Source organism: Tachypleus tridentatus, chromosome 9, assembly GCF_004210375.1.
Source record: "Tachypleus tridentatus isolate NWPU-2018 chromosome 9, ASM421037v1, whole genome shotgun sequence".
In the NCBI taxonomy this organism is placed as follows: Eukaryota; Metazoa; Arthropoda; class Merostomata; order Xiphosura; family Limulidae; genus Tachypleus; species Tachypleus tridentatus.
In genome coordinates this window covers 109,481,559-109,553,647 of record NC_134833.1, presented here as the reverse complement: position 1 = coordinate 109,553,647, position 72,089 = coordinate 109,481,559, and the positions used below count along the sequence as shown (strand labels likewise).

The 72,089-nt window shown below is 32.9% G+C and overlaps 2 protein-coding genes across 10 annotated transcripts in view; both read left to right on the top strand.

The window, feature by feature from the left end:
* LOC143226024 (uncharacterized) overlaps positions 1–21,395 on the top strand; it is a 26,110-nt gene extending 4,715 nt beyond the window's left edge. Inside the window, exons 3-7 of one of the 8 annotated variants that reach the window (XM_076456397.1) lie at positions 886–1,104; positions 2,403–2,491; positions 3,780–4,008; positions 16,503–16,603; positions 17,501–21,395. In XM_076456397.1, coding sequence (XP_076312512.1) covers positions 886–1,104; positions 2,403–2,491; positions 3,780–4,008; positions 16,503–16,603; positions 17,501–17,845 — 983 coding nt within the window. In that variant the 3' untranslated portion in view covers positions 17,846–21,395. The other 7 variants (XM_076456401.1, XM_076456396.1, XM_076456399.1 and 4 more) reach the window with 7 other exon arrangements.
* Positions 21,396–35,489: 14,094 nt separating this feature from the next.
* On the top strand, positions 35,490–69,973 carry LOC143226023 (AP-1 complex subunit sigma-2-like). 2 transcript variants are annotated; one of them, XM_076456394.1, is made up of 6 exons: positions 35,490–35,626; positions 40,736–40,845; positions 51,556–51,734; positions 55,002–55,110; positions 59,331–59,468; positions 60,106–69,461. In XM_076456394.1, the coding sequence occupies exons 2-6, from the start codon at positions 40,843–40,845 to the stop codon at positions 60,148–60,150; spliced, it is 474 nt and encodes a 157-aa protein (XP_076312509.1). In that variant the 5' UTR covers positions 35,490–35,626; positions 40,736–40,842; the 3' UTR covers positions 60,151–69,461. The 2 variants fall into 2 exon arrangements, with proteins under 2 accessions (XP_076312509.1, XP_076312508.1); XM_076456393.1 differs by lacking the exon at positions 60,106–69,461 and adding an exon at positions 69,526–69,973 and having other exon boundaries at positions 35,497–35,626.
* Positions 69,974–72,089: the final 2,116 nt, after the last annotated feature.

Genomic DNA, 72,089 nt, shown 5'->3' with positions numbered 1-72,089 from the left:
TTCTTTAAGGGTTGCACAGCAAACTGGAATATTATATGTATGATAAATTAAAAAAAAAAAGTTAGAATTTCCATAAGCATTTTGCTTATGCTATTATTACACCTTTGAGACCTTGACAAAGCCACCAGCATAAAATATTTGGTACAAAATAAAAAGGTTTCTGGAGCTGTAGTTTTTTGTTTTTTTATTTATCAAAAATATAATATTATTAAAATAAAAATGTACTCAATTTATCAGAATAAGAAACATTATCCTGGATACCTTAAAATTGTTCTAAATATTTTATTTGAATAAAATGCATGTAATTAACAAAACTAATTCTTAGTATAAACATAAAAGCTAAAAAAAATAGCTACAACTTCTTATAGCATGATTTCATTTTATAGTTTCTTTTAAGATGTGTATTATTTCAAAAAGAAATTCTAATTTTTATAAAGAATATTCACTTCCAATACTTTTCAGTAGGAGACTACTGTGTAACATGTAACTAGATTTTTTTAGAATTTTTTCCCCATATCTGATGAGAGAAAAATAACAAATTTATGCAGGCAGCTTAACCTGTTGACTGCCAAGTATTTCAGCTGCTACAATACAGCTCTAATGCTTCATTTTGTAACTTTTAGTGACACCATTTTGGATCGAAAGTGAAACAATTTGTAAGTAGGTTAAATGCATGTATGGTGCTGACATCTAGCGTTGAAGTTAGGTATTATTGAGAACAAATTAACTCATCCGTGGTACTGTGTTACCGAATGGCTTGGAGAGTTGTCTCGTCTATGGCACTGAACAGGTTAATGCTACAAATGAATTTGTTGTACTTCATATCAGTAATATAGATTTGATCATGTTTAATTTTCTAAAGAAACCTGTTGTTCTTCTGTTTAGTTGAAGAACAAGAGAGTAAAGCAGATGATGAGAAACAATCCAGCATTGAACAGATTTCTCTTGAGGTTGTTCCATCATCGTCTCAATCTTCTCTTTCAAAAACACTTGTGGTTTGTAAAGAAGAATCAACAGAAGATGCAAACATGGAAGATATCTCTGAACTTCAAGAAATAAGTATTCCTATTGAGCAGTTTGAAGAAGGACAGATACTTGAAATAGGTCAGTACAGGATTATATTTATGTATCTACAGCTAGTCAAGTCGACCATGGTTAATGAATGCTTTAAGTCTTATTATTACTGTAGTCTCTCCATGTCTTACATGTATATTCTGGCTAGTTCTATATATATATATGTAGAAGCAGAGAGAACTAGCCAGAATGTATGTGTACCAATTAGACATGGAAAGACTACAGAAATATTATACTTCCAGATGCCCACTCTGTAAATTAACCATGTATGTAAAGGGTTGTTAAAGTTGGGCTGATTGTATTTGACACAGCTCACATTATAATTGGTAAATTATTTTCTCTTTTATTAGAGGTTAACAGTGTTATTGTAATTGAGAAGTAATAATATTTAGGACCATAGTGAAGCAGAAATGCAATGTTATAAAGTATGAATTATAAATAACTATCATTGATGCTTTAGAATGCTCTTTTTTTTTTCCAGGCTTGATAGATTTTTGAACATGAACAACCTCATGTGTTTACTTACATTTTACTGTATTGGATAATATTGTTATTAATTTGTCTTAGTTATTTTTAACTTCATAAACGTTAGTGTTGTTTTTTTTTTTTGTCATTGTTACTATGTTACATGTGTAGTCTTGCCACAGAAGTGTAGTTAAATAGTAAAATGCATTTTTGCCTATTGTATCAATGTCAAACTGCTCTGAAGATGCATTATTATTGGTAATTAGACATAAGTTAGGGAGAAATATATAAAGTTTGTGATACATATCTCACATTTGTCAAGGAAAGATACAGCATGAAGTATTCCACTTATTTTTTTTTTTTATTAAGCAAGTTCTGTTTCTCTGTAGTGTTCATTTTATTAGCAGTATTGAGTAAAAGGATTAAGATATATGTTAATTTTTATACTTTTATCATTATACCATTTTTTTTTCAATGAGAATTATTTTTCATTGTTAGTTTAGTATAAAAATTTAAAAATAGCCTGAATCATTCACAGGCCCAATCATGTAAAATAATACTGGGATTATGACCATAAATATCATTAGCAGTGAAGATAACCAACTAATAAATACATTATAATAACTATAATTCTTTGGTTTATAAAATTTTGTATTTTTACTTAGAGTTGTATTTTAAATTAAATATATTAATTACTGGGTTAATTTAAAAAAAAATTCTTGGTAGATAGCTTGCTTTAATCAAAAGTTAATTATTCAAATGCATTTGATTGCTGTAATAGAACAGGCAGGTATAAATGGTTGAGCACTACAGTTGTAATTATAATTGCTTATATTTTGTGTTTATGATGCTTTATTTTGCAGAGGGACCAGAAGCAGAACTTCTGAGTCAAGGACACCTTAGTAAACAACTTCTGGAATTGTTGCAACAAGCTGGGATCCAAATACAAGAGGTATTCAATTGCATAAGGACTATTTGATATTATCTTCTAAAAATAACCATAAATTTTGGAATTCTCTGTAATTTTATTAAGTCTAATAATATGTTGTTATAATTTAAAGTATATTAGACCAAACAGAGCTTTTTTCATATGTACTTTGAAAGTATTCTTCCAGTAGTAGTAGAATTTTCAATTACCTCTCCATGCCATTGACACCTATTTCCTATGTAATACTAAAATCATTTCTAATCATATTTTCTGTTATCTTATAGATTAGCAATAATTTTAAAATCACTTTTGAAATCTATTTTCTTCTCACAAAGTCATCTAGTACATCTGTAAAAGTTAGATTTAACAAAAATAAACTTCTCAATTCACAAGTGATTGTAACTAAGAAAATTAACACTTTTGTGTTAACTGTTTTATCAAGAGAAATACATTTATATATTAAAACACTTGGTAGTTCTCAATTAATCGAAAATAAATAAAACAAAAATAACTTGTATCAGTTTCTAAACTTTACAGAGCAGACTGGAGTGAAATGTTGAAATGTCAGATTTGAATAAAATATTTTTATTTTTCTGGAGTGTTATTATGTACATTTTTGTGCACAAAAATAATTTTTAATGCAAGTTTAGCAATATAATAATCAGTGCTGAGTTACAGCCAACTAATATTTCCATCATCTCTTTTCAATTTGAGATCTAATTACAGTTTTGGACTCAGGGGGTCAAACCCTTTCAATTGACATATTTTCCCATATCCAATGTATTGTAGATTAAAGTTATTATAATTTTGCCAGTAGACATGTTTTCTAAGAGTGTACCCCTGATGTTAGATTGTGTTGTAGGTGATTGGGACACTGTCCAACTTGATCATATTTGTAGCTAGTTATGAGTCGTAGGCCTTTTTAATTCTTTTTTACCTGATATTTGGTGTTCATTTAGTTTTTAACTTCACAGTTTTTAGTCTTTCACTTTGATACCAAAAAATGCCAAACCAACCAACCAACTAATCCTATCTAAAAGAATTTCAAGTGCTATAGCTATTAAGGATTTTCTCTTTTCTAAATGGGTTCTTAGCTTTTGTTAGTTTTTTCTCTACATATTTATGGCATTGACTTTACTAACATGCAAGTGTTGTAAAATATTAATATCAGTTGTTTCAATTTTCTTAATATTATAATACCACTATGTTATGATTTTTCCCATTATTTAGATAATTATTTTATAAAAACAGTGTGTTATTTGAACTGCAACAGATAACTTTGACTGAATTACTTTTTCAATTTGGTACATAGGATGCAGAGATCATCACAGCAGAAGCAGCTCCCGAAAGCTCCTGTATTTCTGTTGAAAGTATATCAGCAGAAAGTGTTGTGCCAAAAATATCAGCTGGAAGCTCCACAATATCAAAAGCTGTTAACTTGGAAGTCAGTGGTATGGAGGAAAATCCACTGTCTTCAAGCATTGTTTATGTAACAACTGTAGCTGATGAAGCAGAAGAAACGGATGGAAAAGGTGTAACAGGTAAATATCTTCTTTCATTAAAATAAATTTATGCTGACCATGGATTATTTTATGGTACTCTTTGTTAATTTCATTATAAGGTATTTACCTACTTTTATTATAATTATATCATACACACATAACTACAATGTTTAAAGTTTGTGTTACACAGTGTTCAATCTTTGGTATTCACATAAACAATAACCTGAGTTACCATACAAACTTTTTAGCCCAACTGATTAGTTATATATTCCATTTCGGCATGCCATGGAAACAATAAGTACAGTGGAACTAAATTTTTTCCATGTGTTTTAGGACACACAAGTTCATGTTACTTTACTTTAAGCACATTTCAGTTTAAAGCTGTATCTTACAGTCATATTGTGCAGCTTTGAGTTTGCTAACTTCAAACTGTACCAAAATTAAAACTTTTTGTTGTATTTTGTTATTTAATTCTCATCAAATTCAGAAGTGCTGCTTGTTAAAACTTTTTATACCAGTAAAGTTTATGGAATAATTTTACTTAATCTCATATTAAAGCTTGAAAACATTTTAATAAAGTTTTACATTTAGGCTTATATGATGTAATGTTTATAGGAGAAGTAATTTTTAAAAGTTTAAAGTGAAATTTGTGGATAAATAAAGTTTTATTATGTGCAACTAGAATGCATCAATAAAATTAAAAAAAAAGTAATGTAAACTAAACAAAATGTTTATTGAAAAATGTCTGCTGTAGTTATAAAGGCAAAAAAAAATGATTCAACTTGAGTTTACCTTCACCTTGTTCCATTTTTCTAAATGTAAACAACATATATAATTTTTAATACATTCAATTTGTTTTTTAAGGTTTTAGCAGTTTCTGTTTTTTAACTTGTAGATAGAACTATACATTTTCACTTCAGGCCTACAATTTCCATAAATGTGCTGTCCAAGTTGATGCTAGTTAAGAGAGTAGTAAATCCAATGCATTCTAGAAAGAAGCATCTTTTATTTTGTGCATGTGTTCTTGAATATTTTCAATGTTAGGACCCAAGAAAATGGTATAAACAAGTTTCTGTTGAAGAAAGTCTATCATTTTTCCCTTCAATAAATATTAAGTTGGTCCAAAACTGGATCCAAGCTGAGCCTTGTTTTCATTAGTCTGTAGAATATAATAATGTTTAGAGAATCATACCTGTTCCAAAAGTCATGCCATGTCCATATCATAGTCTGACCAAGAATAACTAGTGGAAGTTATACTTTCAAATAATTTTCTTGAAAAATTATAAATTTGAATAGTTATTACATTTTCTCAGATATCTGAGTCTAAAGATATTTACAAATTCTCTATAACATTATCCTTACTCACAAGAGTCATATCTCCATGACTACAAACTGATATAAATGAAATTGTGTAATTTATTCATAAATTATTGCTATTGTCAGTTGTTTAAAAATAAAATGTAATATACATAACTGGTACAACTATCAACCTTTTCTTTCTCACACTGCCATTTTTTTATGTGAAAGGGTTACTTATTCTGTGCATCATTTGTTTCATATAGTCTTGTGGCTTCTTAAGAGTTAAATCATATTTTCATTTTTTATTTTGAATTTTAAACATTTGAGTTTTTTAGTAATCAGGGGTTCTTCTATCCTGATGTGTTGTTCATTATTGGACTTCACTGCTCCTTTCCTCAGCTGTTCTGTCACATTCCTGATCTAGATATTAAAAGGATTACCAGAAGTAAGCTTCAGCTATTATTCTATATGCTGCTGTAAACAATGCATGGATGGTTTTGCATAATTTCATCTATATTGAGAACACATATATCTATGAAATATGTAAGTAAAGTACTTACAATAATATCTGGTGAAACTAAATATAGAAAACTGAATCTTCATCCCACCAAAAGAAAAAGAGAAGTCAAATACAAATTTATTTGTTAAAACTAAAGAAATGTAATGTTATTGGAAATAAAGTGCACAAAAATATTAAATGGGTAGGTTCTCATTGCTGTATTTTATGTGGTTTACCAAACATTCATAAAAAATTATTGTTCATTAGGCTAATAGTTTCAAATATATGTACCTTTAAGCCAGGAATTGGCAGGTTTTGGATTTGTTTTCTTGAAACATTGGAAAAGAATGAGTATACAGTTAAGAATGGTTTGAGATCTATAAACCATTATCAGATTTATTATTTTATTAAAGGCAATTGTTAAGAGAGTTTTAAACTTGTTAGATGTCATAGGTATGTTATACATTTGCTACATTTAAGGGAAAAGGAACTAGTAAATTTATTCTTAGAGTGTCTAAATAAATAATAGTCTTATATTGTATTTACAGTTCAAGAAGTAAATAACAAAATTTGTCTTTAGTTTTTAGATTTAGATATTGATAACTCAGATGATAATTTGAATACAAAATTATTATAAACTAAAATACTGTGATGGGTAGGCTAGCCGTTGGAGCTTCAACTATTTCTACCAGTCGAAATATATTTATATTAATCCTCTTGTGATGGGCCATGGGTCAAAGGCCATGTCATCATGTTTATTGACTTACATTCAAAATTTTATTGAACTACAATTTCGTGAATTTAAGTCAATAAATTTGGAATCAAATTGTAGATTATAATTCACACTTTAATGTTATATACAAGTTAATTTCTAAAAGTAAATATTAAAAGAACATACCTAAATATAGATTTTAGTAAGTTGCACGATATGATGAATGCAGCACTATTTAAAATTAGATATTGTTATATCAAAATACTAATTCTATAATTACATACAAATTAGGAACTCAAATTACTAATAATGGCAAGCTAGAATATAAAATAAGAACCTCATATCTTTTTATTTTGCTGAGATATATATGGCTTATGTATTGAATCAAACATGGTGGCTCTGTTCAACTCTTTCCATTTTTTTTAAGTGATCCCTTATATACTCTGAATTCAATACATGACATGCAAATAATCAATCAACAGTTTAGAATGTTCTCTTAGTGGATTTTCACAGCTATTTTCATCTGTGAAAAGGCTACCGTGCTCAGCCAAACTAAGATTCCTTGAAGGTAGGTTATTTATTATTTGGTGGTTATTTAATTGTATATATATAAAACCTAACAAAACATTTTTTTCTAATATCCTCCATGTGTGAAATTTTAAAAGGCTTAGCAATCTATGTCTAGCAGCAACCAAATTTAAAGATTGTGGATAGAAGTTATAATTGTTTGCATTACTTCTAGATTTATTGTTCTCTATTAAAAAAAACAAAAAACTTTTTTTATTAACTTATTTTTAAGTAGTAATAATATATAATGTATAATAATTGAAATGTGAGTATATATTACAAAATACTAGTCCACTAAAACACAATTTAGACAGGGAACACTAAAGGTCAGTTTTATATTATTAGATATGTAACATAAGTGCAATTGCACCACATCAATGCAAGTTATGTAATGTTAGCTAGGCATGAATGGAAGATCCATACAATAAAAAATAATAAATATGTATAGTTATGAGACTTTAGCTAATTAGGCTAAACATTTGTATTTTTGTGTTATAATATGCAGTCATTCTAGCACAAGAAAGCATAATTTATAATTATTTCCTAATTTTTTATGATGGTTACAAGGTTGGTGAAGTTACAGATCCCACACAGTTAGAGAATAGAAAGTAACATAAATATAAAATCTTACTGAAAGCAAACATTTGAAATGTATTTAAGAGGTTTTATAGATTACCTAAATAATATTTGAGATTTTTGGAATGAAGAATAGTTTTCTTAATCGTAACATGAAATCACTTTGCACTCAGACTTGTAATGAGATGGACTTTACATTTACAAACAAATCTTTATTTAAAAAATTTCAATAAAAAATCTGATTTTTTGTGTGCATAAAACTTGTAATCTTTGCTAAAAGTTTACCATATTTTGTCAAAATAGACATACTGTATCAAATGTTTTAATGCAGATATTTAATGTGTGCAAATATGATTTTGTTAACTTGGTTCTAGAGGTTCTGTAGTCTTGAATACAGGTGATCAGTCATGTTATGTGTAACAGCATTGCTATACTCTAAAAGTGGTCTTATGTATGCTCTATAGATTGTTATTTTGCAATATAACTAACAAATATTCTCTAAATATGCTTTCAGTAACATTACTAAATCATTACACTGTATCAACTCAACTATATTTCACCTGTATTATCCAATGATAGGAAAGATGGCAATAAGTTACAGAGAGATTAGGCAAGAAACATTTGGTGGACTCATCATAAAGGTGATCATGATTTTTCTTTCAACTTCAAAGACTACTCTAGCAATGGCTGCAACTGCCCACAGAGAATTTGTTGATAACTTCTTCGATGGGATGATAACTTACTTAGAACTTATATTTAGCTCTAAACATGAGCTTTTATACAAATATTTTTAGGCATTCTTATGATCTTCTAAATAATGTACACAACCAACTACCTGCAAGTAGATCTGACACTTTGGTTGTCTTTCCTTGATTGTTTCACAGTTCTCAAAACCAGAACCAAAAACCACTTGCTCATTGGTTGCAGATAAAGTTGATAAATTGGCAGCCTTCTTGCTTGTATTTATACACACATTTAACATGGATACTACATTAAAGTTGACTTACTTCCTTTCTTGCCAGTTTTGTGCATGATAATGTTAGCATTTGCTGTAGCTTCTCCACTGCTGTGATAGTGCCAGCTTGTAGATAACAGTCTAATTTCCTGTCTATCTATAGAGGCTTTTATGACCTTTCTCATGACCTTGATAGTGTTGTTTGTAATCAGTACAAACAAGAGCATTTTTAAGAATATCTCTGCCATTTGCTTAATATAATAATTTTTTATGCTTTTGTGAATATACACCACACTTCTCCTTACTGCATGTATTTGCTCAACACTTGCATCATTTGAAATGCTCAGAATGCTGTAAGTGCTTCAGTACACAGAATTGCTTAAATCTTGTTTACAGTTTTGTACCTGTTAAATATAAGGATAATTTGATAAAATATATAATAGAGCTTTTCACATTCCCAGTAACTAGCATTATTTCCATACAGAAATGGTTACAATAAAACTAATTCTTAAAAATGTTTTTTATCTTTTATTACTTGAGAGTTTTTGTTTTTTTAAATTTAAATGAACTCTACAACTTGTAAAGTGAGGTAGGATATGTGTTATCTAGTATTTTATGTCAATTTTCTGTTTGTGGATAAAGTCAGCTATGCATTGAGAAATAAAATCAAAAATATTTTGAAGTCAAAGTATCCACATATTTCAGTATGTACAGTCTTAAAATCAGTGTTCAGAATTGAAATTTTGTTAAAAGCAAATAAACAAGATTATTAATAAACTTCAGTACTTCTACATTGTTTAGTAATATGTCTGTTCTCAACATGGATTTAAAAGATCACCTGAATCTAAGTTTTGATAATTCTTCAATTACTTAAAGATGTCTGGATCAGGATCTACATCATAGTGGTTATAGTTTGTTGAAAGTTCTAGGTCTCAGTTGGAAAATGTATGATACAGGTGATCAAATGAACTGAAAGTTCATTTCAGTCAGAGAAAAAAACAAAGTTGGAAAATGTAAAGTTAGCTGGCATGTGAGTGATTGGCCACAGTTTAACAGAGATAAGAAGAATAAATTGTCTTGTCAAAGAGTTTTATAAATTAATTGAACCCATCTGTGTGGACTTTGATGAAAAGAAGACAATTATTTCAAGTTTGCAATACAGCTATGATAACCCATGGAGTATCATAAGTGAATCTATTGCAGATTGTTCAGTAAGAGACAAACTAGAGAAAGTTAGTTGGTCTTGTCAGTTGAATTTTATAGTAATTGAATCAACCTGAGTGAACTTTTGACAAGAAAAGAGAATTATTTAGAGTTTTAGTTACAGTTTTGATTCCCCCCCCCACACACACACACACTACTTGTTTTAAAATTATACATATTCAAAATAAGTCAAATGTATGTACAAATATTCTTTACAGCTGTAATTTCCTACACTGTAAAGAATATTTTACATACATTTCAGTTATTTTAAATATGTATAATTTTATGTCTATTTATTGTTTGAATTTATCACCAACAAGTCACAGACACCTACTGTAGAAGAATTTTAGCCCCACTTGTACATAAAACCCTGAAAAATGTGATTGGACTTCTGAAACTTCTCACTTGTCAGAGAATGAAAGTTTTTAAAATTTATTTGCCATTATTTTTTGTTTCTTGTGAATTGTTTTCATTTTTTAAAACCTCATTCAGATTTTTTTCAACTTTATTTTACCTTTAACATTTTACTTTATTTCATGTTTTTTAATGCTTTGATTTTCCTCTTCAAATACATGTGGAGAAACTGAAACATATGTTTAAATTTTAGTTCTTTAACACAAAATTGTGTGGTTTTATTGATGTTGATGCATCATAGATCATTGGGGAGTACTATGACTCAGCATCATCCTATTGATTTATTAGAATCACTAATATTTTATTTATCAGTGTTTAAAAACTCTTAAAACACAACATATCCTCAGTCCCACCAATCAACAAGTTTTTTTTATCTATCTTTATGTAAAGTATCATTATTCCTCTCTTCCTTATTTGATCCATTTTTGGAACAGTTTAAAGTTTTGGTCAGTTTAGCTTTGGATGAAAAAACTTTAGAAGTGATACCTAAACTTTTGCAGTTTGACATAAATGCATTGATTTGTTGAGGATGGACAATGTTTTGGCTAATGCTTATTTGTGTAACAACAAGAGTGCATCAGTCTGTACTAAAGTTTTTGTAAAAAGAATGTGAAATTAATTGGATATATAAATAATATGTATATATTTGTATACATACAAAAAGTTGGAATAAACATTTCTGGATTAACTTCTTCATTGATGAGTTCAATTATTATGATACATAGATCTAGGTTTTAGTAAAATTGTTTAAGGACTTGCTTTCATGCTTTTAAAAAATCTCTTATGTAATTTAGATGATCTGTTTCATTTCCTATATTAATATAATCTCATCATGAAGGGTTATGAGTTAAAAGCCGTATCATTGTGTCTGTTGACTTGCATTCAAAATTTGGTTGAACTACTATTTTATGAATTTGTGTCAGTAAGTTTGGTGTGAAATTATAGATTATAATTCAAATTTTAGTAAATTTTAAATTTCATAATTTAAAAGTAAATATTAAAAGAACACACCTATACATGACTTTTTGTGTTATGTGGTATGTTGAATAGAGCATTGGTTGAAATTATATGTTAGTGATGTCCAAATACAGAGTTTGTTGTTTCATACAAATTAGGAACTCAAATTATTAACAATAACAAACTAGAAAATAAAATAAGAATCTCATATCTATGCACTTTCCAAGATAATTTCACATGTGCTGAATTAAACTTGGCTCTGCTCATTTCTTTCCATTTTTTGAAACACTCCTTTATATACACATTATTCTGCTTGAAATTATGTATTTGTTTTCAGACAAACTACAGCTTAGTTAATAAGCTTGATAAACTGTAGTGGAATTCTATGCTATCAATATAGTTATTTATGATTTTTTGTTTTTTCAAATGTCTATATAAAGCCTAAAAAATTATTTCATCTCGCATCTTCCACATGCAAAATTTGAAAAGGCTTAGCAACTTAGAGCAAGTAGCAAACAAGTACAAAGATCATTGTAACTAGAAGATATAATTGTTTGCTCTACTTATTTATTTACTATTTTATATTTTAAGAAAAATAGCTTAAGAACTTATTTGTAAATAGTAATAATCTGTATAAGTTGTTTGGTTGATTGGTGGCTTATGGCATAAAGCAACAAGGCTATCTGCACTAAATCAGTAATAAATATACAGAAGTAATATATTATACAAGTGAAAAGTAAGTCAAGTAAAAAAAAAACAGTTTCAAAAGCAAGTAAAAAAAACATAAATAGAATTAAAAAGGCTTATGGCCTATAAATATTTAAAAACACAAGTTGGACAGTGTCAACACTGTCCAAGATCAGGGACAAGCCTGTGGAAAACCCACATCTGAAATGGTGCCATCACTTAGACTCATAACAATGGCACAACAGTAGAATGTGGGCTATTGTTACTTGAGTGTTAAAAAGGCCACACATTGGTGGATCAGTCCCAAATAAAAGAAAACATTTGGTTAAAAAAATGACAAATGTGTAGTTTAGCTCAATCAACTTTCTCCTTCCAATCCCTACAGAAACAAGATGAACAAAGAGCAGTAGAAGGTTTGATCTGGAAAAGCTTGTTATCAAGTTATCCACTCCAAGTGACTACCAACTGACACAATGCTGAGCCTTGAATACAGGAACATGGTCTATATACAGGATAGGCACATTTATGACAGTATCAGGGCAGATGGGCTTAGTTGTGGCATTAGCAAACTCATTCCTGAGAAAAGTGATGTGGCCAAGTATCCATTCAAACTGGATACAAATAGAAGATAGAGAAAAAGGGGCCAACTGTTGTTGAATATCAATGATAACAGGGTGAGAACTAATGCAAAGCAATTCCATGGCCAGTAGAGAGCTAGATGCATGAAAATAGTATAAGATCCAGTATTTAAGAGAGAAAAATTATGATCTGAGAGCATGCACTCTATTGGAATGATCTCTTCCATCAGTATCAATACCATCCTAGAGGGGACTGTCTCCACCAAGATTAAGAAGAAAGGTGGCAACTGTTCAATGAGAGCATCAAGATATGATTAATTATAAGTCTCCTCAGGAGACAGAGTGAACAAACAATGATGGTATAGCCCAATGAAAAGTGGGGATAGTGGTGGTCAACTGCTGGTCAACCCCTCAATGTATTTGTTCATCACACAACCTGCTATTTAGGTATAAAAAAACTGCTTAAAGGTGATTAAATTCATGTGGTTCATTAATCTTTTCTGTTAGGAAAGACACACAGGATGATAAGAATCAATCAAGGCTTTAATGTCATTCAGATTATAATGGAATCCTTCACAGTTCCACTGTAACAAAGTGGCTGTTTTTACTTATGTGGATGAGGAGTTGGTGGAAAACTGTTCGGTTTATGACTGCACCATTTTTGTTCCTAAGCATGAGATCTGTCGACCTCCATGGATCCTGCCCTTGGTTGAGTAGGTAGGTTTCTGTCAGTAGATTCCAGAGACTGAGGGTGTGAATGTGTAATCATTCTACATCTTGGGGCCAAAGAAGGTGGACCCAGGCAGTCACTGGAGGGAATGGTGGAAACAGAGGCAGGAGTAGACATTGACTTATCAACTTGCTTATTCATATAAAGCAAAAAGACTTCACATAGTCGGAGAACGACCCTGATGGAAGCATGGAAAGATCTGTCTGCACTTCCACTGTAGTAGTGTTACATGCTACAAGTGGAATATGCTCAAGATGGATTAGGGAACAATGACTTCCAAGTCTTGGAATAAGAAATGTTGTTAATGGTTTTTAAATGCTGTACTTATTTCTCCTTCACCCACTTTGAGCAAGAACAAAAGAGGAGTGAGAACCACTACAGTTAGTGCATTGAGGTTCCAGTTCATATTTGTAGGCATTGTGATATTTACCACCATGAATACACATCACAGGATAACAACATAATGCCAACAGTGTCTAAACCACTGATACTGGAAACACCAGTGAGGGTTAGGAAAGAATAGCCATACCTGACAGTTCAGATAACCTGTCTTGACAGAGGGTGGTGGACATGGTTATGTAAACATCAAGATTCCATCCCTGCAAGTGGTGATACTATGCACAACAGAAATGCCTTAGCTGAAGAAACCAGAAAGGATCTTCTGACTTGGGGATGATCTTCAAATCCCTCTCAACAGTAACTCCTTGCAAGGAATTCAAAGTAGCATTGGGAGTAACATGAATGGGTATGTCCCCAGTGGTCTTAAAATTAAGGAAGAGTTTGGTGTGTTTTGGTGTAGATGTTTTCACCAAGATGGCCCCATAACATAGCTACTTGGTGGACTGTGGATAACCAGCAAGCCCTTATAATCCTTTTTGAATAGAGAGAAAGGCAATGTTTGCATTAAAGGTTTGTAAGACACAAAATGGGGTATGAGGAAATGAGGAACAACTGTACAATAACTTGGAGACTGATGTTCAGAGTCTTCAAAATGTAGTCATTCACTAATGATCTGTTGTTTTTTTTAATGTTTTATTCTCTTGGGATTTGGGGGATCCATAATAGAAAGAAAAGGATTGTGCTTAGTAGCCTCACCCACCATGGAGTTTTAAAAGGGTATGCATTACAGTACCAAACCAGAACACTTTAGCAACATCAGTGGTTTGTGAGCACTATACTTGAATACCATGATCAGACACAGTGTCTACAGCACCCTTTAAAAATGTTCAACACTGGTGTTCAGTTGATTCTAGCCAAACAGGACCACCTGATTGACCCTTGGAGGTTTTCACCCCAAGGCCACCTGTCTAGAGGAATTCAAGGCCAAAGTGGTGTATTGGGGCTGGACTCCTGAATGACCAGGATTCTCTACTCCACTTTATTGATCATAACTCACAGTATATATGCAGGTAAATGTTTAGATCCCAGAGAAGATAAACTGGAAGTACAGAACCTTTTCTGGGAGGTTCCCTCACCATGTACAGGAATCCACCTTGAAGGGTACGACCTACATGCATATATAATGTATAATAAATGAAATGTGACTGTATTTTACAAAATACAATTACTAGTCCATTATAACACAGTGAAGACAAGTCACTTTGTAAAGGTCACTTTCATATTCTTGGATACCATGAGTGCAAATGCACCTCCTTATTGTAACTTCTGTAATGTTAACAAGGCATGAGTGGAAGTTCAATATAATAAAAATAATATTTATAAGTGAGTAATGTTATGTCATTTAAGGTATTTGGACTAAACATTTGTGTTTCTGTGTTATAATTTATTGTCATTCTGGAAGAAAAACAATTTATATTTATTTCCTAATTTTTATGGCAGTTACAAGGTTGGTCAAATTGACAGACCTCATTTTGTTAGGGTACATAAAATAACACAAAATATGAAGCTTTACCAAATATAAACATTTGAAATATATATTAGAAGTTCTAGAGATTACACAAATAATATTAGATTTTTGGGACAAAGAATAGTTTTTAATCAAATTGAAAATCACTTCACATTAGTAATAAAACAGACTTAATATTTTCACAAACAAATCTTCAGTAAAAATACTTCATTAAAAAAATCTTATTTTCTGTGTAAAAAAGACTTGCAATCTTTACTAAAAATCAACCAAATTTTGTGAGGGTACACATACTGCATCAAAGTTATAGTATAAATACTTAATTTGTGTATGTCATGCTGAGCCCACCACTAAAGCATTAACAAACTGAATAATACAATTGTGACTGATTGGAAAGTTTTATTTGTATTTTTAGCAATATATATTTTGTGTTCATGGTATGCTGAATAATGTGATACAGATATAATTATGTAAAATAGCAATTTGTTATTCCACAACTTATACATTTTATTTACAAAATAAATGGGGTTTTATTTTCCTTATTATTTTACTTAATTCCCTTTTCAGTGGTTGAACTGGCAAACTGAATCACTTGTCTCATCCTAGTAGCAAATGCAAAAAGAAAAGAAAAGGGAGACAAAATTTTAGCACTTTTATTTTTTTAAAGTAAAATCCAGTTCAAAGCTTAGGTCATAAAATTGATTGATCCATGTGAGAATAATTTCCTAATGACTATTGCATGGGTGGGAAAGATATATATTAGGTACATAAATCCATAGTGGTGATTTTGGCCAGAATGTCTCAAGTACAAAAAAGTGTTGGAAAAAAAATCATCACAAGTTTTTTATTTCATTCCATATCTTTTTAATATACTTGCTTTTATAAACCTACTACCAGTAATGATCACATGAATATGGCACAGTCAGAGGGAAATAATAGTTTGTGAATTCCTGGTAATTTTCAGTACTAGTAAAATTTCCTACTTTAGCCACATTTGTATAAATGACTGTGTCCAAATATATTTTAGGTTGTACATTATAGAATGTATTTATTATGTGTATTCATTTGAAGAATAATAGTTGACTATGAAAAGCTTTGCAATATCTTTTTACTCCACTAGATAAAAAAGGAATTTTGTTTTGTGTGTTAAAAATATCAATGCATCTGGAATATAATACTTGTAGTTATAAGCATGTATAAGATGCTAGACCATAGATCAAATGTTTTTATTAAATTTCAAATAATTAACAGAAAATAATAAGTAAACTTTTTTACAGCAGTATTATTTTATTGGAATATTTACTGTTGCTTAATGCTTTAATTTTCCTCTTCATGGGCATATGAAGGATATGAAACTAAAACATGAAGTGTTTAAGTTTCAGTTTTTGTTTCCTTAATACAAAATTACAAGTTGTGTGGTGTTATTAATTTTGATCCATAGCTGGGTCAGAAGGGAATACTGTGACTCAACACCACGTTATTGACTTGTTAGCATCAGCTCAGCTGGATCCTGAAACATTGAGACTAGTGGAAGACCTACTACAGAATCCAGGAAGTCTGACAAACAGACTTGGAATCAGCCAAGCTGATGATGTGGGTAAAGACGGTAGGACCTTCCTCTTAAGCGTTCAGCTTAGTTGTCAGTTGTTTCTCAAAACTGTTTACTATTTTTTCAAAAAAATAATAATAAGGAATGAATAATAATTTGGCATTATAGAGGCAGTAAAATTGCATTGGCTCTGCAATTTTATTATTATTATTATTTGCATTAGTTTGGAAGATATATTACAAAAAGCATAACAACATACTTCAATATCCTTTTCTTAAGTATTTTATGCCAATATTTATTCCTGTATTTTTTCTGTCATAATCTCTCAAATGTGCATTTTTTGTTTGCATAAAACATTATTTAATTTTAGAGTTGTTTTGCAGTTATTAATTAAAGTGACATTATTCATTTCCATTTACTTGAATAACATTTTTTTGCCTTATTTGAGCTTGTAGTATTGAACAGATAGAATTCTGATTGAAATTTACTTTTTAGCATAGTTGAAACTAAAAATGTAATTTATAGTGGAACAAAGGTTACTAAATAAGGCAAGATTTGGTTGTTGTAGTCTTTTGATATTTTATTCTTGTTAGTGTGTGATACAAAACCACATCACAGAAGCTGCAAGCCACAGTGCAAAGACACAAATATACTAAATTTTTAACTTGACTTTCTAAAGCATTCATGGAGTTTAAAAAGAATTTTATGTTAGTGAAAGTATTAAAACTGATTGTTCTATAATGTTTCACCTGCTTTGTTCTTTTGAGATAAGCAAATAAAGCTTTATCAGACACAAAAATTCCAGATAATAAAAGCATAATAAAGAATCTACTTAAAATGTACCTGTTAATTTTCATGCTGAAGTAAGTAAATTAAGAAGTTGATTTAACTTTTAGCTTGTTAATGTGTGTGAAACATAAGCTTTGTTGTTTAATATACAGATAAATAAACTTGCTGAGGGTTTAACTAACCCAGAGAGTAGTCACAGATCCCCAGATGTGTTTACCTTTCACTTACCTGGCCAAAAAAGATGTGAGGGAGATGAAGTGTTGACCACCAATATTGATGTGAAGAATCTGAATAGCCAAGCATTGAATACTAATGTGACTGTTGAACCTTGTGGATTTGATACAAGTTTAATGAAACTGGAAGATTTCACAAGCCAGCAAGAAAGTTTAGAATGTAATGAACAGTTGTCACAGGATTGTTCAAATGAGATTGTAAGAACAAAGCAGAGTTCTCTAACATCTTCCAAAGAAGGCAATAAAGAAGTAACTGAGAAATAGAAAATTTTAAAGAATATTTTGCTTATGATTTTGACATGTTTAAAATACCTTTTATCCTTTTTCAAACTTTTCGTTGCCTAAGAAAAAATTAACTTATAAAAGAATCTGAATATAAAATAAAAGAATATATACAATTTAATTGTATTGAAAAAATTGATGTCCTTAGATATGTAAAAATGCCTGTGTAAAATACAAGCTTATTGAAAAAAACAACACCAACTTGTGCTAGCCAGTAGATATTGGCTTGTAGCTACTGTACTTGTAGGACCAACATTTTTTTTAAATATAGTTTAATTAGGTGTACCAGTGATTAACTTAAAGAGAAAAAAATCATTATCATTGTATTAAAAGATAATCTAGAAAATTGAATTGTAGCAGATTTAACTTTTAAGTAACTGCATAGTTAAAAGGCTTTCTTTTCATATTTAACAACATATGTGCACCTGATGATAATATCAGATGTACAAAATCAATAAAATTCAGCAGGTATAATAAAAATAGAGCTGGAAGATTAAAGTATTTGCTAATGTGCTAATTAATTTGTACATCATGTCCTCTATGACATGTACATGAAAAGTGGTATGTACTATCTTATTTTTTTTTAACCATTGAAAATAAATATCATGTTAGAATAATTTAAATTGCCCATGATTCATTATGACAGACTTCTTCTGAAGGTTACCATTTGCATATTTGTGATTAAAGATATTTTCCCACAATTTTTAAGGGCATTTTCTTCTTGATAGTTGAGTTGCTGACTTTGACTAAATACTGCCAAGAGATTACCATTGTTTGTTTTTCAAATGTGCAGTTATCTGACACTGATCTTCTGAAATTAAATAAATCAGTAATTAAGTTGTGAAAAAAGGGTTTACTCTTATAATAACAAAACTAAGCATTTTTATCTAAAATGTCATAATTACAGTTATAGATAATTACATAGCTAGTTAGACAGCCTGTTTTTAAATGTTGTTTGAGTAGGGTAAACATGAAAATAATATTGAATAAATATTTGAATCATCACAACATTTTTGCCTGCCATATTCACTAAACTGTACACATATCTGATTTGATGACAGCTTTATTTGGTGAGCATAAAAAACTCGTGTTTGCAATAAAACTGTAATAAGAACTAAAATTTTGTGAGTTTAAACAAAGAGTCTAAACATCAAGATACCTTGGTTAATTAACATTAATAAGCAATCACCAGTAGTGACTTCTTTGCATTATATTTATATTTATTATTTAAGTTAAAAACATTTCTAAACAGATTACATTAAAAGCAATGATAGCATTAATTTTACACAGCATATCCAAACCTTAAATTAAATATAATTAGATTTAATTTTGTTGAGAAGAAAAACAAAGTAATTAAAGAGATTAAAAAATATATGTGAAGAAGTGAAAATGCAACACCAAATCCAATATCCAACACCAAGTCAAAAATCACAGAATCATTATGTTATGAGCTCTGGTTTGTTTGGCTGTTTTTCCATTCGGATACACAACCTGTCTGGTTTAACCTCTGTTTTACCAGTCTTGACATCCTTAAGAGAAAAAAAAAATGGAGTAGATGTGAATGCTCAAACCCACAACATCCCATACTGTTACCTATAGCAAATGACTGGGCTTGGTATAGTAGTACTTTAACTTGGTATTTATTGTCCATACATCATACTGGGAGCTTGAATGCCACATTAAAGGACAAGTTTGCTATCTCCCCTATTTATGTATACTACTATAATCCTTATATTTCTTTTTCTTTTTTTAATTGTTATTATTATTATTATCATATTTGTGAGCAACCACTCAGTGTCTATCTGCATATATGGAAAGATGGTAAAAATGTGGGATGTTGTGGATTTAAGTACCCACATTTGCTCATTTTCTTATTTTTCTAAGTATGTGAGCATGGTGAAGTTGAGATTAAGCCAGTAGATGATGTACGCAAAATACAACCTGGATCTGTTTACTGCTGATGCATCAAAAAACCAGGGCACTTAAAATTGTCTTTGTAAAACATTCAACCCATTTCTAACCTGTATAAGCTTACCTACCTTCTTTCAAGTTATCTTACATATTCTTATTGAAAAACTAATTTAACATACAAATATTTTCACAAACTTTATGGAATAAACTGAAAGAGTAGTTTACTGAATTATTAAAAAACAAGTCTAATTATTTACTCTGTTAATATGTGATAGACTACTACTTGTTCTATCCAATCGTATTTAAACTTCCTTTAAAGCTGATTTCAAAGCTATGTTTTATTAGTAAGTTATCAAACCACTATGTGGCACCATATCAAGTTTTAAACCAAGGTCTGTACAAAAACTAAGGGAAATGCTTGAAAAGCAAGAAATAAACAATATATTTTCACAAAGTGGTAGTTATTTTTGGAATAAGCAGATATTTTTTTTCTAGGAAAATGACATTTTTTATTTTACGCCTGTACAGAAATGAAAATATTAACCTTTCTTCATTCGTTACAGTAAATAAATGTCAGGATATGAGAAAATATTAATTTTAAGATATTTTTGAGGTAAAATTGTTTAAGTACTTAGAATTAACATACAGGATGGCCTGTGAGTCCCTACCCATTCATATATTTTATGTATCCAGTGTATCTGTGTGCTGTTCCTCATTCTGACTGCATAATATTATGTGATGCCATATTCTGTGAGACATTTTCCTCAACATGGGCTTACATTGGCCATATTTCTCTGAAAAAGAAACAAATTTATAATACATGTGTAATTGAATATAACATAACAACATGTGGATGGGTAAGGACTTACGGGCCACCCTGTATACACTTGTCTTACAAATTGTGGGAAAAACATATGAAAAACTAGAGGACATCATTTCTTTAGGTCCAGAAGTTTTAAAGTAAGTTATTTTTCATCCTAAATTGTTGTATATGAAAATATAATGGAAAGTAGTATAGAACATATAATTAGTTTGCAAAACATCCAAACATCAGTACATAATATTTGATAAACAATACTGATGTTCATAAAAAATTAAATGTCAAAACCTGCTGAGTTGAGTAATTATATTAAGCATTTGATTCATGTATGTTTGTTATCCATATTTTGAAAAATGTTTAAACAAAAGCATCTTGATGGATGTGTATTACTTTTGTTCTTATTTTTTTTATTTATAACCATGCACTGCTAGTAAGTTTATTAATAAAATCAGTTGTAAAGCCTACAAAATTTTGAGTAGCTCAGATGGGTTATAATTCAATGATTTCAAAGTATATATATTTATTTCTAGTAATGTTATTGATATAAAAGTAAACACATTATACAGTCATGGCACTTGTCTTTCTGCTTATTTTGTACATCAAAAATACAAAAACATCTTTCTTATAAGATTTATAACTTCCAAACAATGAAAAATCAATATTGTAATAAGTATATGTTATAAGAACTAAAGGTGTCATAAGTAGTATGAACTGTAAATAGTTCTTGTACAACTAGTCCTAATGAAGTCACAATGATCAATCATTGACTGAAATAAAATGTTTATTATTATTACCTGTTAAGGTAGGATTTTTTGTTGTTTTTTACTAACTTCATTGACAAAATATCTAAATTCCTCTAGTGTGCACTACACATTTTAAAAAAACAACACTAACTTTGATGAAAATAAATCTCTTAAAATCTAGAGCATGCAAACATTATTAGTGTCTGGAAAAAGCCAAGGTGCAAAAATTTACCATGGCAACATTTAATTTATATTCGTATTGTTATATTCTTTCAGAAATAATCAGTTATTAACTGATGCTGTAACCAGATTGCTTTAGACCACAGCTGTGTTGACTTGAGAAAAAACTATAAGAAAAATGTATTACAGTAATTAATTTTAAAAAATTCTTTTTGATAACAGTAGCTTTTTTCAGTTTATTTGAATTTCTTAAAAGAAAATGGAGAGGGCTCACCCCCACATACCCTAGATCTGTGCCTACTTATATAATATTAAATGATATAGTTATTTATTGTTATATAGTTTTTAAAATTGTGCATTTTATTCTTATTTGGTTGGTTGGGGTTTAATTGAAGGTTATTTTGGTTCAAATGTCTACAAAAAAGCAATACTTCTTTTAAAAGTTACTTTTTCAGTTCAATTTTGTTTATTCTATGACTTATACATGCATAAATGTAAAAAAAAAAGGCATCACATTTTTCCTATCTTCTTTTGAGTTTTATCTATATGTTTATCTTTTTTTTAGTATTTTTATTACATTTTACTGGAGTTTTTGTTGTATTACAATTGATTTGTTTTAACTGTTTATTAACAGTGTAGATTTTTAGTGCAAAAAACAAACAAACTTTTAATTCTTCTTGTTATATGTAGTCATATGGAAATCAGGTTGGATTATGGTTTTGAAAAATAGTGCATAAAAATATTAAATCAGAAAATGTATGAAGATTGAAATATGTTGTTTTGAAAAATGTATATTCAATCCCTGGCTTGAAGGATTTTTTTAAACTTCCATTCACATAGTAAAGCCATTGTTGTGAACTTCTATCGTACATCATATTAATATATAATTAGTTATAAGTTTAGACAGAATATTATGTGAATCAGTCCATTAAACTACTATTTTTAGTCTGCTCTGTATAATGGTGTATTATTTTATTACAAGTGAATTGTACAAAGTGTAAATAAACTGTTCTAAAGGTGTTACTGGGATTACTAATTACAATAATTTTTTTTTTTAATGTTATGTACAGTTAAAAATATTATGTCAATTTAAAGTATTTCAACTCACAGGTGTGTTAAGTATGTTACAACAGTTGGCATTACAATTGCATGTTCTACATTCCTGATATCCTTTTTGTATGTGATTGAAACCAACAGCTTAAGTTAAAGACTTCCAGATGTTTATAATCACTGTATGAATCATGAAGTAGTGATTTTGATATCATTTTTCTTTCACTGTCTGGTATACCCAATGATACAGCAGGTAACCAAACATAGATTCCATTGCTTCAAAAAAAAAAAGGTTAAGGAATAAGAAGCATTATAGTATTAATTCTTATAAAGATTTTCATGACATTTTAATTTACTTGAATGTCTGAAATAATATGATCCATCTTTTTCATGCAACCTTAACCTGCTTGACATTTAATTTAATGTGAGAATAACGTTTGTACTATTAAAATGGTATGCAGTAATAGAATTTGTCAAAGTTAAACACCATTCAGTAATTAACAGAATGTGTGTAGGTTTAAGTTGCATCAATACTTGATATTCAGCCCTGTTGTATTCACTCTTCATGAAAACTTAATATGAAATGATCATGAGAATATTTGCCAAAATTTGTAACAAATTGGTTATTTCCATACGTAAGTTATTTGCAAAGTGTAACTTGTCATCCATTGAATCCTTATTTTAATAGCTATGACCTATAAGAAATAAATTCCAAGTCAATTAAGAGTTGAATGCAGGATTTCTTTCATAAGTGTTCACATTTTTTTAAATGTGTAATGAACAGTCATACTTTTAATGAACTTAACAAGCATATAGAATTCCTGTTAGTATACTTTGCATTTATGGTTTTTCCTGTAGTTGTGAAGTTTGTGCATAATTTGCTGCTTGTGATCAAAATAAATATTGTACAGATGTCATATTTAGTGAATTTGTTTCAACCATTTTGTACAAGCATGTGAAAGCAAAGTGTCATGTTAAACACCAGATAGTTGAAGTGAATACCACTTTTACTCTGTATAGAATCAACCAGTATTCTTTACAAATATAATACAAAGTATTACTGCAGTAAGTTTTATTTCTTGTAATAGAATAATTTGGTGACTACATAAAATTTCAAGCCATAATATTTAATAAAACCATTTCATTTTAATTTGAAATGCATCAAAATAACATATTTACATGTTCTTAAACTGATCATTTCAACAACAGTAAGACAGCTTTGACAAATATGAAGTAATGCAAAATATAGTTCAAGAATATATGAATAATTTTATTTTCTGTGGTAAAACGTACAAGTTTTTGAGTTAGTAGTTTGAGATTTAAAAAATCACAAGTTTCTTTTTCATAGAATTTATTATGCTGTGTTTTTTCAACACATTACTTGATATTGCATTTTAAGGAACTTAATGGCATTACTTTTGCATCATTGTGGAATGAGCTGTTTTTTCACACATGTATTTCACTCAGGTATCTGACTTGCAAACATTGGTGCTCTAAATAATTGATCTGTAGAACATGTAATTAAACATGAAAAATAAGTAGAAACAATCAGAAATTTACTGACTTGGCATGGCCAGGTGGTTAAGGTGCTGGACTCATAATTCAAGGATCATGGGTTCAAATCCTCATCGCACCAAACATGCTTGTCCTTTCAGCCATGGGGGCATTATATTGTGATGGTCAATCCCACTATTCATTGGTAAAAGAGTAGTCCAAGAATTGACAGTGGATGGTGATGACTAGTCGTCTTCCGTCTAGTTTTACACTGCTAAATTTGGGATAGCTAATGCAAATAGCCCTCATGTAGCTTTGCGCAAAATTTAAAACAAACCGAAGTTTGCTATTAGTCACTGTTTTTTAACTGTTATGTGAAAGTGGTAAATACGTATAAGACTAAAATACCTTGATAAAAATCGGCTTTTAACTTGATAACGTGAATTGTAGATTTTAAATTTCTAGCTCTTCCTTTAAAATATATTAAGAACAAAGAGTATGACCCTGTGCTCCTTACAAGACTGAAAATTCTAACATTTCTAAAACGTAGATTCAAATAATTCTGTCATCTTATTTGTAAGAATTGATTCTTACTTTTTGCTGTTGATCAGTAACATTTCAAAATGTTACGAAAAAAGTAGAAATGATTTGAAGTCAGTACACTTTCCAGTAATGCAATTTGGAGATCAAGGTCTGAAGATTCCGTGGTAATGATGGAGAAAATGATACATGAAATATTGTGTTACCCTTGGTATAGACACTTGAACAAATAGCTGAGTGGCTGGGTTTAAGTAATTGGCGGCCGGTCCTATTGAATACTCCTAAATGTTCACAGACATACGTTTATAATTGAACTTTTGTTTTGCCAATTTACCTCATCTTGTAGTGTCTACAGGTTCGCGTGAGCCATGGACATAGAAGTGTTTGTTTTTTATCTTTATATTGAAGGAAGTATTTGATGTGTTGGCTACGTCCGAGCTGAATTTCGAGGTATAAATTTCCTATGGAGTTGGAGAGTTGCATTTTTCTTAATTTGTAAGGCTAGTGAAACCATAAAAGAAATGAAGAAAATGAAACGAAATTTATGGGTATTGTAAAAAGTAGCAAGTGGCTGGAATTTTTTGTTTAGAAATTTACAAGCAATGCTTAGTAAACGGTAAGGAATATAACTGTTGTTTAATTAACATATTTGTGCAGAAGTGTAATTTCTTAGTGTAAAATAGAGTAATATGAGCAGAGATTAAACATTCTGTTTAACAGATACATGACTACTTTCATTTGAAGAGGTTGGGGATAAAACTGTTAAAATTAATATTTAAGGCTTGCAAAAGCCTCTTTACAATAAATAATGGTAGAAAAATATTTACCATCTTTAGTAATATTGATGTTTTGAAAAGGTAACGATATGTTTTCTTTCAGGTCGAATTTGAACTTGGTATTAGGATATTGGGATTTCAGCCTGTAGGCCCGCAGAGCATAATTCCCAGGGTACTCACCCCTCCAAAAGAAGTAACATCATATCTTTGTTTTTGTTAAGAATGAAAAACGTAAATATAAATTTTCAGTACTCTGATTGCTCCGAAAAAGTAACAACATATATTTGCTTCTAAGAGTCAAAAACCGTAAACATATTTTTTTTTACTGGAGCTAGTGATTTTATTTTTTTAATGTACACTACTTGGCCAATACCCTTTCTAATTAGTGAGTTCGGCTGTTTCACCCACACCCATTGCTAACAGGTGCATAAAATTAAGCATACAGCCATTCAATCTCCACAGACAAACATTGACAGTAGAATGGATCATACCGAAGAGCTCAGTGACTTTCAACGTGACATTGTCATTGGGATGCCACCTTTCCAACAAGTCAGTTCGTCAAATTTCTGCCCTTGTGGAGCTGCCCCGGTCAACAGTAAGTGCTGTTATTGTGAAGTGAAAACATCTAGGAGCAACAACAGCTCAGCCACGAAGCGGTAGGCTGCACAAGCTTAAAGAACGGGGCCTCCATGTGCTGAAGCGCATAAAAATCGTCTGTACACAGTTGCAACTCTCACTACCGAGTTTCAAACTCTCTGGAAGCAACGTCAACACAAGAAGTGTTCATCGGGAGCTTCATGATCTGCACACAAGCCTAAGATCACCACCTGCAATGCCAAGCGTTAACTGGAGTGATGTAAAGCACACCGCCATTGGACTCTGGAGCAGTGGAAACTCATTCTCTGAAGTGATGAATCATGCTTCACTATCCGGCAATCTGACAGACGAATCTAGGTTTGACGGATGCCAAGAGAACGCCACCTGTCTGAATGCATAGTGCCAACTGTGAAGTTTTGTGAAACAGGGATAATTGTCTGTGGCTATTTTTCATGATTTGGGCTAGGCTCTTTAGTTCCAGTGAAGGGAAATCTTAGTGCTACAGCATACAATGATATTCTTGAGAGTTGTGTGTTTCCAACTTCATGGCAACAGTTTGGGGAAGGCCCTTTTTTGTTTCAGCATGACAATGCCCCCGTGCATAAAGCAAGGTCCGTAAAGACATGATTTGCCGAGGTTGGTGTAGAAGAACTTTACCTGCCTAAACAGAGCCTTGTCCTGAACCCCATTGAACACCTTTGGGATGAATTGGAATGCTGACAGTGAACCAGGCCTTCTTGCCTAATATTAGTGCTCGACCTCACTGAGGCTCTTGTGGATGAATAGGAGCGAATTCTAGCATTCATGTTCCAAATCTAGTTAAAAGCCTTCCCAGAAGAGTGGAGGCTATAAAAGCAGCAAAGGGGGGACGAACGCCATATTAATGCCCATATTTTTGGAATGAAATGTTTAACAAGCACTTATGAATGTAATGATCGGGGTCCACATACTTTTGGCCATGTAGTGTATATAAAGTAAGAACAAATAAAATTCAAGCAAGCAATAACTTTTCACGATTCTTCTGATGAGCAAAAGCATTAATTTCTCTTCCATTTTGCTTTCCATCACAAAATTTATTTCCCGTTCAATATTCAAAACGGCGAGATGAAAGTCTTTCTTGTTTAATGGTAGAACGTAAGTAAGCTTTGATTCGACGTAAAGCAGATAATGATATTTGAGCAAAACACGATGTAGCTGGAATAGTGCTGAATATTTGCGCCAACTGGGAATAATGTGGAAGGAATTGAAAGATGCAATTTTCATAAATCCATTTCGACAAATTATATCCCGAAGACAAATTGGATATTTTGTTTTTCTTTATCGAGAAGACCAATCACAATCTTTCTTTCTGAAGATAATTAATTCTCATTCAGTCCATGAAAATCACAAACTAATAAGACATCATCTGTAGTATCTTCTTTTTCTGGTTGCATTGTGACAGAAGAGAGATCACAAATAATATTTTGATAATTTATATTGAACAGTTGGAAAGAAGATGGCTGGACTATCAAAATATGCAGTAGCAGATGCAAATCCAGCTTCTAAGGCACGTTGAGTCAGTATTTGAAGGCAAAGAATGGTTAGTTTTTGAAACTGATATAATGTTCCTCCTTAATTATTTCTTTTATATCTTTCATGAAATTTGTGGCTTTGTCCCATAGCTTCAAATTTTTTTCGTTTGCCTCTAGTGATTTAAGGTTGCCGACTGTTGCATCAGCAGATTTTCTCGCTAAAAAGACATTTTTTTCTGATTGAAGGTAAGTTGATTGTGATGAAGTTCCACTTAAAGTTTTTTCAAGACTATGAGATTGAAGATGAATTCTAAGTTACAGATTGAAACTAAAAGTCCTTTGCTCATGACCGAAGTGCTAAATTTGTTTGTTTTTGAACTTTGCGCAAAGCTACACGAAGGTTATCTGCTCTGACCATCCCTAATATAGCAGTGTAAGACTAGAGGGAAGACAGTTAGTCATCACCACTCACTGCCAACTCATGAGCTACTCTTTTTATCAACGAATAATGGGATTTACTGTAACCTTATAACGCCCCCATGGCTAAAAGGACGAGCATATTTGGTATGACAGGGATTCGAACCCGCTACCTTCAGATTATGAGTCGAGTGCCTCAACCACCTGGCCATGCCGGGCCCTGAAGTGCTAGGATCGTTTTAAACAATTGAGAGAATTGTAGCTTCAATGCATTTCTTTGAGGCCGTTGCTGCGGCATGTCTTAACGCCCAGCGAGTTTCACTATGAGACTGAAGTACAGTGACTTTTCTCGACAAAAGAATAAATTAATTGTATTACTACTAGAGTGTTTCTCAGTAATTAAATTTTCTTTGGGGTTTTTGAACGGCAAGATTAAGCAAGTGTCCAAAACAATGGACATAAATTGATTTTGGGGCCACAGTTTTGAGTACACTTTGAAGCCGATATCCTTGGCCAATAACAAAGAAAGATCGAGACTCTGTTGCACTAAAGTTTCTGTAATCAGTTCGAAAATGGGTTGGACTTTTGTTGATTTTGCCAAGAAGAAACCTAAAAACTGTTCTTTAATGGCACCTTCTGAAACGGAGCGAAGGCAGAGAGAAAGTTGCTCGTTGCAACTGACATCCATGGTTTCATCTGCGATGAAGAAATAAGAACCGTTAGATTTTACTTCATCGGTTATTTATTTTCTCACGTTCATCGCAACCAGATTCAAAACTTCATTTTGAATATCCCAACTCAAATCTAATATTTATTTCGGCCAACAAGCTCTGTGAACTTTTTTCTTAAACCATGTAAAATACTTACTCCGTATATGCAAAAGTTCAGAAAATTCCCTCGATTTACATTAGAAGAATTGCATATATTAAGACGATCCTCATGGCCACCCTTAATGGCAGTGTTTTGCTAAGCAGGAAAATCGAGTGTTTTTATCACTTGTATAAGATAAAGTCTGTTCAGCTGTACTTCATTTTATTTTGTTTTTTGGCTTGAACTAGTACAGAGTTCTGAGAAATTTCAGCTGCTTGTGAACGGATCCATGTTATCATTGAATTTTGATGGTTTACGCTTTTAGCGTATTTTCGCAACTTTTCTAGTTTTGACCATTTAATAAATGTAAATGTCTTATAAGATTTTGGAGCAAAGTTCTCAGAAGAGTAACAAATTTCAGAATCATAATTTTAATTATAAGATACCCAAGAGAATTCTTTGTATCACTTAGCTTGAAATGATCGGCGAATCCCATGGATAATCTGAGATGGGAATTCGAAATGTAGTTGTTGTGAACCAGAAATTCAAAACCATTAACTTTTTCTGCCGACTGCTTTTTTCCGAACAGTTTTACTTTTATCATCTTGTGAAACGTCACTGGACGAATCAGAATTTAATATGAGAGGTTCCACCTCTTCCAGAAGAGTTTATTTCTGAAAATCGTGTGCCTGTTTTGAAACAGTGCTTTCGACGTTTGTCAAAAACCGGGTCATTCAAACTGATTTCTCAAAAGTTTAAATCAGTCTCTACTTCTACTGACTATTCATTAATTTTGATTTCCATCGAGAGTGATGATGTAGATGAAGCGAAACAAACAAAAAATTGATATTTTCTTTTGCGATTCTGATACGATTTCAGAGAACTTTGGACGTCTGTCGGTGTTTAACATATCACTGTGGCAGCTTTTAATATGCCTGTTGTCCATTGTCCATCACTTTTTAACATTATAAGCATTTGACTTTGTGACGATTACTTGCATGCCTTTTTCCCAGCATCTTTGTACTTGTTACGAAAAAGACCTAAAACAAAAAAGGCAAAACTTGATTCGTCCAAAAATGAGAAAAAAATCAATGAAACGATATTTACTAGTGTAATCTTAAAAAACAAATTTTATATAATCATTATTCAAATGATCCCCCGACCCACATGCCCTAGTCAGGCGAAGATACACAAAACAAAATGGCCAAAAATTAATATTTAAAATTTTGTTACATTATTCACAAAATATACATACATTTTAGATCAAAATAAACATTTAATAATATAATTAAGAAAAAATATTTTTATTATCTGATTAAAATACAATTTAAAAAAAAAACTTTCTTTATCTTCTAAGAAAACTATTAAATTTTTTTTTTTTAATTTCGGCAAAGCTACACGAGAGCTACCTGTGCAATTTTGGACTACTCTTTTACTAACGAATAGTGAAATTGACGGCTGAAAGGGTGAGCATGTTTAGTGCGACGGGGATTCGAATCCTCGCCCCGCAGCTTAGGAATCGAACGCCTTAACCCATCTGGCCATGTCGGGCCTCTTTATGACACGATAAATATTAAGTATAAAAACAGAAAATTTTATTATGATTATATATTTCTCGTATATTTATTTTATAAATACTAATTAGATATTCGTTATTCAACTGTAACGAGACGTAACAGAAAAAAAATAACTGATACAGGATTACATTGGTCATAGCATCATCTCGCCTGATCCACTGTTCAATTGTTTATTGACATACCTGAGCTACCGCTCCGACGGTAAGGATATGAGTGAACACAAAACAAAAGTCAAACCTTAACCTTGATATTCTTACGGTATTTTTTGTCTCTATCCGATCCTATTCCTTCCATATTTCATTGCCTTTTTTTCTTTTTCTCTCGTTTTTTATTTTCCTTTTTTTTTCTTCAATCTCCATCCGAATGTGTGTGTTCTTTTTCCACCATGTCCTGCGGGCATAAATTCAAGTAGGTAAGAAAATTATAAACATGATTATATTGTTGAAACGGCAAAAACGTGTCAGCAATATAATGTTTGTACAGGAAATATTAGAATTTACTTGAACAAGTTTCCTGAAGATTACATTCATTGTAGCATAGAAAACTATTGGCCGAGAATCATTGGGCCGAGAAGGGATCTCATGACAATTTCTTCTATTCTCGCGAGAGCAGGAAGAAATTAATGGGGATCATTTTATTGACCCACCTTAAGTCTACACAAAACATTGACATACCTCTATTCTTCATAACAATAACTACTGGAGATGCCCAAGCAGTTTGCAACAGATACGTATTGTGCCATTTATACTACGACATCCCTCCAATATCTGCACTATCTATGCCCCTAGTATTTTAAGTGGGCTGACATAGCAGTTTTTCAATCGGAAGTATATCACTGTATCTTCTTGCTTTTAACCAAAATGGCATTAACATATTAGATCAACTGTTCATTGAAATTCTTTGCTGTGTTGAATCCAAATTGTCTACACAATCCTCAGCTAGCAATCTCAAATTATTTATCAGTTGTGTGTTTGATCTTAGAAGTTATGCGAAAGAAGCATTCACTTCTACTTCTCTTCCCATGCCAGTAATTTTAAAACGACATCAGCACTTGAAAATATAATTATTTGAGTAATTGCAACGTAAAATCTGTACAGAAAAGAGTATATTTCACAAATGTACATGGGGATGGATTTGGCCAAAAACTACCACTAAGTTCATGTTCGTATAAATATTTGGCATCTGCTTTCCACCAGTTGAATAATTGCCTGAGATTACATGAACCTTAGAGAGACTTTAATGTTCTAGCTTTACTGCATAATTATTATGAAAATGCTGTTAACACTGAAACTGTATGTTATTTGTAGTAGATCATATGTATGTATGTATTTTCTTACAGCAAAGCCACACTGGGATATCTACTGTGTACTGAGGGGTATCAAACCCCTGATTTTAGCATTGTAAATGCATATAATTCCTGTTGTTCCAGAGGGAACTACAGAAAAATCTGTGATAGTACATATGCTCTTTTTCCTCAATCAAACAAACTGGCATTGACTTTTGGTTAATAATTTGAGCTTTGGCTCATCTGTAAAGACCACACATGTTCAGCTTTGCTCATTCCACTGTTTGTGTTCAGGTATCAATTTCAACATTTAGGTTTTGTTGCCTATTCTCAGCTGCAGTTTTTCAAACAACTACATTAATATGGCACTACTTCATGCTAATATGTGATTCAATTTTCCATGGCTGGATTGACACCACTAGTGTGCATATTACCCTGTACTTTTATATGGTTTATACTGGTATGGCACATTTTGACTGATTCAATGACAACAATCACAGTGTAGGCTGCTAACACATGACTTTACTCTAGTGCAGTTCATGTTAACAAGATAAACGAGTGGCATTTTTGTAGTATTACCTTTTTTATACCTTTTATCTTCACCATTTCCAGAATTTTCCTAATACTGCATACTTGCAGAAATTGTACTTGACGAGAATTATGTTTTTTTACACTCTTTCTAAACTCTTCTCAAAGAATTACAATACTGAATCTTATATCATAAGTTAAACTTCTATTTTATCAGAAACAGAATTTACTAAATAATTGCAATCCTAATTTTATTAATGTGAAACCAAAATCTTCACTCTTGTGGCTATGTTGTTTTTCAGCAGAACTCGCCAGATCATCTTATAAACTAGTGTTGCTTGAAGTTTTCCTGGTGTGAAAGAACAGCTTTAACAACCTAAACAAGTACTCAAATATATCTTAGGTCTGAGTTAAAGAGGAGCTGATGGAGGAGAATTTCCTGCTAGCATAAACCTCCAAAGTACAGGCTCTCTTGGATTCTGCCAGTGGCTTTCCCTTGGTATTTAGGGACTTAGCAGTCTTATAGATAATATAAGCATTTGTTCTAAGAATCAGTCATCTCATTTCTAACATTTCAGAAACAACCCAGCTAACACCTCGAACTGCATACTCTGCAGAATAAATAAATAAATTGTAAAGCATGCCTTACAGCTTTCCATCAAAGGTTGTCTATGACCATCTCTAGAGAGATTACCAAATACTAGTACTGGTAAAGACCCTCCTAGGGGTAAAACAAACATTTTTTTGCAGAACATAGCATAAAGCTGATTATCACTTCCACTTTTATCAATATCAGTGACAAGTCAGTGCACTCACTATAACTTTGGCACATCAACCACCTGCATGATCTCAACAATAATGTTAACATTAGTCGCAATCCATCAAACCTTTTGGCAAATTACTAGTTTGAACAACCATTCCAGGCCTAGGCAGTAAAACAGACAGAGGTCTAAACCATATGCAAACATGAAAAGGACAGGTGAAGGACCTAAAGATTGATTAGTCCAAAGTGGACTGAGAGCTTTTTGATGCCTGAACAGAAGTTACTAGAAGAAAAGGGAATGCGTTAATCTAATGAACAATATATTATAATAAGAAATTCACAGACATCTTAGAATATCAGTTGTTGGAAATGAAGTGACATCATGCTCTGGATAATTTTCATACATTCAATATCGTTATTGTTATAGAAGTAAAAAATTTTATATTTGCGAAATTTATCATTATTTTTCAAATTATCTTTGTAACTGTGAATTGTTGTAAAATATCATATTTAGGAAAAACAATAACATTAAAATTGAGGAAAATTAATTTTATTAAAAGTATCATTGCAGCTTAAATCCCTAACAGGACTTGTGCCTACCATGGTAAAGAAGGTCAGTGTATGACTATCAAAAGAATAAGATCGTAATATATGCAATCAGTGTGCAAATATTCATAGCTTTTGGTAAACTAGAAAAGTTTGTTTTTCCAATCCTAAAGAAAAAAGTCATTCTTCCAAATACCACAAAATTATTGAAGTAGGTTAATTTATTGTGTATAGATACGTCAGTGGGTGCTTGAAAGATAGGGGTTCAGGCACATATAGGTATGGGAATTTTTGGCATGATATTGACAGTGATTTTCTGTATTAATTTTCCAAGTCAACAACTGGGGATTCGGAACATTGTCAAATAGAATCGGTGCACAAACCATTTGTACCAGTGCCCAACGATGTCTCTGTTTATGTGTCATACCAAAGAAAAGTATAAAAATGTTCCCACATAAAGAGTCATGATTATATCAGGTTATCCATAAATAAATGTCAGAATTCTCGCGATGACATTTAGAAGCTGAATATTGAGTAACTTATCGTTAGTTGGCTTAATCCAACGTTTGCCGCTTACAACGTGTCTTAACTGTTTGCTGTTTCAACCCTACTTAGAGTAAGTTTTGCAACCTCCAAGGCAGTGGACAAGAAGGACTCTATGAGTTAAAACTTGGATGAAAAGCTACCGAAACTACACGAAATATCAACCAAGCATTCAGCCATGGATCTGTTACTGAACGTACAGTTCAGCATTGGTTCCAAAGGTTTCGACATGGAGACGAAAGTCTTGAAGACTACGAAGGTCATGGAAGGAAGCCCTCTTTAGATGAAAACACATTAAGGGAAGCAGTTAAGACAGATGCTCACACAACAATATGTGAGCTTAAAGAAAAGCTGGGTATAGGCAAATCAAGTATTACCAACCACCTGAGTGCGATTGGAAAAGCGAAAAAAAAATGGATAAGTGAATTCCGCATGAGCTGACTGAAGGTTAACAAAATCGTCGTTATGAGACCTGTCAAGGATGACGCTCCAAACATTGAAGTGGGAATCGAGGTTCTGCCTCATCCACCTTATTTCCCATACAATTCCTCTACAGATTTTCTTATTTTCAAGCATTTTAAAAATTTTTGAACATTAAACGCTTTCAAAACCAGGCAGCTGCATAAGAAGTTTTCAGGGAGTTTATTAACATCACAACTAAGGAGGAAACGAACATAACATATCGTACCTTCCAGCATTATAACAGCTCAGATGTATAACCTTATATTTGTAATTAAATACCACCTGCCAGATGTCTATCTAATTAATTGGCCAATATAAGTCTATTTGTATAATCATAGCACTATCATTATGTCCATCCAGCTCAAAGGTTTTTATATTATCAGAAAATTAACAAATTTCCCGACTGTATCCCACAAGTATCATTGATATTGTTGATAAACAGCCACGTTTCCAGAACATATCCCCATTTGTAGCATTAATCCAGTCAGACTGGATTTCGTGAAATTCCTTGTTTTCCTTATAGTCATGCAACTCTCAATTCCTTCTACGATCGAAGTAATTGTTTATCAATCTTTGCATTGCATTTTATTCAAAAACTGAAATTTAGGTTTTTGTTTGTTTGTTTGGAAATTTCGCACAAAGCTACTCGAGGGCTATCTGTGCTAGCCGTCCCTAATTTAGCAGTGTAAGACTAGAGGGAAGGCAGCTAGTCATCACCACCCACCGCCAACTCTTGGGCTACTCTTTACCAACGAATAGTGGGATTGACCGTCACATTATACACCCCCACGGCTGGGAGGGCGAGCATGTTTAGCGCGACGCGGGCGCGAACCCGCGACCCTCGGATTACGAGTCGCACGCCTTACGCGATAGGCCATGCCGGGCCCTGAAATTTAGGTAAACCAAGTATTCTCGTTCGTTTACAGTCATACTTAAATGTCATCCTAAAAAGTTAGCATGTGGGTATTTACTTTGAACTTTTACGTAGAGACTGGTATTTGGCATGACAGAGTCTTCCATTTATAAAGTATGATGTGTATTAAGCTATGGCTACAGCTGAAAGAAAAGAAAAACAAAACAGTATATCGAATCGAACAGTGATTCCCACTTGATAAAATTGTATTTATGTGAATATGATCGTGTGGCGTTAAAGGTTGAAATTAGGATGATGTCACTAATTACACTTACGGGCATGGCGTAATGGTGGTAGGTAAGTAGTCTGAGCTTGTGAAATTTTATACAAGTTTCTCTGTTATTATTTTAGGATTGTAAAAGTACGTTCAAAATATTACGACAATTTGGTATACAGCTGCTTGATAATACAGTATTGTGAGACAGAAAGAAAATTATGGTTTGATATGAGTGTATTATTTTATTATGCTATAGTTAGTATGGTATATAGATAATCTTTTTTTTACTAGTACTAGGCCTAGCCACAGTAACCTTGCGCATACGAATAGGAGTCGGTAAATTTAACTAATTGTATTACTCTTTAGTGGTGCATAGATTTAATAATTTAAATATCAGCATTGCATTTCGGTGTATGTTGGGTACGGTGTTACATTTACAATGACATATATTGTAAGTTACTACTTAGTGTGTTTTCTTGCGTCAAAGCCACATCGGGCTATCTGCTGAGCCCACCGAGAAGAATCGAACCCCTGATTTTAGCGTTTTAAATCGGTAGATTTACTGCTGTACCAGTGGGGAAGTTACTGTTCAGTAAATTAACTTATAAATGGTAGTTTCAACCCAATTTTACAGGTTAATTTTTAGTGATAATAATGTGTTGAATTACTTTGTAAAACTTAAAAAAAAAGCCATGCAGTTTTTAAGTTTCACTAAGTTCACACGTACGTTTTGTTAAAAAAGGAAGAAAAACCTATAATTTTACAAATAATTTAAAATTGTAATGTTTCATATCTTACAATTTTGAAACTTGAATATTTCTTCGAATTGTTATTATCACTTTATGAAGCTAGTATGAAAAGCATTACTGGCTACAGGTATAACCAGCATAAGTAAAGAAGTTTAAACTAGCTCATGTCCAAGAGCTGTAGTGTTAATTTTTTGAGAGGATGTAAGTATAATCATTGGAATCTTTACTTGTACGAGTTTAAATTTGATAACTGAATAAAAGAAATATACTTGCCAGTCCTAATAGTGCTTAGTGGTAGTAGTACTAGTAGAGCTATATTTTTGCATGTTCATAGCTTAGAAACTATGATGGTTCATGCAAATTATTTTAAAAAAAATCTGTTAAACTAGTAAAGAAATACAGCAAGAATCTTTACTTTGGAACTCAACAGTATAAGTGGATAAATTAAATTTATTAAAAATAATACATACAACAAATTTATATAATTTGTAGTTATTGTAAACAGAATGTAGGACAATTTTCAGGGTAAGGTTAAATTTCATTTTAGAGATAGGCTTCATTTAAGTAGGTTAGGTGACAGGATATATGGGAAAGCTCTAAATAATTTATTATTAAATAATTAAACTTGTACAGCAGTAGAGTGTTTTGGGATTGGTTAGTTAAAGCAAAGAGGATGTGGTAAAAAGGTTTAAATTTATCATAATTAAAATAATAATTTTACCAAAATGTTTATATTATTTAAAAATAAATAGTATATTCAAGAATAAGCTTGACATAGTTGTTGTTGTTGTTATTCTCGTGTTAGGGATAAGATTGTGTCACTGGTGACACTGCAATCCATTACCTTGATTTGTATAATACTGCTGCTGCATAAACATTTTTATGTTTTTAATTATTCTTCATTTGGTGAAACTCTTGCAACACCCATAGCAACTTGCTGCAGTACACAATTTGGAAAACACTTGAGTTAGAGATTGTCTTAAATGGAAGAATGTAATACAGGGAATTATTGAAACTTGGCTAAATTTGAAAAACACTGACAATGGGAATTGTTTTGAAATTCTGGATTGTGAGTTATATCAGTGATAGGCTAAATAGAATATAAAGTGGCTCTAAATTCAGGAGATGTACTATAGTATTTTGAGTCTGAAGACATAAAGGATAAGGTCATCAAGAGGTTCAGTCTGTAAGGTTACAGTCAGTGTTTTGTTAGCAGTTATTACACATTGTCTCAGGAGTAGATGGATGATATCAGTGAGAAATTGTATTATGATTGTTATAAATAAGGATGGATATTGATATAGTAATTACACTGCACAACAATTTTTTTGAAAAGTTTTGCATCCTGAAAAGTTTTTGGTGATTGTGACAGGTACCGGTGGGTATGCACAAATATAGTTTTGGTTTTGCTTCATCATGTAGGAACTCTGAGAAATACAGTTAACTGTTTACTGACAATAACATATTTAATTGTGTTTATATTTCTAATGTATAGTTAAAAGTGTTTTGCTCCTGATTTTCATTTGTATTCAATGTCCGGTGCATCACGTTGCAGTGTTCAACAGTAGTCAGCAAGCATTGACAGATTCCAGTTGCCCTAATATTGTTTTTCCATTGTAGCAATGTCCTGGTGAAACTGAAGATTTCAATGAAATGGTACATGATGGGCAAATTTGGATGTGATTTTCGTGATAAGCAGCCAAAAATCTATAAGGAACACCTAACAGTGTTCAAGAAGCAAAACTTTTGTTGTGTAGTATTATTGGATATATTAAGTTTAGATATAGTGATTAGGATAATATGAAGTCAGGTGGAGTAGCAGAGAAGTATCTTTAAATGATTCAGAATAGTCTTCAATGCTGAATGGTCAGAGAGTCAACCAAAGGGATGAATTTTTTTTTTGTTAATTACCAATAAATATGTGATTTCAGGAGTTGAATTTCGGTAATATAACTTTGAGATGGATGATGATTGTGTAATTGTTTGATAGGTTGTAGGATGGATAAAATTACAGGAAACTATACATTTGGATAAAAATAAATCAGGAAATAGACTTATAAGAAACAGTTGGCTGATAATATTCAAACATGTTGAAGGTATACAGAATGATTAAAATGGGTACTGAACCTTTAATTAAAGGATGCTAATTGTGATCTTTTTTTTTTTTTTTAGACTGAGTTCTAAATTTTTAGATTCTGTGGAATGTATTGGAATTGATCTAAATTATGTAAATATTAGTGAATTGGTAGTAGATAAAAAGACGGAGGTAAGGATAACTTTCCATCCTGGAAATGGTTTTATTAATTTCCACCAGGTAAGTGTCCTTTTTTAGCTAAGGAGGCTAAAACTGTGAACACTATTCCAAGTGAGGCCTAACTAGTTATTTGTGTATAGTGATAATTACTTCTTTCAACTTGTAATTAATATCTACAAATGCATTTTAAGATGCTGTTAGTTTTATTCATAGCAAAAAGCATGGCTTCAGTACCAGATATTTTGTGTACAAAAAGCCTTGTAATGTTTACCAACAACCTGCACAATTTTGTAAATATATGCATTGCATACATTATCAAAAATCAATGTATAATTATTTCATGGATACTTTTATAGTGACAAGTTGGATAGATTCTACCAAACCTGTAATGGAAGGGTTAATTAGTATTTCTCCCAGTGCTTATCATTGTGATCTTCATTAATCCTCTGTGTGGTACCTTGTCAAAATATATTTGAAAGCTTATGCATGCACAGTCCATATCCTCTCCATTATCTAGTTAACAATCAGCATCCTTGAAAAGTGTATTCATATTAGTGAGGCAAGTTTTCCCTTTGATTAATCTATGTTGCTTTTCATTTACAAAATCATACTTTACTACCAAATTACATTGTAAAGCTTGTTTTTAATTAACTTAGGTTCCATAAATTTTTCCCTCTGTGAAAGTTTGAATAACTGGTGTATAATTTCTAGTTCAGTAGTTGTCACTTTTTTTTTTTTAATAAAGAGTTATAAAATTAGGATAAGCATTAGTGTCTCTCCACCTGTCCACTGTATATTTAAACATGTCCAGCAGTATTACTTTTTGATGAATGCCATCATGCTGTTAATCACAATTAATATTGTTTAGTGAGTACATTTTACAGCTCCCATGGAGAAATGACATGATGCTTATTATTTTTGCATGTCTCATGTGGAGTATTATGACCTGTAAGGGAAATGACCTTGTGTAATGTTGTGTTTCATATTTCAGTTTTGATGATGACTATAACATGCAGTAACCCTAGATGGTGATTTGTTTGCTTGTGGTATTTTATAGTTCATTAAAAACAAGTTATTAAAATAATTTGAGGAAAATGTGTTTAAACTAACATATATTATCTGACTTTATCAAAAACTTTAACCATAACTAAGTTGTTTAACCTTATCAAACTACTTTCTGGTGTGCTGTAGTGACTTTCAAGGCCATATGTAGATACCTGTCTTTGAAGATAGATATCATGGTTATTATTTATTAACCCTTTCACCTTAGGGTTGCTATAATATACACAAGTTTGTCTACATTTTTGCCCATTAAGTATTTGCACTATAACTTTTGATACAGTGTGTATATCTTCACAAAATTTGGTATACTTTTAGTAAAGATTAGAGGATGTTTCATACACAAAAAAAATCAGATTGTTTAATGAGATACGAGGTTCTTGTTTTATATTCTATCTTGTCAGTATTAGTAATTTTTGTTCCTAATTTGTATAAAATTATAGACTTAGTATTTTGCATCATAAACATCTAATTTTAAACAGTGCTGCATTTGTCATACCAAGTGACTCACTAAAATGTGTATTTAGGTGTTCTTTGAATATTTACTTTTAAATTAAGAAATTAATCTGTATATAAATTTTGAATTATAATCTACAGTTTGATACCAAATGTATTGACGTAAATTCATAAAGTAGTAGTTCAATAAAAATTTGAATGCAAGTCAGCAAAGGCTATGATATGCTTTTGACCCATGATCTGTCATGAAGTGGTTAAATAGTCATTTTTCATAGTTGCATTTTACCAGTGACCTTATTTTTAATTATGTAGTCAAAACATGTTTCAAGAAAGTGGACTTAATTCCAGAACTCCAACCATATGATTTCTTTTTAAAATAATAAAAGTAAATGTTTTACTTTGTTACTTGCTGCATAGTTATCTTCTACAATATTTAAACCTCTTAGAAACTACAACTGGGGAAGAAAACAAACTGAAAAATACTAACAATATCAGTGAACTGTGTGACAGGGTCTGATCACATCTCTCTTATTTTTTAAACACAAAGCAGAGATCCATCTTTCTTAAATAATTAGTTACTCATACACATCTTGGTAGATAACTATCTTTTTATACCAGTAATTCAAAGTAGTGCTGATAATTTAAGTATTTGTTCTTTCATCATATTCCAGAACAACTTTTTGCAACTTCAGATTCTTCCAGTATTCTATTAGCCAGGTGTTAAGAAAAAATACTTTTTGAAATACCTATCTCAAGTAAAACTTTCAAGAAGTTGAAAATGGTAAGTATTGGATTTGTTAATAAGTAAATGTTTTTAGATTACAAGTACACCATCTATTACATTTAAGTCATTTTGTTTGCATTTGTACTTCTTCCTCCTTGTTTACAGGTTTGGATATTTGCTAACTTAAGATCTTTCACATGTTTTAATGGATTGGCATGTCCAAGTCCATACGAGTTCAACACTTTCCTGTTCTTTCCCACAGGAACTTGGAGTCCTTCAGGGCTGTGTCTTGAGTGTCACACTTTTCATTATAAAGATTAATGACATCAGTGGATATCTCCTCCCTACAGTTGCAAATGAACTTTATGATGACAACTTTCCCATCTCATGTCAATCATTGAGCATGAGGTTTATTGAGCAGTAGCTACAGACTGTCCTCAATTGTTTACTGAAGTGGACCACAGCAAATGGTTTTACCTTTTCTCTCAGACTGTTTGAATGCACTTTTGCCACCAACAGGATATTCACTAAGATTCCAAATTCTGTCTCGGAGAATTTGTGTTTCCTGTGGTACTTGAGTAAACATTCTTGGTGTTTATACTTATCTGTAAGCTGACTTTCATTCCACACGTCAAGTGTACAAGGGCACTGAACATCCTCTGTGTCCTCTCTTCCACCTCTTGGGGAGTGGATTGATGTTCCATACTAAAGATCTGTCATGCTCTCATTCAATTAAAATTGGACTATGAGTCCATGGCTTTGCCAGTACCCTGGCCTCGAAGATGTTTAGCCCCGTTCAACATCTGGGGCTTCGACTCTGCATGGAGGCTTTTCACACTTCGCCAGTCCATAGTTTGTACACTGAGTCTAATGAATCTTCTCTATGCCTCTGCTGTTTGCAACTGTTTTTACTGTATATTACTAAAATTTGATATTTACCACATAATCCCACCTGGTGTTGTGTTTTACTTCTACAGTGGACCATTCTTCTTTTGTATCTAGGTGCAGTTGGCTGAATTTGGTCTGTCCTTGAATGATGTTGCTGTCTCCAGAGGTCAGCCCATCCCATTATGGCTTATTATAATCTCTAAGTGTGACCTTTCTTAGAGTCATCTGGAGAAAATGGGTACTCCCAATTAGAAGTACTGTCTTCTATTTGCCAAACATTTTTCGAACCATCCTTTCATTCTTTTTTATACAGAAATCAGGTGACTCTGTGGGCTCTGCCATCATTTGTTATAGTTCGGTGGTTGCATACAGGTTCCCCTTTGCAGTTTCTTTATTCATTGTTGAATTGTATGCCATTTCTCTCACCCTGGATCATGTAGAAGTTATGCATTACAAAAACTGTACTGTTTATGCCTATTCACTTAGCTCTCTACTGGCCTTGCAGTTGCTTCTTGTTAGTTCTATCCCTGTCCATTTCAATAATCAAAACTGTCTGGTTCATTTTTCTTTATCTTCCATTTCTCTCCAGTTTTTCTGAAAACTGGGCCATATCAATATTCATGGGAATGAGCTCTCTGACACTGCAACTAAGTCCATCTGCTTTTGTGCTGTTATGGCCATGCCTGTACTATACGTAACTACGGTCCTGTACTTAAGGGTTGGGTTTGCTCCAATTGGCAGTCGACTTGGAGTGAACAGTGTGATAACAAGCTTTTCCAGGTAAAACCTTCAGTTGCTGTTTGGCTGTCTTTTCTCTGTAAGGATTGGTAGGAGGAAGCTGTTCTGGCTTGGCTACATGTTGGTCACAGTTTGTTAAGTCATCATTTTCTTTTTTTTGGGATCAGTGCACCAATGTGTTGTCTGTGTGACACTCAAGTCCCAATAGCCCACATTTTACTGTTGTGCCATTGTTATGACTGTAATCAATGGCACCATTTTAGATGTATTTTTATCATTGATTCACCTTTGATGTTAGACAGTGTCATTGGCAATGGTCACACTGTCCACCTTAGTTGTTTTTAAATTTTTAAGGGCTATTGGTCTTTTCAATTTTGTTTAAGTTTTTAATTAAAAAATTGGACTTTGTTTCAGCATGATTCATTTTTTACTTATTGTAATAATTTTACTTTAATTTTTTTTTTTTTACTGGTTGTTTGGTTCAGGTAGCTTAGTTGCTTTGTGCCAATAAACCCCAACCAACCAATCAATCCTCTCACATGTGGCTTCTTTGCTTTTAGGTTCTTCTGGGGTGGAACACTGTCATATAACAGTTGTTTACCATCCTATTCTTATAGGAACATATAGTCACCTTTTTTTAATTCTTCAATGGTCTGTTTTTTTTTGTAGCTGCTCTTGTGATTTCTGCATCACGTGAAATATCTGTGGTAGTAAGTTCTGTATACTGTTTGCTCTTTTGTTACATTCTGCATCACTCCCACCTTAATTCATGTTCCATGTCTGTTACCTTCCCATCCATTACCTGTCATACCTATGAGTTTCTTCTTTCTTTGTGTACATGCAAAGCTGATTGAAGTTCTGGATCGATTGGTCCCACCTCAATCATTTCTCAGTTCTTCTTAGTTTTATCATATAGTCTTTAATCACAATCAGGTGGGCAATTTCTTCAAGACTGAAAATGACTTCAGTACACACCTTCTTTTACATTTCCCCTCGATTTGGATTCCTGTACGTGGTGAGGGGACCTCCCAGAGAAGGTTCTGTTCTTACAGTTTACCTCTTCTGGGATCTAAACCTCCACCTGCGTGTTTGCTGTGCGTGGTAACCCATGAAGGGGAGGAAAGAATCCTGGTTGTTGAGGCAACTTTGGCCTTGAATTCCTGTAAATGGGCAGTCTTGGGGTAGCTCACCCCCCAGGATCATTTGGGCCAGGGTCAACTGAGTACCAGCATAGGATGTCCACAATGGGTGTTGTGGACATTGTGTCTGACACTGGTGTTTGGGTATAGTGCTCACAAAACCCTGGCATTGCTGCAGTGACCTTAAGGCACTGTAGTGCATCCCCTTGTAGGGCTCCATGGTGGGTGGGGTAAGTGAGCACTGAAAAATTTTCTATTTATTATGGACACTCCTAAAACAAAAAAAATAACACAACTTGAAACCATTGAGAAAAACCCAACTACTGGAAAATAACCAAGTATTGATGAATCTTTACAGCCTAACTCACCACTTGAATCTGTCCCACAATTCCTAATTTTGCATTCCTTAAGTAACAAACCTCTAGGGCAAATGTCCCCATTTTTTATTCAGAAGGGCTTAGAAGTGCTTGCTGGCTCCCCTAAATCTGTAAAAAAGTTATGTTCAGGAGACATCTTAGTGGAAACATCTTCATCACTGCATTCCAAACTCCTCCTGACATCATGGGGGACATACCCATTGAAGTTACTCCTCATTTCACTTTGAATACTTCCAGAGGAGTCATAGTTGAAAGAGATTTAAGAACTGTCCTCGAATCGGAGATCCTCACAGGTCTCATCAGCCAAGGTGTCACAGTAGTATGCCGAATCTTCACTTGAAAAGATGGAATTCTGGAACCAACAAATGTTCTAATACTAATACTTACTGTACCTCGTCCTCCCACCACAATAAAAGCAAGATATCTGAATTGTAAGTGCAACCTTATATTCCAAATCCTGTACGATGTTTCCATTGCCAACGATTTTATCATTCAAAACAATCTTACTATGGTTCCTTGACCTGTGCCCGTTGTGGTGGTAAAGACCATAATGCCACCAAATGCCAACTTGTACCACATTGTATAAACTGTAATGGTATGCATCCTTCTTATTTTACCTCTCAAGACAGTTAACAATCTCACTTACAGAGGCTCGAAAGTTATTATTACCTATTCCAACCAGAACTTATGCTGCTGTAACCCATTCTTCTACTACAGTAGAAGTCCAAATAGACCATACCCTATACCCTACACAATCATAACCAGCAAATTTTAATGAAATGCTTCCCAAAATCAACACAGTTCACGAATCAGTGTCTCCTTCCATCTCTGTCCTGACCACAGCTTCCAGTCATTGCCGAACTTCACCTTCTTCAAGTCAACATGTTTCCATGGGGTCTCCCTCTCTTAATACCTCAAAAATTAAACAAACAACTTGTTCTCACCTTCAGTCATTAGCACATGTACCGTTAAATTCAGACCTGACCATTCGAGCTAGAGCAGGATCCATAGAGGGTGATAGACCCACATTCAATAAAGAAAAAAAAATGCGGTTTTAAGCAGAAGGACTCTCTGTCGTCTTCTCATCTGAAATGATTACTCATGGCCACACTAATCCAATGGAACTGTCAAGGTTTCCAGTCAAATGTGACTGACATCAAAGATCTGATTGACTTTTATCATTCCATGTCTTTCTTTCCAGGAAACATTTCTACATCCTACAAATACAGTTATTATTTTCCACTATTCATTATACTGGAACAACAGGCTATGTGTAGGATGGGGACATGGGGGAGTTGCATTGCTGGTTGATCAGCATGTGCTTACCCGGTCCCTGTCATTAACCATACCGTTGAAGGCTGTAGCCATTCGTGTCTCCTTAAGTTGTACCATCACTATTTGCTCTGTATACCCTACACCTGAAATGCATTATAATCAATCAGACCTCGATACCCTCATTGAGCAACTGCCTACTCCGTTTTTAATCTCGGGAGATTTCAATGGGCATAATTTCCTCTGGGGTGGTTCCCGTATTGATATGAGAGGGTGCGCCATAGAGCATATGCCCCTGAACCACAACTGGGCTCTATTCAATACTGGCTCTTACACATATTTTCATGCACCTAGTCAGTCATTTACAGCTATAGACCTTTCTGTCTGTTTCCCTTTGCTGCTCACTCACTTTTCCTGGGAGGTTGACATTATTCCATGAGGTAGTGATAATTTTCCCATCATCTTACAAGAGATTGGCCATGATCAGTACCACCTGACCTATGTACCTTAGTGGAAGTTGGTCCAGACCAACTGGCCTTCTTTCACTACTCTCTCAGAACTTGATCATGCTATCTTATATAAATCAACCATAGATGATTGTATAGCAGCAGTAACCAACAGTATTATACAAGCTTATACTTACTATAACCTCAACATGTTCCCTACGGCATCCCCACCCATGGTGGAATTCTGTCTGTTCTATAACACAGAAAACTTGGAAGCATGCTTGGAATAAATTTTGAAGATACCCCACGCTCTGAAACCGCATTGCATTTCAGCAAGCCCGTGCACACGCTCGGCAAGTTAGATGTCAAAGCCAGAAGGAATCCTGGATTAAATACACCTCCTGCATTTTTTCAACCATCAGCACAAAAGTTATATGTGATAAGATCATGAGGGTGAGTGGAAGATATACTTCTGTCCCCCTCTCTATCTTAATATCTGATGGCCATGAAGTTGCAAATGCACAGGGCATTTCTAATACTCTTGGGGACCTCTCTTGTGTATCTAGCTCTTCAAACTTATCACCTTCCTTTTTAGCCATTAAAATACAGGTGGAGCATCTGCCTCTTTCCTGTTCAACTGACCATTCCTATGACTACAATCAGCCTCTTAGATTGATGGAACTCAAACTTGCTATTCATCGGTCTGGCAATACTTCAGTCGGACCTGATAATGTACATTATGAGATGTTATACCACTTCTCCCAGAACTCTTTTACTATTCTCCTAGCTGTCTTTAATCAGATATGGCAGGAGAATGTCTATCCATATGCTTGGTGACAAGCTATCATACTCCCTATTCTAAAACCTGGGAAGAATCCAATGATTCCTTCAAATTACCATCCCATTGCTTTGACAAGTTGTCTCAATAAGATTTTAGAGAGGATAATTAGTACCCCCTCGTTTGGTTTCTTGAATCAAATAACCTCCTCTCACCTACTCAATGTGGGTTCCGAAGACAACGCTATACAATAGACCACTTAATTTGCCTTGAAACATCAGTCAGAGAAGCCTTTTTAAGGCAAGAACATCTTATTACTGTTTTTTTTTTATTTAGAAAGAGCTTACAATAGAACATGAGATATGGCATCTTATGAGACCTTCACTCATATGGATTGCATGAAAACTTACCCCTTTTCATCTAGCAATTCTTAATGAAGTGCAGATTCCAAGTCCGTGTGGGCTCAGCACTTTCTCATTTTTTCCACAGGAACTTGGAGTCCCTCAAGGCTGTATTCTGAGTGTCACACTTTTCCTTTTAAAGATTAATTCCATCAGTGAACAGCTTGCAAACTGTCTTTTTGTTGATGACTTTCACATCACACGTCAGTTATCAAAGATGAGATTTATTGAACGGCAGCTACAAACTGCAATCAGTCAGATACTGAAGTGGACCATGGCAAATGATTTTAAACTTTCACCCTCCAAAACCGTTTGTATACATTTCTGCCACAAACGTGGAATCCACCCAGATCCAGAACTATGTCTTTATGATGTTGCACTTCCTGTCGTCTCTGAGGAAAAGTTCTTAGGTCTTATACTTGATTGTAAATTAAATTTTATGTTGCACATCAAGCAACTTTGTATCAAATGTCTAAAAGCATTGAACATTCTCCATGTTCTCTCTTCTACTTCTTGGGGAGCAGATCATACTCCATACTCAAAATTTATCGTGCCCTCGTCCGATCCAAACGTGACTATGGGTCTGTGGTTTATGGTTCTTCCAGAACCTCAGCACTAAAAATGTTGGATCCTGTCCATCACCAGGGGCTTCGACTTTGTACTGGAGCTTTTCATACTTCACCCATGCAAAGTCTGCATGTGGAATCTCATGAATCCCCTCTATATATTCGCCATTTGCAACTGTCTCTAATGTATGCTTCCAAACTTCGATCCTTACCACAGCATCCTACCTGGAGTTGTGTTTTCCAATCACAATGGACCACACTTTTTAATAACAGAAAATCTGCCATTGTTCCTTTTAGTTTCCGTATCCAGGCAAAATTAGAAGATTTGGATTTATCCTTCAATAACATTGCAGTTTCTTCAAATCAGCCTATTCCACCATGGCAAATTACTGTCCCCAATTGTAACCTATCTTTGAGTCATCTGAGGAAAGCAGATACACCCGATTGGAAATATTGCTCTTTCTTTGCTGAACATCTTTCATATGATCCATCTATTTCTATACAGATGGTTCCAAATCAGGTGACGTAGTGGGTTCGGCCATGGTTTGTGACACACAGACTCCCCCCTACAGTTTCTGTTTTCACTGCCGAATTGTGTGCCATCTTTCTTGCCCTAAATCATATTGAAATAATGCAATATACAAATTGTACAATATATATGGACTCACTCAGCTGTCTATTGGCCCTGGAATCATTCCATGATGGTTACCACCCTCTTCTCATCAATATAGAAAACAAACTGGCCCATATTTCTCTCTCATCTGTCTCTGTCCAATTCTTTTGTATTCCAGGTCATGTTGGTATTTGTGGGAATGAGCTGGCCGACAGAGCAGCAAAGTCTGTCTATTCTGGATCTATCATCCCAGTACCCATTCCATACATGGACTATGGTCCAGTTATCAAATCCAGACTGTACACCAGATGACAGGCAACCTAGAATGAGCAACACAATAACAAGCTTTTTCAAATCAAACCTCCTCTTGGTCTTTGGCCCTCCTGCTTCTGTTGGGTTGAAGAGAGAAGGTTGTTTTGGCAAGGCTACGTGTTGGTCACAGTTTTTTAACCCACCACTTCCTTTTATGTGAAACTGCTGCACCAATGTGTGGTCTATGTGGCTCTCAGATCACAATCATCTATATTTTATTATCATGCCGTCGTTACAACCTAGAACGACGACACCATTTTAAAGATATTTGTAAGGTGGATTTTCCTTTGACTTTGGCCCATGTTATAGGTGATACTGCCCATCTCACTCATGTTTTTACATTTTTAAGAGCCATTGATCTTTTACACTTAATTTAAGGTTTTTTATCAGTCTATATAATGTTTTAGCATGATTTCTTTTACACATTTCAACTTTTATTTTGACTGGAAAGGCCAGAAATGTACAGAATAGATTATATATTCCTTGCACCTGAAGAGTTAACTATATGTAAAAACAGCTGGTATGGGTTGAGAAAATTTTTATGTAGCCATTTTTAAATGTATATATTTTTCTCTACAATTGGTTTTCTCATCATCATGGATTATGAAGAGTTAACTGCTCCATACAAAAGTGTCAATTTATTTGGAAGAGGAATTTATAAAGACAATCATTATGGGGCTTCCCCCTCAGTCCCACGTTTTCACCACTATGAACAAATTTAGTTGAAAATACCCGCAGTGTTGGCCTTACTAGTGCATTCCTTTCTTTTGAAGAAAAAGAGACAGCAAAATCATTCCAATGTAGAAACAATGGCAGTCAAAAATATGGATCCCACAGAAGATGTTCAGTACTATTCCACAGAGCTTCATCAAGGGACTAGGAGGTTTGGCTTCAATATCCAGGGTGGTAAAGTTTCAGAACATGCCTCTCTTTGTCCTTAGGATAGTGAGAAATGGACCAGTGTATCAGGATAACAGGCTAGAGGATGGCAACCAGATAATGAAAAATTGATAAAATCAACACCAAAAATATGACTCATGCAGAAGCAACAGAACTCATCAGATAGGGTAGCAACAGTGTAAGATTGCTGGTTTAAAGAGGAAAGATGTCTTCTACTCTTACTGATCAGCCAAGTCCTCCTGGTTCTCAACTGTCATCAGTTTCAGTGGTACTTCATGGTCCAAGCAGTCAGAGAACCCCTCAAAGACCCCCAGAAGCAGATGTTAAAATGAAGAGATATGTACTTATGGAATTATGGCATTCATTCTTGAGTATCTATGTACAGAAAACTTCAGGTGACTGACTGCAATTTCGATCTTGATGCTTCAGTCTTCTTGGCAAGTCTTAATTTTACGCATCTTAGTTTTTATTATTCTTTTGAACTGAACCCAGGACTGGAAAGGCCAACTTCAGCTGACTGTCAGCAAGGGTGTACTTCTTGCTTCAGTCTTCCTGGCAGTTCCTAATTTTACATATTTTACTTTTTACCTTAATTGCCCTATACCTATACTGTACCACATCTTGTCTGGCACAGATAGCCTTGTAGCTTTGTGCCAATAAACATTGAATACCTACCTACCTATCTTTTATATTTCTTGGGAACGTATCTTAGATTTTTCTTATCACATAATTTGGTACTATTTTTGTGCCTTGCCCCTTGGACTTGTTTCATTTCTGTCTTTTGTTGTCTGTGATTAACTCATCTTGGGGATTATACTACCACCGCTACTTCAACGTCTGGTTTTATTAGCACCTGCTGAATGGGATGGTCATAATGTACTCATTTTCTTCTTACCCAAGCAATTTGAGTGGCTGGATTTTCCATTTGACTTAGTTTTTCCTGTTCCATATCTAATACTATTATCAGTTTAGGGAGTGTTCTTTTAACACACCTGCCTATCTAGTGACCATCAATTCTCCACCTTAAATACATTCAAAGGACTACTCCTATATTATTTTATTATATGTTATTTTTCAGGGGACTATTCCATATTTTGCCTAGGATCCTGATTTGTGGCAAGTGGTGTCTGTCTAGGTATACTTCTATTGCTTTTATCATTATACTAAAACCTGCAATGTAAGGCCATGTTGACTTCATTTTAATAATTTCCAGGGCCACAAAATGCATACTTTTTATAACAATTACATAAATTGAAGATAGGGTGTTCCACAAGATTGTTTGTAGGTTATTCCTTGCGATATATTTGCTCTATAAATATGCCTGTTCTGGACCATACTCGTGGGTAGAGCAGAAGTGGACAGTTATTCATCAGTGCCATTCTTGAGACTGAATAAGTCAAGAATGGTTTGCTTTTCAATGGATATCAGTTTCTAGTGGTCGAGTTTTGGATGCAAATGATTTCGTATTTTTCCATGTACATTGATGGTTTATTACAGTTGATGTTAAGGTATAGAAAATATATTAATAAAATATAAAGCCATATTTAAAAAGAAATGTTTTTTATATTTATCTAGGAGTTTTTATAGGTTATATAAATAAAACATGAAAACTATAAGATGAAAAGTATTTTTATTTTGAGCATGAAATTACTGTTAACTCAGTTGGACTTGGTAAAAGCTTTGGAACACAAGACTAAATGTTTACTAAAAGCTTGTTATATTTTATGGCAATTCATGTAATGCATTTGAAATTATAGCAAACAATAAGGTATAGCTTCACATGGTTGAAGTTGTAATGTGAATTAAGTAAAAGATAAAATAAGAATATTTGATTTTCATATTCTTGAATAAGGCAAAACTGATCCCTGCTTAACGATATTATTCATGGATGTATCTTTTGCTATTGCTAGATATCAACATTTAGTACAAACCTATTTATGACTAAGTTATATTAATGTTCTGCAATTGACAAATATATATTTATATTGTTTGAATAGAAAGAAAAGCATTTTCTTGTACATATGCCACAAAATTAGATAAGGAGTCGTATTAAACATATATTTTACGTTGAAGATTTATTTCCTTTTTGTATCACATTTTCATCCTTTTTGATAAATCTTTTATATTTGAACTAAAACAGTTTAAATCACAGACTTATTGATGTCTGTATAAACAAAAAATACAAAAAAGAAAATAGCCAAGTTACTAAAGAAAATACCATACGAGTTACCATAAAATTATTTTTTAAGATTTTAATGATTTCTATATGTGTAATAAACTGTCCCCACCCTTTTTTTTTCTTTTGAAATCATAAAATTTTGAAACCTTTGGTTATAGTTGCAGTTTATGCTGCTGTTTAGTCGGCAGGGGAAGTTACGGCTCCAAAAATGGTATGTGGCTCACCCTGACAAGCAGAAAAAGAAAATTACCAGGGAATTAATCACAACAATTTTGGCAAGGAAACCAAAAATGTGCTCGTTCTTAGAGTGGAAAGACTTGAAAATTGTTTATAAAAGGTACATTAGACTCTTGAATTCTTCCAGTATTCTTTGGCATCATATTTTTATATATAAAACTATATTTGTTTAACAGAATATAAAAATAAATATGTTGGAAATACAAGTTGATTTCTTTCAGATTTATTTTGTGCTGAAAAATATATTGATTTTCTTTACTTTTGATTTTTCAGATATTTGCAACTGTAGATTTTAAAACTTGTTTTTTTTTAACTTTGGTGATAATTTTAACTAAGGTTGTATAAAAAATTAAAGTACAAAAGAAAATCATAAGAGTTTAATCTTTGTTATGTAGGCTGAAATGAAGTAAAAATTTCATTTTGATGTTTTAAAAATGTAGTATTTTCAATACAATTAGAACATTTCTCTACAAATGTTACTAAAATTGAAGATATTCATTTTGTTTTTTTAAATCTTAATAGGGTACTGTTTTATAGCCTCTATATGCTGATAAAATGTTATCTTTAGAATGTCACTTTAATAAAAGCTTGCAATTCTAAAACAAGTTTACTTTTGGAAATCATAAAGGGATGATTTGACTAGTGTGAAAACAGATGGTGGGGGTATCCAATGAATTGCACATTTTGATGAAGTTTAAAATGTATACATAATGGTAACTTTTGCAATTACAACAAAATAGAACAAGAGTGAACAAACTGAAGTGTTATTATATAGCAAAAGAGAGTCATGCTTATCTAAGTAACAAAATATGAGAATAGTAAATAGTTCAAACTTTAAAAATTTGCCAACTTGCACATAAAGTACAGTTGTACATTCATTGTCTGAACTCAAAAGATAATGAAAGTTTAAAACAACATTTCAGTGGGTTTAATGGGAAAATTCATAAGTTTGTAGTTACTACTTTTTGTTTCGAGATGCAAATATTAGCCAGTTTGGAGATTTCTTTCTTCTGTTGTTCTTGGTCTAAAATTTCAAAAAGAAGGGATTGGCATAGTTTCTACTGTCAAAGAATGGTAAAGTTTTAGGATCTTCGAAAACAGTAAAGAGAATGACATTTGAATTATACATATGACAGTGTCTAAAGTTGTTTTTTTTGTGTGTATATGCTAATAAAGTCAGTACTGAATATTTTAATTATTAGACAAAATACTTCATGTAAATCAGCAGAACTCTTCTAATTGTGTAAAAAAGTAATATATCATCAAAATGTACACTATAAGCTTTGAAATATCTAAATAAGGTTAATTGAGGATAATTTAACACTGTCATTAAATATTCCATTGATAGGTTCAAGAATGTATTGGGATATTACGTTATAGTAAAAGCTTTAGACATGCTGAACTATATGTTATTGACTAGGTGGATGAGTCACATCTGGTAAAGAAGAATTAGATATAGCAATATAAAGGTTTGCAGAAGTGCTGAAGGAAAATTATTACAATACAAACCAAGTTAAAGATGAATTAGTGGTATACTTGGATGTTATAGAAGCACTTCTTGTGGTTCCTAAACATAGTGCAAGATTGAAACATTTCCTTCTCGATAAGTTGGATTCACACTGATTGGAGAAATAATTTAAATGAAGGGACTGTTGTAAAAACTTCCCATAATCAGAAATAACAGACTTCCATGAGATCAATTTGACTCCCAAATAACAGTTAACAGATAGAGTGCCAAATATTTATAGGTTAAATTTACATTATCACTAAGGTTTTCACTGATCATCATCATGCATGGACTTATAAACACAGACAATGCTAAAATTTGAAGCAAATACAATGAATATAATGACACTGAAGAATCAGTATATACTGAGTGGCATTAAAAATGCAACAAGTAATAAAATGAGTTGTTTTACATTGGTTGAGCAATAACAGTGCAAACATGGCTGGGTTTTAATCATGAGATAATTTTGATCAGCATGATCACATTTCAGTATTCAAACTGGTCACAACTTACCCATCTCTTGCTGTTGTTCATAATGTGAGAGTGTGGTAAAACTTTTGTATACAGTACACACTGTTCCTTCAGCCTATAAAATACTGGGTTTTAATTTTAAAAGCTTAATTTCACCACAAAGGAAGATGCCGTGGCTGACACAAGAAAGCAGAGATCAAGAGGTTGGGATGTTAATGACAGGGATGATACCAGCCAGAGTCACAGCACACCTTGAGATGCTCCTTCATGCACATCTGCACACAGCAAGGGTGTGTACAAATTGTTTGAATAAGAGCAATGTAATTGTTCTGGACTGGTCTCCATATTTGCCCGATATGAATCCCATTGAGCATCTATGGGACATTCTGGATCAGTGCATCTGTCATTGGGATCTTGCCCCCCAGTTCTCTCATTGAACTTCTTGCAGCACGTCTGGCTAAGTGGGACATCATCACTCAGAGGCAGATTGACAATCTGGTGACATCTATGCCACGTGGGATCCAGGCTCTTCTGGTGGCAAATGGAGGACATACCTGTTATTAGTGTTCTGGACATTGAAATCCTGAGTAAACTGTTTGTGTGCAGTTTCTAATCAGATTTGAATATTGTGTAGTGCAAAGACATGATGATTTCATGATATGTATATTCAAAACTTGTGTTTAACCTAGCATATTAAAATTGTTTAACTGTATGTACGTTGTTGCATTTTTAATGCCTTTCAGTATAGTATGATTAATATTACAAGTCAAAATTGAAAATCAGTCCCTAGCAGGCTGGTAATTTAAAATAATGGGTCCTTAAAATTTGATCTGTAAAATTGCTCTACCCTCCCATAAGTATTAAAAAAAATTGGGGGTTTTCTAGTTGTTTCACACACTACTTTTTTCATGATTTTAAAAAGCTTTTCAACTTTTGGGTATTAGTGTAAATTTGAGTTGATTTTTTTCAGTAGTTTAGTTTTTGATGTATTAGTTTATTGTTTTGTATTAGACTTTCACTTTTATGCACAAATGTAAATCTTTAGTGGTTTATGTCATATTTACATACAATAACATCTTAATTAACATAACTCCTTGTAAACATGAACATAAAATTAAAAAACTGTATAAAAGTATTTTATTAGTTTCTCTTTGTTCTTTTTCCCCAAAACATTTATTTTCTGAAGGTTAAGTTGATTATTAAAGAATACTGAAGTTCTGGTACACTGAGTAACTTACAAAGTATGGATAAACTTGATTAAGAGTAGTTTAGATACATTTATATTTGCTTTATAAAACTAAGATTAAAGACATCTCTAAATTGATCTGTTTGGAAAAACAGTTTAGTTTAAAGGATATAAGATTACTGAAAGGACTTGCTTATCAACAGGTATGCCAGTTTGTACTTTTGCTGTGCCATAGATCAAGATGATAATGAACTTTTGACTTTGGAGATAATTCATCGTTATGTAGAACTGCTGGACAAATATTTTGGAAGTGTAAGCATTTAACTCCTGCTGAATTTTGATGGTAAAATAAACTGTATAATTTAACTTTTGAAATACTATTTTCGGTTTAGTCACTTTTTTTTTTTCATGTAGATTGAATAATGAAGTAAAGAAAATAATGTACCTGTTAAATGCCTTTTGATTGGTAGTCTTATTGAAAGAGATGTTTGTTTTGCTAACAGTTTATTATATCCCCAAGTTTTTACTTTCAAGTGTGTTCTTATTTAGTAATTGCTGTTTCTCCACTTTTTTTTTAGTGGAGAGTCACAATTTAAATTTCATTATCTATTCTTCCTTTTCTAAGTTTTTGTTTTGGGTCACAACTAATACTGCTGAGGCTGCAATGGTGAATTTCTATTCACATGTGCATGGATGATAATGCAGTTATAAGTCATGTGTGATGGCTATGTTTCATTGAGAATTGTACCATTTTTGGCAACATTCTTATAACCTGTTGAGTACTTGTCAGACCAGAAATGTAGTGTGTCTGAATAGGTGGATGTGACTTTGAGCAGTTTGTTTTTAGCCATCTGAATATTATTTTCCATTGTATATATATTTTTTTGGGGGGTGTCTTACCTAGGCCTTTGCTTTTTTGTAACCATTTTTTTGTCAGATATGTTATTTTTTGTTTGCCTCCTGCTCCTTTGGATATTACCCATGTTCTCTTTGGGTATTAATCTTTTGATATTATTTTGGGTTTCTTCTTCTTACCAAGGTAGTGAGGCTCATGCTCATTGTTTTGGGGTATACTTTCATTTGGGGATAAGTTTGAATTTTTTTATTGTGTATGTTGACCTATCATTTTTTGATTTTCTTATTCCATCTACTATTGTTTACCTCACATATTTGCTTTTCTTCCAGTGTGGGGTTCAGACTTTGATCTTTCAGTTGTGTTTCCCAACTTCTAAACTTTCAATTTTATTTATTACATTATCCAGTCTTATTGGTGTTTTATTTTATCTTCTCCTTTTTGTTAGGGTGGTTCTGTAGTTTCATATTCGTTTTTCTGTTGGTCACAGTTGTTTTCTTTTTAGTACAATGTTACACATTTCCTCTTCAGCATCACTTTACAGATGTTGCTGCTATAAAGTTGAGTTCTTCATGGTCAGGATTCTATTTCTTTTTAGGCTTCTTTTACCCTCCTCTTATGTGCATTATGCATGACACTTGTTTTTTTTGTCACAAGGTGTTGAAAGACTTTCTTACTCCTTGGAAACTGTAGTTATCTCTGTAAATCTCTGTAATTCCATTTCCACTTGTTCCATCTCTTATATCACTATTCACTTTGTTTCACTTTCAGTGGGATCTCATTTCTTCCCAGCATCAGACAGAGGTGGATTGCATCATACTTCTTCAGGGTCTATTCTGTGAAAAGTTCATTCTTGTTAGGGGTTTTCATTCCTGTTTTGTGGGTGGCATATGTCAATGTGTCAAATACATGTATTCCATTTTCCCTGGCATCCAGACATTTTTTCTGTTTTGTTCTTCATGGGTGAGTATATTCAGTTTAAGGTGTTTTTGTTTGGTGTTGTGTCAGTTCCCCCTGTGTTTGGCTGAGTGGTCTAGACCTTTGCTTGTTTGCTTTTATTCTTTCAGCTTTGTATACAGTTTTTCAGGGATGGCTGAATACTTGTAGCTTCCTCAGTGGCTGTATCTGCTCTCCATATTGAGTTTATTTTTGGGGGAGCTGCCTGTGTGGGATGGTTTATCACAGTGGAGATTTCATTCATCATACCAGATCAATTTCTAGTTTTCTTGGTATGTTTTTCATCTCAGTTCTCAATTTATGGTTGAAACCAACCTTCTGTTCTACAGTTTTGAGCTTTGGTGTGTTCTTTAGGCAGCTTATCATCTTCTCCTTTTCCTAATTGCATGTGAAGTTCTCTCTCGTTTGGGGACATGAGCTCTTGTAACCCTGGTGTTTCACTTGGTTTCACCAACATGCACCATCCTGTGTGGATTATTGGATCACTAGATGTTGTCTTGTTTTGGGATCCTTTAAATGCTTCGCTTACTCTCTCCCCTCTCCAATATTATATATTTACTGTTAGTTTGATAGGACTATTATAATTAATGGGGTTCCTTTTTATTCTCCTCATCTGGATTCTCACTTTTTCTGGGTGCTTTTTCCATTTTGGGAGCATCTCTCAACACTAGAGGAATTTGGGGGTGGGGAACTGTTTTTGTATCTGTTCTGCATTTTAATCATGACAAACATTTCTTGTTTGTCAGGTGGTACTTTTCTTCCTACTGGCTCTGTGGGACAAAGTGACGATGTTTCACTTTGACAATTCTGTGGTAGGGTTCTACATCACCATGCATGTTTTTTAACTTTCTTGGTAGGTTTGTTCTTTTATTTTATTTGCTGTCCTAGTTTCTCATGTTGTTGGCCAGTTATTTCTGTTTTTCCAACATGTTTTGTGATTAGGATACAGGCCTTTAGATTTCTAACACATGAATTGTGTTCTTTGATAGTTCCCAGGCTAGCTTACTTCTTCATTGGAACCCTACCCTACCTTTGCAATTTTTATTCCCTTAATCCCCTTATGGGCTGGATTTGCCAGTCACTTTGTCTGCCATATTCTTCCTTTTCTCTGGATGCTTATCTTTTTTGTGTTTTTTCCCATCAAATCTGTCATCTTACCATTGCCTGGTCTCTGTGGGGGACATTATTGCCCACTTTACCCATGAAGAAGAAAGTTCCACCTTTCAGAAGCACTTTGGTTATACAATTTTTATTCATTTCTATCAAGCCTTCTTGAACCTGTGTGTTTTCCTGATGTATGAGTGACATCCATCTGGTCTGGAAAGAGTTAAGATACATTTTCAGTTTTGAATAATTGATGCATTGTTTAAGTTTGACCATATCAAAATTCCAGAGTAAAAGTACACTACATGGCCAAAAGTATGTGGACATCCCTTCAAATTAGTGGGTTTGGCTATTTCAGACACACCCATTGCTAACAAGTGCATAAAGTCAAGCATACAGCCATGCAATCTCAAAAGACAAACACTGGCAGTAGAATGGGTTGTACTGAAGAGCTCAGTAACTTTCAACGTGGCATTGCCATAGGATGCTGCTTTTCCAAGAAGTCAGTTATTCAAATTTCTGCCCTGCTAGAGCTGCCCTGGTCAACTGGAAGTGCTCTTGTGAAGTGGAATCGTTTCAGAGCAACAACAGCTCAGCCACGAAGTGGTAGGCCATACAATCTCAAAGGATGAGACTGCTGAGTGTTGAAGCACATAACGTATAAAAATTGTCTGTCCACAGTTGCAACACTCACTGTCGAGTTCCAAACTGCCTCTTGAATTAATGTGAGCACAAGAACTGTTCGTCGAAAGCTCGTGAAATGGGTTTCCGTGGCTGAACAGTCACACACAAACCTAAGATCACCATGCGCAATGCCAGTTGTCAGCTGGAGTGGTGTAAATGGAGCAGTGTAAATCTCTTTAGTGAATCACGCTTCACTATCTGGCAGTCTAAAGGATGAATTTGGGTGTGGCAGATGCAAGAAGTACCCAGCTACCTAAATGTATAGTGCTAACTGTAAAGTTTTGTGGAGGAGAAATCATGGTCTGGGGCTGTTTTTCATGATTTGGGCTTGGCTCTTTAGTTCCAGTGAAAGGAAGTCCTAATGCTACAGCATACAATGGAATTCTAGAGAATTGTTTGCTTCCAACCTCATGGCAGCAGTTTGAGGAAGGCCCTCTTTTGTTTCAGCATGACAATGCCCCCATGCACAAAGCAAGGTCCATAAAGACATGGTTTGCCAAGGCTGGTGTAGAAGAACTTTACTGGCCTAAACAGAGCCATGACCTCAACCCCATCAAACACCCTTGGGATAAATTGGAACATTGACAGCAAGCCAGACCTTCTTGCCCGACCTCACTAATGTTCTTGTGGCTTAATAGGAGCAAATCCCAGCAGCCATGTTCCAAAATCTAGTGAAAAGCTTTCTTAGAAGAGTGGAGGTTGTTATAGCATTAAAGGGGAGAACAACTCCATGTTAATACCCATGGTTTTGGAATGAGATGTTCAACAAGCACATATAGGTGTGATGGTTGGGTGCCCACATACTTTTGGCCACATACTGTATCTTGCATTTTCTTAATATAAATAATCAGATTAAAAACAAAGTTTGTTACTTATAGAATAAATTTGTAGCATTTGTGTCTGTGTTAAATGAAATTTTCATGATACTTTATAGGTGTGTGAGTTAGATATTATTTTCAACTTTGAGAAGGCCTATTTTATCCTTGATGAGTTACTTCTCGGAGGAGAAATACAAGAAACCAGTAAAAAAAACGTTTTGAAGGCAATTGCTGCTCAAGATCTTCTACAGGAGGTAAGATTTTTTTTTGTTTAGCTATGTATAAAGTTAATAGAATACATGTGTGAATAGTGCTAATAGAATAAGTTAACTGCTGCTGTTTGGTAATACAATTTGAGAGCTGAGAATGAGGTATGATCTGCACTTAGTATAATAACTTAGTAACCTACTAATAAATTTAGTTATATATGTAAGATTTTTCTTATTTGGCAAAATTTCCTAAATTATGAAGTTGTTTGTTTCATAATGGGATAAAAAGTGGCTGTACAGAATTATTCCCCTGTAGTTATAAAGAATGTTAATAACTGAATGTTGACATGTATTCAACTAACAGGTATTTAATCTTTAATATAGATTATCCATGTTGAAATATATGAATGAGCACATATTATGTTGGTGTTTATGTAATACATTGTGTGTGATTAAAAGTAGTAGTTCCATCTCCACTGAAGAGCATCTATAGTAATTGGCAGTGTGTGTGTGAATGGTTGTGTAGAACGTTTAACTTTTAGCACTTGAATAAAATGTCAGAAAAATATATGTATCATGCATTTGTATTGAAAGAATATTTTACAAAATGTTTTAAGTTTTTATTATTTGAATTCTGTTCTTAACTTTGGTAACAATGAATAATTTGTCCTTATTCTGAAAGGAAGATGCAGTAGAAACTGCATTGAAAGAACTGGGACTTGTGTGACCCAACAGTCTTCTTCCAAGTGAACTTGGGTTGAGTTTAACAGTGTTTTCCAAAAACCCTTTGTAGACAAAGAGAAGGAGAAAATCTCGACTATTCCTCAGAAAAACTTTCTTTAATTCTGTGGCTGCATTGGGCTTAGTGTGTATTGTATTCTGTTTATAAGTTTGAAAACTAATAAGTGCCAAAATTGCATAAATAATTAGAATATATTTCAAATAATTGATGCAGACATTTAAATATATTGAATTAGAAGGAATGAAATTGCTTTATAAATGAAATCCAAATTTTTTCTTCTAAAAGTGTCATGAAACGAGATTTTGCTTTTTTTTTTACTGAAAAAAAAAGAACTTTGAAAGAAGCATTTGTATTTGTATTTTCACAGTAGGGAGGTAAACCAAATGCACTTTTGTAAGCAGTTGTATCTTTACACTTTCATATCATTTACATTTGTGAGGCAATAGTAAAGTTGCTACTACTTGTATTTCCAAATATTAGACCAAAATTAGTGTTGTGATGTCATTTTTGCTTAGCTTTCAGTAAATACATGAAGTTATATTAAGTCATATTCTTTATATCAATGTGTGTATCAGGATATATAACTTTAAAATTATTCAAGGAATTTTCATTTTAGTCTAGAATAATCTAGTCATATATTTAACTACTAGATTTGTCTTTTATGTTTATCCTGCAGTGATGTGTAATGCTTAATAGACTTTATACTGTTAAATGTTGATGTCATTACAGCAGAGCCCTGTTTAAACCTAATAAATATTTTTCAATGCCTGTTTATTACATTGAAAGCTATTCATGTACTCATAACTAATTTTAACCTGCTTAAAATGCAGTATTTTTCCATTATGTTAGCCAGTTTTTTAAAACTTCATTCAATTTGTTTTCTACAAATGCATTTGAACATTTATTTCAGAACTATTTGTACTAATTAATTGTTCTTTATATCTGTGTGTGTATAATATGCATATTGTGTACAGAAAACATGCATTATTATTATTATAGTGATTAACTTTAGGCTCCTATATTATAATGAAGGTGATTCCAACAGTCATATAGTAGAATATTTGATACTATTTTCACTATAATTTAAGTAGCATTTCAATGCTTACTCAATAATTTATCAGAAATATAACATTAATGTTTACTGCACTGTACAACCAGATAAATATCTCGCCTCTTCATGTAGGTTGTGTCTTTCCTCTTGGATTCACGCATTATGCCAAAAATTTTGTAAGGTACCAGTCTTGTGAAATCTCCCACCTAATCTAACATGTACACATGAATTTACTTTACTGCATGATAATGTATTCATATATTAGGACCCTCCACCAGTAGAAGTGCAAAGCACCTCCATGTGCAATGACTTCCTTTACATTTGCTCTCATGCATTTCCATTTTTCTCAAGAAATTTTTTTAAATTTTTAAAAAATTTCAGCATTTACTTGATTGAGTTTATTAAAATCAACATGATTTAACAGTATAATAAGAATGTTTCTAAAGCTATTGTGAGTGAAGAATCTCTTCACACATAATAAATAAACACCATTTCTACCAGGATTTATTTTTCCATGGGAGACATGATGGACATCTATTGTGTAATAAGGTCCATTATGTAGGTGGATGCAACTTCTCCCATCTATTCCACTCACTTCCCCAGTTTTATGCCTGAAACTGATTAAGATTAATTTGAACACTAATTTCTACCTCTAGGTTGGTATTGTGAATTATTCTACTTAGTGATTGACACACACTGACTTTCTTCACCTTTTTTCTTTATTGTCTTTTAACACTTCTTATATGCTTTTGCATGAGCCTTTTCTGATGCTTTTTTTATATTTATGCAATATTTTGTTATATTTATGTATGCCACTTCATTTTGGACTTTCCTTTTCTTCTGCAGTTTCTGCTTCATACTCTCTGCCTGTTTCCTTTGTTCCCCCCTTTTAGTCATTTAGATTTTCCCATTCCTGGACTTCTAGTTTTCAAAGCTGTTTTTGCTAGTTTGAGGGATCAAATTCATTGCCTGCTATTTCCTTTTCTAAAACTCGCGTTTCCCGTCTTTGTGAATTTCTCACTACCATTCCTTGTTTCCTTTTCTTCCTTCACCTTATGTCAGTAGTCCTTCAATGTCTCCCTTGTGACCTTTATTGGGAATCTAGAACTCTCCTTTATTGCTTCCATAGCCCATTCAATTTTCTCTACCATTTTTCTTCTTCTCTGGTTTCTCTGTGGTTAGAACCTTTTGAAAAGGTTATCCTCCTATCTCAAGTCTGTCTCCCTTTTACCTTTATTTGGTACTTTCATTTTGCCTCTTGTTTGAAGGAATTTGGTGGTGTCTGATTATTTTGTATCACAGGCTTTAGTTGACTCCCATCAATCTTCACTCTCATTTTTTGATTTTCACATTTGTCCTAACCTTGACCCCTCTCCTCAGTTCTGTACCTTATCCTGGCTTGTTTCCCACTTATTTCTGTGTCATACACACCATCCTTCTTCCACTTCTCATTTTACTTCCATCTGATGTTTTACTTGCTAGACTTGTTTCTTCTCATTATAGACCTTCCCCTATTCATGGATAATTCTCCCTGAGGATGGGGTACATCCCTGAATTACTGTCTGACTTTGGGCTGTTGTTCCCTTGAGGGACATTCTCCACTTATGACACCAGATTACTTGCTGTACGTTGGGTATTCTGATAATTCTTTCCTTTCTGTGTGAATCAATCAGTTTTAAATCATTTGGTGAGATTCACTGTTTTGTTTCATTTCAATTGCCAAGGGAACATGCACTCTGGGTCTTTCTGCTTCCTGACTTTGGACTTTCTCCTTTGTTCTCTTTCCATTTGAATGAGTTTTGTAACAGTTTGTGTTACTGGCTCATTGAACAATTTTGTAAACTTTCTTTCTGGATGAAGCCACATTTTGCACTTGAAATGGTCTCTCCACATCCTCTGTTGGTCTACTCTTAACTTACTACTTCCCATATAATTGCTTTTGTCACACCCAGTTATACTAGTTTTACTCTGTCTGATCTAATTTACTTCATTCCTGGCTATCTGTGCCACCATTCTGTTCTGGTGCCATCTGTTTCTGCAGGTCTGTCCTCCCCTCTTATCTACTCCTTTGAATTCTTACATTGATTTAGAAAATCCTTTTCTTGTTTCCAATGAGTGACCCCTTGCTGTTGCTCCAAGCCTTGGATTCTGTGATCTTTCTTTTGTCTAAGCTTCACTTTTACTCCATTCCCTATATACCATCCCTTCTAGTCCAACCCAACATGACAAATGTTTCATCAGGAGTGGCATTCTTTCATTCTCATATGTAGGATGTGTTAGGTTCATTGCTTTTCAAGTTGTAACTTTCTGTTGTCACAGCTTGCTAACCCTTTTTCTTTTTTTAAGGTTCTGCAGTATATGACATACCTATTGTCATTAGTCTCCTGTTTCCTATTTTGCATATTACCACTGTACATTTACATGTGTTTTTACCATTGTTTGCCTGTATCTTCCATGACAGGTTGTAGAATAGTATTTTAATCTATCCCAATACCACATGATAATTTCTTCAGTGGTCTTTTCTACCTTCTTCTGTTTTTTCCTTATTCAAAGATCCTACCATTTTTGTGTTTGGCTGACTGGAATCTCAGTGTGGTTCTCCACACTCTTACCTGGGATTGTATTGAACCTTTAGTAACATTTCTATTGTATCCTCTCCCTGAACACATTCTTTTCCTTCCTGTCTGTGATCAATGTTGTTCAAATGTCAGTGGCCTGGATTTCTTTCACATTCTTTTAAATTGTACCTATCTTCTTTATTCTGGTTGATCCTAGTTTTTATAGCTTTCCATAGCATAGCTTAGTAGTAAAATCTTTCATCCATACTCCTTACTATATCACTTCTCTGTGCTCATTCAGTACCAGACAGCCCCCTGTATTCTGTCCAGGCTGTTCATTGTTTGTCACTCTCTTTCTCCTTTACATCATGCAGTGGCATAAATTTGTGTTTTCATGTGAAAGTAGGTTGAAGTGCATACAAGGCTAGTGGCTTGCAAGTCTTTTTAGCAGTAAATGCACTCTCAAGAGCAAAAAAAACTCTCTGCATTAAACAGATGAGTATACATGAGAAATACACTTTTAGGTAAGGAAATTGGAAATTGTTTCCTCTCTATAAGCACATAATGGAATTTGCGTAGTGTTGAACAGATACAAATGACCACTTGTTAAAATGAATGTAATGTAAAGAAAGTTCAAAATTAAACCAAAGTTATAACTTAGGCATAGTCATTTGCTTCAAATATGAACTTCATAAAATTATCTTTATACCATATAACAGATCTAATAATTTTATTGAACTCTGGAGGTACATTACTGCTAACTATTTAATGTTTGTCATTGTGTTTGGTCACAAATTAAGATACTTTTACAAATCTTAATTTCTAAAGGAAAGGGTACACAGTAATATTGTCTTACTTGTTTTTATACTTTCTTTTCTTTTTCTTGTGATTATTATTGCTTTAAGAATTGGACAGTCACCTACAGTTTTTTGTCACTGTATGTTATTGCCACAGACATTTTTAAACTATTTGGCCACACAAACACCAAATTGTCTGTTTTCAAGATATTTTTTAAACTTGTATAATGAACCATCTAACTGTTAAATAATTATAATTTGCTGTTGATGTTGAGAAATATCTTCCAGAGAAATGGTATTAATACTTGTATTGACAAACAAGTCTTAAGTGTTCTGTCTTTACATTTTATGTTGCACAAACACTCCTCATTAATCCAACTATATTTATTTGTGTAACAGAAATAGCTACAATTTACCTCTACATATTTTTTAATAGTACATTTGTGATATCTGGTGGTGCAATGGATAACAGTTGTGTTTTTAAGAAAGTTATCATTATTTATGACTGTATATAAAGCAAGGTGTTAGTTATACCTATATTCTGCCCATACTTAACATTTAATTTTTTTAGGGAAAACTCAAAGACTATCATTCAAGTTGACTGTTCTAACTTCATATTTTCGTACTACTTAATGTGTTGTTTGAAACTTTATAGTCAAAAAACGTTAATGCACACCATATCAAAATTGTAAAAGTAAAACAATACAGTGGTAGGCTTGTTCAAGTTAAATTGTGTAGTTAACATGATAATACTGTATTACCCTAATAGGTTTTCTAATTTTATTCTTATTAATTCTCTAATGGTTTTGAAAATTAAAATTATAATTACATAGATAGAAATATATCTGTATTTCTTATTCAACAAAGTGAACTTTCTATGACAAAGGTAAAATTATTTTATTTTATTTTCTTTCTTATTGCCATTTCTTATTCTTTCATTTTTTCTGTTCTGTTGTTTTGTTTTTGTGTGTGTTGTCTTCTCCATTTTAGTCAATTCATGGAGTGAAAATTTTAATTTGACCAGGAAAAAAGAAGGGATTGCACATATCTTGAACAGATTTCTTATATGTAAATGAAAAACAGTTGCTTATATTTGAATGTTCCTAATAGAGATATTCCTTCTTCAACATGAAACACAATACAGTAAACTAATGGACAACTTCAGTCATTAGAATTTGTAAAAACGAATACAAGGTAGGACAGATGTTAAGAGATTTAGATGAAACAAGCTTGCTGTGTTATTTTACTGGTAACTTGGGAGGCTTTTGTTATATTTGAATGACTACTTGGCAGGCTTCTGTAGTATTTGAATAACTCTTTGGCAGGCCTTGAAGCTGGTATTTTGGAAATCGTGGTATGTTGTTTTCATTAATTCAGGTAGTTCAGGTAGTACAAGTGATATCATGGTGGGACATAGATGTTTTGGAGTCACTAGTGCAATAATGCTAAATTAACCTAAATAATTAGTTACTACAATACATATAGTATTTTAATGTGTATCCATGTATTTTATCTTTTTTTGTTTAACTCTCTTTCACTCATATACAAAAAGAGGGGAAAGCAGGCAAGAAACCATATTTTATTAAAGGGGAGTTGTGGATGATAAAAGTTTAAGCTACCTTATGTACAAGTGTAAACAATTTGTGAATGTATTGGTATTGATGTGCAATATTTAAAATAAAGAAATATTTTGTTTGAAAGGATGATTTAAACATCATTTTTACAGTTAATCTAGGGATAAAATAAAATAATATAGTTGAAAAATCATTTTTCTTAAATTACACACTGTTTATCAAGAAAGGAAAGAGAATGGTGGAGCAACTTGTAATGATGTTGTTTAGACATTGTTCGTATTTACTTGTGAGAAAGTTGTAATTTATTTTGTATAATAGTTTAGTGGAAAACTTGCCCTGTAGTAACTGTTGATATGGACATTCAAGTCTATTATAACTTCTAAGAACTAGCTCATCAGACAGGCTATTTATATTGACAGATCTTAATATATTTCTACCTGCTAAATGTTGTTTTTAGGCAAATCTGTTCTTTATTTGGAATGTCTGGTAAGAAGTTTATTACCTTGCATAAATGCTGATACTTTAAACAGAAAAAAAGTTGGGATTGTTTATAACTTGGGAGTGTGATATTAACAAAATGAATAACAAATCACTGAAAGCTTTTCCTGATAGATGGTCATAGAAAGTATTTAAAGCTAATGTTGACTGTTTGGAGAAGGATACGAGTGGATTTGTTTGAGTTCACAAATTAGGGATAGTGGGAATTTAAATAGTCAAAGAAATGACAATCATGATCTTAAGAATTGAATAAAACCAAAATATCTTGTACATATCTATGAAAGAAGACAAGATTGAAATTAGTAGAGCAGTTGTCCAGTCATATGCATTCAAAGTGACACAGAAAAGTAGTTATTAAAGTTGTGGTGAGTGCAGACCCAGTAACATTGCCATCTGTGTGGTCAGACGGATTTTCTTGATGATAATGTGTGTGTGTGTGTGTAACTTATAGTGGAAGGCTAAAGCTATTACAGTTTAAACATCTTGCTAATGAGAAAGTATCATTAAAAAAAAGATTAGAAAAGCAAATGGTAGTAGTATCACGAACAGGAATGTTGATGAAAAGGGAAGTAACCGTGGAACTGCCCATGAAGTGATCAGGTTGAGAAGGTAAAGAAATAATTTCCTGATTGCAGTTGATTAATTGAATATGAAGTTTTGGATATTAGAATGAAATTTTGCAAGATTGCAAAGTCAATGTAACAATAAAGTACAAGGAGATGGTAGTTTTATGTTTTTTTTTGGTGGCCTTAAATAATCAAGATTGGAAACTACATAGGTAGAGTTGTACAACAGTGGTCTTAAAAACAGAGCCTCTTGTTAATTTTTAGAGTGTGATGGATTTTCTTTCATCTGTGTAGTATCACTAAGTCAGTACTGAGGATTTTGAATTTGCAGGTATCATTTGGAATGGCTATTCTTATTTAAAATGCTTAACCAGTTTGTGATAAGCAATGTTGGAGAGTTGAAAGGTCTTTTAGAGCAGAAGTTTCATCAGGGAAGAGTGTCATCTAATGTGTAAAGAAAGAAAGAGCAATATTTTTTAGCTTAGTTTTAGAATTTGATTTAGTAGTATGATGGTGCAGTTACTAAATACTAAGATTTCAAGGATCTGGATGATGTCTCAAAAATATACAGATAGCATGCTTGACTTCAGGAGAGGGAGTAAGAAATTGAGACTTTTGGCAAGACTTTAGTTGCAATATTCATTTTATTGGAGAAGACTAGATAAAAGTCAGATAAAGTTCCAGGATATCAGAGAAGTTTCATGTAATCATGAAATGTTTTGAGAATTTAAGATATGTGAAAATCTAATAAATTAATAATGGTGCATTTGTGTCATAATTTTGATTAAACTTTTCTAGAACATGTCTATAGGTTTATGGGGTGGAAATTCTCTTTTGATCATTAACAAAAGGGCAACAGATACTGTGAATAAAGGTTTTATTTACAGATGAGCAGTAATTTGTTTACTGTATTCCAATATATCCAATTTCTATATTCAGCATGAAACAAAAAGCAAGAAAGAAAATCATAAACAGCAAATTCAATCATAAAAAAATACCCAGGTGGAACAACAATAAGTCTACTGACTTAAAATGCCAAAATCCAGAGTCCAATTCCCTGGACACAGCAGATAGCTCATTGTGACTTTGCTATAAAACAAAGAAAAAATGCATAGAAATAATAACTACAGGAAGAAGCATATTTGAAAATAAATTCAGTTAAGGTGAACTGCTGATTGGTACAGAAAACTCCATGTTGAAAAATATTCCAAAGTTGTATGTGACAGAGTATTCATTTTTTTTTGGTTGATCTTGTTTTGAGTGTGGCTTAGTTGATCAAGTTGTTTTTACCTTTTAATTGCACTGTTATATACAGTTTTATTTGTTCCAAGTCAGTCAGTAACTTATCCCCTTGTTATTCAATGGTAAATCTGCATGCTAAAACTTAGGTTTCAGTGCTGCTGATGGACAGAATATATGCCATTTTTTACTTTGTACTTAACAGACAAACAAATCAGTAGTCCTGATGGAGTCAGCTTTAGTTGAAAACATAGTAAATAGTGTGTATTATTTTTCAAATTAATTATACATAAATACCACTGTATTGATAAGAAATGTATATCAACATTTGAGAGTGATTGAAATATGATGGTATTTTGTCTCAAATTTCACCATATTTCAATATAACATTGTTGGTAGTGTGAAATGTATTTATCAAATAAACCTTTATAGGTAAAAAGTAACACTTTTGCAAAAGGTAAAGTCAGAATTGGTTGTCTGTTTTATTTCACATGAACTGCAAAAAATTCATTTTTTGTCTTTTTTGCAAAACTATTTAGTCATGTTACAGAAGCACGAAAGTTTACAAAATATTTTGTAGAAAAAATATTAACATAAAGCTTTTACAGTGTTTGTGTTTGTTTTTCAGTGGAAGAAAACAGTACAGAAACCATTAATGGTTAACTATTTTTGTAAAATTTATGTGGAGAGAAGCGACTTTGTGTTTACAGTTTAACTGAATAGCTCATTCGAGCGTTGAACATTGTAACTGACTGTAAATTCGCTTAGAAATTTATTTTTCACAAAATAAAGAATTGGTGCTTCTGAACAAAAAAAGAATCAATGAGTTAAATATGACAATGTAACTTGAGATTTTATTTAGATTTTACTTGCTTTTTTTTTTGTAATAATAGCTTAAGTGAATTTATATAAAATGAAGTTATATAAAACCTTGTCATTTTATTGAATATTCTTTGAAAATTATCAAACTGTATTAAAAAAAAGATTTATTAAAATGTGAATGTCCTATTGAATTTGGTCAGTTATGTTTTGTATCCAAGATAAAATTGAATGCAGTTTTGTCTTGATTATTTCCAGGAGGAAACACCTCAGGGATTTTTTGAAGACCATGGCCTCGGTTAAGGGGAATGCATCAGAAGGCTGTTGCTCTAATAAGACAATTTTAGGTTTTGGTTATTAAAAGTAAACTTTATTAATGACCTAAATTCATGTTTGGGTAACAAAATCAGTATGGTCTTTATTCATTTCATTCCAAGCATAATGTTCTCTACTGGAGTTATGTAAATAAAGGAAAAAATCTTGTACCACCTTTACTTTTTAATGTGACAATGTAGAATTTGTTTAACTATTTATACTCTTAGCCTGAGCAGAACTTACATTGTGGAAACAAACTTGGAAGGATTGTGAAAATTCAAATACTATGATGTATTTCAAAAGGTTACTTAATTTTTAATCTAAGTAAAAGCAGCACTAGTGTTGTATCACATCTGATTTTGTTAATAAAGGTTTTGAAGAATCAGAAAAACTTGTCTCATTAATGTGGCCCAGTGGTTAGAGTGCTGGACTGTGGATCTGCTGGTCCATTGTTCATATTCCAGTAACACACACAAGAAAAAAAAGAAAATTGTGCTCTGCAGTTTTGGGGCCATGAGTTTGTTCTAATGTTAATGGTCAAATTCTACTCTGGTCAGAAAATAGTATCCTGAATATTAGTGGTAAGTGCCATTGACTAGCTGCTTTCCCTCTAGTTTATTAGTTCAAAATTAAAGAGGGGTAGCAAAAGTGTAGGCCTTAAATAGCTTTGCATAAATATCCCACTAAATAAACATATTTCATCATTTTCACACAGTGAGAACAGGCTGCTTGGAAGAGATACAGCAAATTGCTCATACTCAGCATTGGTAAGCAGCAGTCTTTTATGCTCTATGTAAATACCATTTTCTCTTGAAAGATACAAAATAATACTCATAAACCTGTTAAAAATATACATATGTTTATAGTATTATAAATTAACATTATTAAAATAGCTTCAGTCATAACAGTTTTGATTATTATTCACATATGATCATTATAAAACTCATATTTACTGAGATGTTATCAAGTTTTGTGTTAAATATTTATTTCCTGATATTGCAAGTAAAATTTATGCTTGAAGAACATTTCTTTATGAATATTCAAAAAAATGTTTTAGGAACAGGCTACTCTGCCTTGTGTTTAAACAGAGAACATTTCAGTTAAGTAATCAATATTTTTCACAGACTCAAAGAAATAGAAAAGTTGTATTTAAAATCTGAGAAAATATCTCTTAATGACTAATGTTATGTACACATACACAGGGGTTGAGTTTGTTACATTGAAGCCATTTTGAAGCCCCACATTGTTGTACAATCTGTTTTGCCATGTTCGGTCATGCTCTTCATGAAGCACTGTATATCTTGACAACAGCCATTGAAACATAGTTTACATGCAAAGGCTCTATTTTAAGGCTGTCTTATCCAAAACACACCTTTGAAACATGCAGAAATAGCAGATATTTGTCAGAAGAGGTTTGAAATTGCTAAAGTACTTTGTTGGAAAATTCATGCCATTAATTGCAAAGGGACGACGCACCTTAAACAGTACAGTGAATTGTCTTCCACAACAATTTTTCACCTACCAGGTTGATCCATTGACTGTGTTGGTATTGTATTGGAAAAATGAGAGATGAGCTGGATAGTATTAAATATGATAATAAACTCTTCTGAGTAATGAAGTCTGTCATTTTACCACATAGCAATGAAAATTGTGAGATTTTCTCTCGTTAACAAAACTAGAACAGACTTTCGAGGATCATCGTGAAACTCTATCTCAGAATCAGTACTGATGATAAAGATAGAGATGGTAAAAACACCATGTATCTCCCTAGAATTTACGGTGTTTTAAAGAAAGCTAATACTTACGGGACTGTTACTCGGTGGTACACAATTTAAGGTAGTAGCAACACCACTTCTGTTTTATATTTTGTACTATTTTTACCTTATTATGGTAGGAATTACTATTGTTTAAAATTTAATGTAGAAAGGTCTGGATTTGTGTTGCATTTACAAACATATCCTTCGAGTGTGTGATGCATACAGCTGATGAAGCACGTGGGTGGTTTTTGCTATTTATCTTGGTGTTCGTAGATTTCGTCTGTTACAAGACGCCACAGTTTGTGTCACAAAACTGGGATATGACTTTTTTAGGCCTCACTATATGGTTCTGATTTCAAAAGTTGATCCGTGGTTCTATCTTATCCATTTTGAGTAAGTGCAAGCGTTATTCATTATACAAATTCGCAATTTAAAGAAATCCTAACGATGTGGGTGTATGAATAGTTTGAATCAAAAAGGCCTGTTACCCTTCTTATAAGTGATCCGCTTTTAGTAGCCCAGCATAGCTAGGTTAGTAGGGCACTTGATTCGCAATCTAAGGGTCGTGGGTTCAAGGCCATGTCTCACAATGCTTGTTCTTCCAGCTGTGGGGTGTTACAATGTTACGATCATTTCTATTATTTGTTGGTAAAAGAGCAGCCCAAGAGCTAGCGATAGGTGGTGATGATTAGCTGTCTTACACTGCTAAATTATGGCTGACTAGCGCAAATAGCCCTCGAGTAGCTTTGC

Coding starts and splice junctions, on each gene's coding strand:
- LOC143226023 (XM_076456393.1), top strand. Junction 51,735..55,001: donor TTGAAAATTGTTTATAAAAG/GTACATTAGACT, acceptor GCTTATCAACAG/GTATGCCAGTTTGTACTTTT. Junction 59,469..69,525: donor CTCAAGATCTTCTACAGGAG/GTAAGATTTTTT, acceptor GATTATTTCCAG/GAGGAAACACCTCAGGGATT.